Source organism: Helianthus annuus, chromosome 2 (genome assembly GCF_002127325.2).
Source record: "Helianthus annuus cultivar XRQ/B chromosome 2, HanXRQr2.0-SUNRISE, whole genome shotgun sequence".
NCBI classification, from domain to species: domain Eukaryota; kingdom Viridiplantae; phylum Streptophyta; class Magnoliopsida; order Asterales; family Asteraceae; genus Helianthus; species Helianthus annuus.
In genome coordinates this window covers 86,343,720-86,415,808 of record NC_035434.2, presented here as the reverse complement: position 1 = coordinate 86,415,808, position 72,089 = coordinate 86,343,720, and the positions used below count along the sequence as shown (strand labels likewise).

The following is a 72,089-nucleotide window of genomic DNA, read 5'->3' as shown; positions in this document are numbered from 1 at the left end:
TGTCTTCCAAAGTTGAAGGATCGTTTTCACGACCGAAACGAGTCGTTCAGAGGTGTTTTACTCAATATGAAAGGCGGACACAGACATATCGAGTTCGATTCAGCTAGATATTCACTTTAACTGTCTTTTTTTATTGATATGACAAAGTTTTACAGCACGTTGACACTTCAGCAGCACTTCGGCTCTGGAAACGAAATTACAAGACTATCAAACGAAATTACAGGACATCTATTTATAGGCAGGCTAATTTCGCACCAACAGGTTCACACGAAATACTTTCATGCGAAATTGCAATTTTGACAATTTCCTCGAATAAGTGCCCTGATCTATCTATACAAATGCAAGACTCGATACAAGACGAAGTCGACAGACGTATGCACCAACAGACTCCCCCTCGGATGTTGACGAGTCTTCAGTGTCAAGTCTTCAACGTCTTCAGTCTTTATCAGTCTGACTGCTCTTTCTGAAGTATCTGACAGTGTAAAACATCCTTTGTTTCTTCCTTCTCTTTTCATCAGCACTAACAGATAACCTCCCCTCGGATGTTGATCTTCAGTTCCAGGATTAGAAACTTGGCTCTTGTTCAAAAATCGTAACCTGGCTTTCACTCTGCAGGTATCAAAACCTTGCTAACCTGCACAATCTCTACCTCACAAAAAATTTTACAAATCTAAAATTTGACAAATTTATTTACCACTTGCAGGTATTAATCATACATGAAATGATTTTTCAATTGAGAAAAACTTCTAATCACCACTTGTAAGCCAAACACTCAAAATCTGTTCTCATTATACACAAACTCTCCCTCACGAAATGTTCATCATGTTTAGCACTTGGAATTTTGAAAATCAGCTTTTCTTCATCAGTTGTCGAAAATATTTTTGAATTTTCAAAATTTTTATGCTAAAACACACTTAAAATCTATTTGGATTTTTGATTCTAATGAAATGCAGTAAAGAAATATTTACAAACTATATTTTTGTGAGTTTGTGTAAGAGGATCATATCAGTTTATGAGACAAATCACTAACACTGTTAAGCTTTAAACATTTTAAGTTCTAAACAATTCACTTAGATTGTCAGTATACTGATCCACTTAAATTTTCACACAAAGTTCAACTGTTCCGAGATACGAGATTAGTGTTTTAAGCACTTAAACTTGTTCGCGTGTCCCACCTCAGAATATACTCCCGTATCAAGAGTTCTATATTCAGTCTTACAGGTGAATGTACACTAATGATATCTGTAAACGGGTATTGCGAGTGTCACGACCCTCGGCCCCGGTTTGACCCGGTCCAGAGCCATGAGGCAGGAAATCCCGTGGTATTAATTTAAGTGACAGCGGAAGTCTTTTTAAAACATGATCTTTTAATATTAAAACTGCCCGTTTACATAATTTAAGGATAAAATCTTGTAATTTACAATAAGGTGATTTCACTGGAAAATCTTTATTTTACAAAACATGTTTCTTTATTTATTTACATTGAGCCATTTCTCTAAGCTTGTAGTGCTTCACTACACTTTTCTTGGATCACAATAGATCACCTGAGACATGTTTGAAAAAGGTTTTGTCAGCGGGAAATACTGAGTGAATCATTCATTTTAAATAAAATGACACGTTTGTTATAATTCACAGTATTAAGAGAGATTACAATGTTTCTATGTCAACCAACTACCCACAGTATTTGTCACTCGACTCGTTTCGGTGACTGTGGTCATATCACTGTTGGGTCCGTTCACCCACAAGTGACGTATTTCCCTATTTAGGTCCGTTCACCTAAAAAGGGTATCATGATATAGGCTCGCCCACCTAATCTGATAAAACTGTAGTAATGTGCACAATACCCCACATACCGGCTGTAATTGAAGACTACATAAACTTAATCACTGTAATTATAACTTTGGAAAATAATTTGGAGTTTTGTAAAACAATTGATAAAAAAATGACTCACATTGCAGATTTAACGAGTAGAGTATAAGCCTACTGATTAGCCTTGTTTAACCTATTTTAAATAACAATGCACACAAATTGGGTTAGTAACTAATACAACAGTTACGACAATTTACGAGATTAAACCCTCACAACGATTTACAAAGTGCAATACTTAAAAATTCAGCGGATTCACAACGAATGACAGAGTATAGCCTGAATTCGGACAACACTCAAACATTCAAGTCGAAATCACGATGAATAACAAAGTATAAACCCAATTTGAGCAGCACTTCAATAATCGTTGGATAGTTTCAATCGATCGAACGTTGTATCGTAATAGCGATCGAGTTATTACCCTGTTTGTTGCAGCAGCGTTCCTGATTTGTGTGTGTTGATAGTAATTTACGTATAACTCAGTGCATGAAAAGAGTTTTAACGTCGAAACAAGCAATCTGATCAAGTCCCAAACCCCCTATATATACTGAAATTTTGAACCTCCCGCGAGTCGCGGAAGGTGCTTCCGTTTCTGTCGCGTATCGCGGGGCATACCCCCTAGCCTAGGGTAGCCTCGTGTCTTGGGTAGCCTCGTGTCTTGGGTAGCCTTGGTGAGTCAACGTACAACGAAATTTCGAATTAGACAGCGGGTTTTGATGATAATTATCAATTAGGGTTTACCCCCCTGAGTTTTAGGGGCCCTGATCCTGATTCCGATTGTTCTAAAAATTTTAGGGTTTATGCAAAATTACTTGGGTTTCTAAATTAGGGTTTTCTTATTAGATAATTAACATACTAAGTAATAATTTTAATGAGAGTTGTTACATCCTCCCCGCCTTAAGAAAAATCTTGTCCTCGAGATTACTGGAATAGATGAGGATATTTTCGCTTCATTTCCGATTCTAGCTCCCAAGTATATTCTGGTCCTCGTTTTGAATCCCACTTGACTTTGACTAGTACTAGTCGCTTGTGTTTGAGAAACTTGACTTTTCTATCTTCTATCTGTAGTGGTTTCTCTACAAATTTTAACTTTTCATTTACCTCTATATCTTAAAGAGGTACTACCAGGGATTCGTCTGATAAACATTTCTTGAGATTGGATACATGAAATACCTCATGTACTCCAGCAAGTTCTTCTGGTAGTTGTAAACGATACGCAACTGGTCCTATTCGTTGCATTACTGGAAATGGTCCTACGTATCTTGGACTCAGTTTTCCTTTCTTACCGAATCGTACTACTCCTTTCCAAGGAGAGACTTTCAAAAGTACTTTGTCTCCGACTTGAAACTCTAGTGGCTTACGGCGATTGTCTGCATAGCTTTTCTGGCGATCTCGAGCCGTCTTCAGTCTTTCCTTGATTTGAGTTATTTTGTCAGTAGTTTCTTGCACAATTTCAGGACCTGATAATTGACTTTCTCCTATTTCTACCCAACAAACTGGAGTTCGGCATTTGCGTCCATACAGTGCTTCGAATGGAGCAACTTCGATACTTGAGTGATAACTATTGTTATAGGAGAATTCAATTAAGGGTAAGTGGTTATCCCAATTACCACCGAAATCAATTACACATGCTCGGAGCATGTCTTCCAAGGTTTGTATCGTCCTTTCACTTTGTCCGTCTGTTTGGGGATGATATGCAGTACTTAGATTTAATCGGGTTCCCATTGCTTCTTGGAAACTAGTACAGAAATGGGAAGTGAAACGACTATCCCTATCTGATACAATGGAGAGTGGAACTCCATGTAAGGATACTACTTCATCTACGTATAATTTGGCTAATCTTTCCATGCTAAAGGTTTCCTTCATTGGTAGAAAATGAGCTGATTTGGTTAATCGATCCACAATTACCTAAATTGCATCATTATCTTTTCTGGTTTTAGGTAATTTAGTAACAAAATCCATTGTTATGAGTTCCCATTTCCATACAGGCATTTCTAACTGTTGTAGTAATCCTGACGGTTTCTGGTGTTCGGCCTTAACTTGTGAACAAGTAAGACACTTAGATACATAACTAGCTATATCCTTTTTCATTCCTATCTACCAGAAATTATTTCTTAAATCTTGGTACATCTTGTTGTTTCCTGGATGTATGGTATACCTAGATTTATGAGCTTCTTCTAAAATCTTATTTCTTAATTCTCCCTGCTTAGGTACCCAAATTCGTTTCTTGTGGAATCTCCAAATTCCATCATTTCCTTGCTCTAGTTCCTTTACATAACCTTTCATTCCTTCAGCATCATCCTTGATTGCTGTTTCCTGAATTTTCTTTAATTGTTCCGTTAAATCTACTTGTAGATTTAATCTAAGAGCACGGACTCGCTTTGGCTTTTCATGATATTTACGACTTAAGGCATCTGCAACTACGTTCGCCTTTCCTTCGTGATATTGGATATCACAGTCGTAATCGCTTAGGATTTCCATCCATCTTCTTTGCCTCATGTTTAATTCTTTTTGCCTAAATATGTACCTTAGACTTTTATGATCTGTATAAACAGTAAATTTACTTCCGTACAAATAATGTTTCCAAATCTTAAGGGCAAAAATTATGGCTCCTAATTCTAAGTCATGAGTTGTATAATTCTCTTCGTGTTTCTTTAATTGCCTGGAGGCATACGCAATTACCTTCTTGCGTTGCATTAGTACACCTCCATATCCTAATTTTGAAGCATCACAATATACTTCAAAATCTTCAGTTCCTTCGGGTAAAGCTAAAATTGGAGCATTTGTCAATCTATGCTTTAAAATCTTAAAAGCTTCTTCTTGTCTAGGTCCCCATTCAAACTTAACGGCCTTACATGTCAGCTCAGTCAAAGGTACAGCTATCTTAGAGAAATCCTTAATAAATCGCCTATAGTATCCAACTAAGCCTAGAAAACTTATAATTTCCATAGTTGTTTGTGGGACCTTCCATTTGGTGATTGCTTCTATTTTAGCAGGATCTACGTGAATTCCTTCGTGATTCACCATGTGACCTAAAAATTGTACTTCTTGCAGCCAGAATTCACACTTCGAGAATTTGGCGTAAAGCTTTTCTTTTCTTAACAAAGTTAAGAGTGCATGCAGATGCTCACAGTGTTCTTTCTGATTCTTTGAATAAATAAGTATATCGTCGATAAAGACAATTACAAATTTATCCAAGTATGGTTTACAGATTCTGTTCATCATGTCCATGAATGCTGCTGGATCATTTGTTAATCCGAAGGGCATGACTGTAAACTCGTAATGTCCATACCTAGTTCCGAAAGCAATTTTAGGTATGTCTTCCTCTTGTACTTTCAATTGATGATATCCGGATCTTAAGTCTATTTTAGAAAAATACCTAGCGCCTTGGAGTTGATCAAAAAGATCGTCAATCCTAGGTAATGGGTATCGATTCTTAATTGTAACCTTATTTAGTTCCCTATAATCGATACACATCCTCATCGACCCATCTTTCTTTTTCACAAACAACACTGGTGCTCCCCAAGGGGATGAACTAGGTTGTATAAATCTTTTGCTTAGTAATTCATCTAATTGCTTCTTCAGTTCTAGCATTTCGGTGGGTGCTAATCGATAAGGTGCATTGGCTATTGGTGTAGTACCAGGAATTAGATGAATTCTAAACTCTACTTCTCTATCGGGTGGTAACCCGGGTAATTCTTCTGGAAAGACATCTGGGTATTCTGAGACTACAGGGATGTCCTGAAGTTCCTTACTTTTAATGTTAATGATTACGAAAATCATATACACCATTTCTTGTTTTCTTGAATAACTAGCCAACTTCATTACTGAAATGAATTTCAATGGCTTTCGAGGTCTATCTCCTATAATTAAAATTACCTCTCCTGTGGGGGTACGAATTTCTACGGAATTCTTATCACACAGGATTCGAGCATGGTTGGCTACTAACCAATCCATTCCTAACACTACATCGAATCCGGCTAATTTCATAGGTAACAGGTTTGCAGAAAACTTATGGCCTAAAAGTTCTATTTTTCCTTCTTGCAAAACTTTATCTATGTTAATAGAATTCCCATCTGCCGTTTCGACTGTAAAAATCCGCCTAAGGGTAGTTAATGGTAAATTAAGAGTTTGGCAGAAGGAAGTATTGATAAAACTTTGGTTTGCACCAGAGTAAAATAATACTTTGGCGAATACGTGATGAACTAAGAACGTACCGGCTATCACATCTGGGATGAGTTCTGCTTCCTGGGTGGTCAGCTGGAATGCTCGTGCATTCTTCTTGGCATTTCCTTCTGCAGATTTAGCCCTGTTGTCTGCTGGTTTAACTAGTTTAGGGCATTCTGTCTTGAAATGTCCGGTTTCTCTGCAGTGGAAACAGACTATTGTCTTCTTTCTGCAATTTTCTTCGCGGTGTCCTATAGTTTTGCAAAAATTGCAGGTCACATTGCACTTTCCAAAGTGTTTCTTTTTACAATTTCTGCAAAAAGGAGGATTTGAGGATTGCCCTATTCCTCTTTTCTTTGTATTACCCATACGAAATCCTTGGGTAATCTTTTGAGCCAAATCCTTCTTTCGATCTTCCTCTCTTGTGCGCACCGGTTCATCAGCTAGGGTATTAGCTAATTCCACAACATCGTCTATAGTGCGAGGTCTCGCAGCCTTAATGATGTTATGGATTTCACTAATTAGTCCCCAAATATAGCGAGAAATGAGTACCGGTTCTGGCGAAGCCAGTGTTGGTACCACTCTAGCATATTCAAAGAATGTCGAGGTATAACCGCGACAATCTACACCCGTCATTCGATGATTTAGGAACTTATTCGCCATTTGTTCCTTTTCATATTCGGGACATAATTTTCTTTCTACAAGTCGCTTAAATTCTTCCCAGTCCATAGCATATGCCATCCTTCTTCCTTTTGCTTGTAGTATTGTGTTCCACCATTCTAACGCCCCTTCTTTGAATAAATTGGACACATACATTACCGTATCTATCTTCTTCGGCACACTTACTTATTGCAATTACTGCTTCGGTTTTCTCTAACCAACGCAGTACTGCAGTTGCTCCTTCATTGCCTGCAAATTCAGCGGGTTTGCAAGCAAGAAATTCTTTGTAAGTGCAACCAGGCGTTGCAACTTTCATTTTCTTAGGGAGTGGAGCCTGTTGTGGATTATTATTGTCATGATTGCCTCCTCCATTTTTGCTGTTACTGTCGTTATCTTCCGGAGTACGTTAACTAGGAATGATCTGTTGAGGTTCAGCAGGTTTCTGAGCAGCAGCCATAATTTCTGGAATAGCATTGGCTATCCCTTGAGCAACGATATTTTCAATATCTTGCCTAGTCATATATTGATTTTCCTGATTTTGCTCAGATTGGTTTACTTCATTAACTGGTTCATTATTAGCGTTTTCCATCTGATAATTATTATAAGTGTAAATTATTAGTATCCAATAACTGATAGTTAAATGTAACAAGAAAATTACACATAAGCACATAAAATCTTACAACACATATATATAGTCAAAATTGTCGATTTTCTCGACTTCTATTTTGATTTATAGATTATATAGGCCTCCATACGCACAGTTTATCTTACAATGTTTTATTCCCTATTTTACAGTGTTATATGTTTGTTTACCACTTGTTATTATACAACCACCGCTTCCTAACCCACTTTTTGTTGATGCATTTATTGTCTATCGCCTTCGTCAATCCGAGTCGTAGTGAGAAGCCGGAAGAAATCAAGTGCATAATGTCATATTTAGTTAGAAATGGCAAGGTGGCAAACTTGTAATTAATGAGAACTTTCATTAAGTTGCCTTGACCATATAAATAGGAGGTTATGTCATGATTTTAGTTAGACTTTTGGAAGGGATTTAGTAGAAGAAGTAGAAGACTTTCTAGAGAGAGAAAGTGTAGAGAGAGAAAGTAGTTGTAAACGTGATTTTGTACCGTACAAGTCGTATCTTTCAATAAAATCACGTTAGTAGTACGTTATTGTGTGTTCGGTCACGCACGTTCACGTAGTGAGAAGCCGGAAGAAATCAAGCGCATAATGTCATATTTAGTTAGAAATGGCAAGGTGGCAAACTTGTAATTAATGAGAACTTTCATTAAGTTGCCTTGACCATATAAATAGGAGGTTATGTCATGATTTTAGTAAGATTTGGTGGAAAAGAGTTTAGGAGAAGAAGTAGAAGACTTTCTAGAGAGAGAAAGTGTAGAGAGAGAATGTGACAACTCGGACTTTAGACCCACTTTGTGCAACGTATGTGAACATGTTATGAGTATGTGATGTGATTTAAATGAATGTTATGCTTTAATGTGTTTGTTTGTTAATAAAAATTGGATCGCACAACACACTCGGCCCAAGGGCAGCCCAAGCGGATGGGCCGGCCCACTCCCATACGCGCACAAAATTAAACACCCTAGGGACTTGATTGTTTCTCATTGTTACAAAATATCTTAACACACACTAAACCCTAGCTAATCTCTCCCTCACGCACAACCGGACGGCACAAGCAAGAATCGGATCATCTCTTGTAATCGGTTAGTGTTTAATTGTGTTTTTGATTGATTGCTTGATTGCATGAACGATTAGGGATGTTGGTTTAGTTGATCGATCGGCCGGACATGTTTGATTGAGTTTTGAAATCGGCCGAATGTGTTTGTTTGCATGATGACCTAGGATTCTGAATTAATGTGATTAATCTTGTCATCTTTAACCGATAGAATGTGTTAGAACCGGATACCATTTGCATGATAATCGGATAGTTACTAATCGGCCACCATGTCACGTAATTGGATTTATTGTTGATCGGCCGAATAGGGTTTGTAACCGGCTGAACATTGTTTGTTAATCGCTTGATCATCGTTAGATCTGTGAATAGGAATCGGATATGCTCATGTAATCGGATGGTTAACTTGGTTAATTGGTTGGTGAATGGGCTAGATTGTTGATAGCCGGTTTTGTGTTCATGACTTGTTCAATTAGGGTTCTTGATAAACATGTGAATTATGCTGGTTTGATCTTGTTGGTGTTAGCTAAATTGTTAGAATTGTGTTAATTGATAAAACGATAAGTATGGAAACCATTAGTGGTAACCGATTGCATGAATTCCGACCGCACAACTGAACTGATCGCACAAGGTATGCTATTCACACGAGTCCCGAACCGGACGGGCTGTTAAACCGTACGGATTAACAACCGCACGGATTGTCAATCCGGACGAACTGACCTATCACACGAATTCTGATCCGGACGAACTGTCAATCCGGACGGATTGCAAACCGGACGAATTGTCCATCCGCATGAACTAAACTGCTAGTCCGCACGAACTAAACTGCCATCCGGACTGACAACCGCACGAATAGACCATCCGCACGAGCTGACAGTCCGCACGGATTGTCACTCGCACGAACTGTCCACCCGGATGGACCAGAGGCCATCCGCACGAAATGCCACTCGCACGGAATGCCCATCCGGACGGATTGGATACCACTCGCACGATTTGATTAGTTTTGTTTGGGCCATGACTTATACTTGCAACTTGTTACCTCTGTGTAACCCTACGTGCTATACGTGAATCGAACCTGACTTGAATAAATGCATGATAGGACGTGATTGACCATTACTTGCTACCTGTTCACTTGTGTATCTGCCGAGCAAACCAAGGTGAGTTCACACAGCCAAGGCATGGGATTCCCGGGTTGGGAATTGGGTTGGATATGTTATTGTTAAAAGAGTTACTCGTACTTACACATTCTCTAGACTATAGACCATCGTCCTCAGGTTAGTCAGGACACGTTACGTAAAGCCTACGTAACCCAGTATATTTGCCATATGTCTCCCGGGTCGGGAGGACACGTTACGTAAAGCCTACGTAACCCAATACCATTCACTGGCTTCCAGGTCGGAAGGCCACGCTGCGTAAAGCCTACGTAGCCCCCACGCGTACCACTGTCCTCGGGGAAGGGCACGTCACGTAAAGCCTACGTGACCCTGTACGTTTTTCCTGTTCTCGGTAAAGAAGAACACATGGTCGGAAGTTAGTCTAGTAAGTACCGTTAATGAGAAGCCCTCATTAACCAGGATGAACATGGGAAGCCCCCACCTTTAGTACACACTAGTATGGGAAGTCCCCACTAGCTATACTTATGCATTACGTTAAGAACTTACTTTCTGTGAACTCGCTCAACTAGTTTGTTGATTATTTGCTGCATGCCTTGCAGGGCCTTAGGTATACTTGGAGCTTGCACCAGAGGAGAAGCGGGTCGTTGTGGACAAGGACATGTGATTGCATATTAAACACTTTTACATTCACACATTGATACTTATGATTTGGGTTTTACATTTAATGCTTCCGCTACATATATAACGTTTGGTTTTGAACATCGATTATACTTATGATTATTATTAAATGCTATGTTTGATATAACTGATGGTTTGATCCTGGTCAGTCACGTCTCCAAGCGGTGGTATTCCGCGTGTGGGATTTTGGGGGTGTGACAGATTGGTATCAGAGCCATTGGTTATAGAGAACTTGGTTTTAATATGGGAAAACGTTTTATTAAAACCAGACTATAACCAGAACAGTGCTCTCAACGATCCACAACGACGCTTCGCTCCACGTGCAAGACTCGACATCCTAGGTAATAAGGTTATGTTTATTGCCTGTTTGCTAGAATTGCTTAGAACTTTGCTCGCATTACGCTTAGATACACATGCTTTGATTACATGAGAACACCTACATGCCTATACTTTTCTGTCATCGCCCTATTCGCGAACCATTCTTACCTATGCTACTTGTTACAATGAAGAACATGTCTGGAAGAATCAACATGACACAAGCCCAGCTAGAGGCTCTCGTTCAAGCCCAAGTCACAGCGGCACTTGCGGCTGCTCAAGCAGGTAGGATAACCTGTAGTCATAACTTACGCTAGGATCTTTAGATCCTACACTCCTAAACTAGCTCTTGTATTTAAACTTTGCCCTACTCGTACACAATAGGTCAACACGCGCAGCAGCCTGTCTGCACATTTAAGAATTTCATGGACTGTCGTCCAAACACCTTCAGCGGCACGGAAGGAGCAGTGGGACTACTCCACTGGTTCGAGAAGCTAGAATCAGTCTTTGAAATGTGCGAGTGCCCTGAGGCCCGCAAGGTCAAGTTTGCCACCGGCACTTTGGAGGGGATAGCATTGACTTGGTGGAACGCCCAAGTCCAGATCTTAGGGTTGGCAGCTGCTAACGCCACCCCATGGAACGACTTTAAGGAACTCATCAAGCGTGAGTATTGCACGCGGGAAGACATACACAAGCTGGAAGACGAGCTTTATAACTTGAAAATGGTTGGATCGGAGATCGAGGCGTATACCAAACGGTCCAATGAGCTGGCCGTTCTGTGTCCTACTATGGTGGACCCTCCATACAAGCGCATTGAGTTGTATCTCAAGGGTTTGGCGCCAGAAATTCAGAGCCACGTGACGTCGGCTAACCTCGAAAACATCCAGGAAATCCAGCGCCTTGCTCATCGCATCACCGACCAGGCAGTGGATCAGAATAGACTGCCCAAGCGTGTTAATGCTACTGCTAACGTCACCACCTCAGTTACTCCTGCTACATCTGGTGACAGTAAAAGAAAATGGGATGGAGATTCTAGCAAAGGTTCAGCATCTGTTCAGCCACAAGCTCAGCAGCAGAAGATCGAACACTATCAGAGTCCCAGTCAGCAATCCTCTAGTGGTCACAGACAGAGGAGATATCAGGGTAGTCAACCCAGGTGCCACAACTGCAACAGGCATCACCACGGCCCATGTAACAAGGGTCGTTGTCAAAGGTGCCTTAAGATGGGGCACGAGGCCAAAGACTGTAGGAGTCCACGGCCTGCGAATCAGAATCAGCAGCCTCAGCAACCAGCTCCACAGAACCAGAATCAGCAGCAGCAGCCACAGCGTGGAAACCGGGGATGTTTCCAGTGTGGGGCTGAAGGTCACTTCAAACGCGATTGCCCTCAGTTGAACCAGAACCGCAACAATAACAATAACAACCAGGGCAACGGCAACAACAACGGCGGGAACAACAACAACGGCAATGAAGCTCGTGGTCGTGCTTTTGTGCTAGGACGAGGCGATGCAGTGAACGATCCCAACGTTGTTATGGGTAAGTTTCTCCTCGACAATATTTACGTTACTGTTTTATTTGATTCGGGTGCGGATACAAGCTATATGTCTGTGAAAATGTGTCAACTACTAAAACGTGCACCAACACTTTTACCCACCAAACATGTAGTCGAGTTAGCTAGCGGTAAAAGTCTAGAAGCCACGCACGTAGTTCAGGGTTGTACTCTTATCTTAGCTGGTCAAGCCTTCTCTATTGATCTCATTCCCATAGTTTTGGGTAGCTTCGACGTCGTGATTGGGATGGATTGGTTATCTCAACACCAGGCAGAAATTTTATGCAGCGAAAAGGTTATTCGCATTCCTCGTTTGGGTCAGGAACCTCTAGAAGTTCAAGGCGACAAGAGTGGTGCAGTGGTTGGCATCATCTCTTTCTTGAAGGCTCAGAAATGCTTACGTAAGGGTCACACAGCCATTTTGGCTCTTGTTTCAGATGCTTCAACAAAGGAAAAGAAATTGGAGGATATTCCAGTTGTACGTGATTACCCTCAGGTGTTTCCTGAAGACTTACCTGGCTTACCGCCTCACCGTCAGGTCGAATTTCAGATCGAGCTCGCTCCAGGAGCAGCACCCATAGCTCGCGCACCATATCGTCTAGCTCCATCGGAATTGGAGGAACTGTCAAAGCAACTGCAGGAACTCTTGGAAAAGGGTTTCATACGACCAAGCTCTTTGCCTTGGGGAGCTCCAGTACTCTTTGTGAAGAAGAAAGACGGTACGTTCAGGATGTGCATCGACTACCGTGAACTCAACAAGGTGACGGTGAAGAACCGTTATCCTCTTCCACGCATCGACGACTTATTCGACCAGTTGCAAGGGTCGTGTTACTACTCGAAGATAGACTTGAGGTCGGGGTACCATCAGTTGAGAGTCCGGGATGAGGACGTCTCCAAGACAGCCTTCAGAACTCGTTACGGTCACTACGAGTTTCTCGTCATGCCATTCGGGTTGACAAACGCGCCTGCTGTATTTATGGATCTTATGAACAGGGTCTGCAAACCCTATCTTGACAAGTTCGTCATAGTATTCATCGACGACATCCTGATTTACTCCAAGAGTCAGGAGGAACACGAGCAGCATCTTCGCCTTATTTTGGAACTCCTTCGGAAGGAACAGCTGTACGCCAAGCTTTCTAAATGCGACTTCTGGCTTCGAGAAGTCCACTTCTTAGGCCACGTGGTGAACAAGGATGGGATTCATGTCGATCCATCCAAGGTAGATTCGATCAGAAACTGGCCTGCACCGCGTACGCCGACAGAAATACGACAATTCTTGGGTCTGGCAGGTTACTACAGACGGTTTATCAAGGATTTCTCGAAGATTGCTCAGCCACTTACACTACTGACACAGAAGGGTGTCACCTACCGTTGGGGCAACACGCAGGAAACTGCTTTTCAGTATCTGAAGGATAGGCTTTGCAGCGCACCTATTCTTTCATTGCCAGATGGCACAGATGACTTCGTAGTATATTGTGACGCATCAATACAGGGTCTGGGTTGCGTATTGATGCAGAGAGATAAAGTTATTGCCTACGCCTCTCGTCAGCTAAAGGTTCATGAACGGAACTACACGACGCACGACTTAGAGCTGGGAGCTGTTGTTTTCGCGCTTAAGATATGGCGACACTACCTGTACGGTACCAGGTGCACGATTTACACCGATCACAGGAGTCTCGAGCATATTCTTAAGCAGAAGGATTTGAATATGCGTCAACGACGATGGGTCGAATTACTCAACGATTACGAATGCGCTATCAAGTACCATCCAGGCAAAGCCAATGTTGTGGCTGACGCTCTCAGTCGGAAAGACACTTTACCACGGCGCGTGCGAGCGCTACAGCTTACGATTCAGTCTAGCCTTCCAGCACAGATACGAGATGCTCAGGTAGAAGCATTGAAGCCCGAAAATGTCAAGGCTGAAGCCTTACGCGGCTCACGACAACAGATGGAACAGAAGGCAGACGGCGCTTACTATGTAACGGGCCGGATTTGGGTCCCTCTTTATGGCGGTCTACGCGAACTTGTGATGGATGAAGCTCACAAGTCTCGCTACTCGGTACATCCAGGGTCGGATAAAATGTACCACGATATTAGCACTACTTATTGGTGGCCTAGTATGAAGGCCCACATCGCTACGTACGTTGGAAAATGCTTGACCTGTGCGAGAGTCAAGGTCGAATATCAGAAACCAGCTGGTCTACTTCAGCAGCCAAAGATACCGCAATGGAAATGGGAAGAAATTTCCATGGATTTCGTTACAGGCTTACCTAGATCCCAGCGTGGGAACGATACGATATGGGTGATCGTGGATCGACTCACTAAGTCTGCACACTTCCTACCTATAAAGGAAACGGATAAGTTCTCCACACTCGCAGACGTTTACCTTAAGGAAGTTGTTTCGAGGCACGGAGTGCCCACATCCATCATTTCGGATCGCGATGCACGATTTACGTCAGAACTTTGGCAAGCGATGCACAAATCTTTCGGCTCACGGTTAGACATGAGCACAGCATATCATCCTCAGACGGATGGGCAGTCTGAGCGAACGATCCAAACTCTCGAAGACATGCTTCGGGCATGCGTTATCGACTTCGGCAACGGCTGGGAAAAGCATCTCCCTTTGGTGGAGTTCTCGTATAATAATAGCTATCACACCAGCATTCAAGCCGCTCCATTCGAGGCATTGTACGGGCGTAAATGCCGGTCACCACTCTGCTGGGCAGAGGTGGGAGATAGTCAGATCACGGGTCCAGAGATTGTTGTGGACGCCACAGAAAAGATTGCACAGATACGACAACGCATGGCGGCAGCACGCGACCGTCAGAAAGCCTACGCGGACAAGCGTAGAAAGCCATTGGAATTTGAGGTCGGGGACCGGGTTTTATTGAAAGTCTCACCCTGGAAGGGTGTGGTACGTTTTGGCAAACGGGGCAAACTAAATCCGCGGTATGTCGGACCCTTTGAAATCATAGAAAAGATTGGCAAGGTAGCCTACAAGTTGAATCTACCAGCTGAACTCGGGGCAGTTCACAATGTCTTTCACGTATCGAACTTAAAGAAGTGCCTATCAGATGAAAACCTCATCATTCCTTTTAAGGAACTCACTATCGACGAGCGGTTGCAGTTCGTCGAGGAACCAGTGGAAATCACGGACCGGGATGTGAAGGTCCTCAAACACAAGAGAATCCCTCTTGTTCGAGTTCGTTGGAACTCCAAACGTGGCCCAGAGTACACCTGGGAACGCGAAGACAGGATGACAGAAAAGTACCCCCAGTTATTCGGGAACAAGGCAACCACTACTGAGGCTGAAGCTACTACTTCGGAATTTCGGGACGAAATTCCAGATCAACGGGGGGAGGATGTGACACCCCAGGAAAATCAGTGAACAATACAGTTTATCTAGCTTCCTCAGTGAGTGCATACCAAATTTCGGGACGAAATTTCCAATTAGTTGGGGATAATGTGACAACTCGGACTTTAGACCCACTTTGTGCAACGTATGTGAACATGTTATGAGTATGTGATGTGATTTAAATGAATGTTATGCTTTAATGTGTTTGTTTGTTAATAAAAATTGGATCGCACAACACACTCGGCCCAAGGGCAGCCCAAGCGGATGGGCCGGCCCACTCCCATACGCGCACAAAATTAAACACCCTAGGGACTTGATTGTTTCTCATTGTTACAAAATATCTTAACACACACTAAACCCTAGCTAATCTCTCCCTCACGCACAACCGGACGGCACAAGCAAGAATCGGATCATCTCTTGTAATCGGTTAGTGTTTAATTGTGTTTTTGATTGATTGCTTGATTGCATGAACGATTAGGGATGTTGGTTTAGTTGATCGATCGGCCGGACATGTTTGATTGAGTTTTGAAATCGGCCGAATGTGTTTGTTTGCATGATGACCTAGGATTCTGAATTAATGTGATTAATCTTGTCATCTTTAACCGATAGAATGTGTTAGAACCGGATACCATTTGCATGATAATCGGATAGTTACTAATCGGCCACCATGTCACGTAATTGGATTTATTGTTGATCGGCCGAATAGGGTTTGTAACCGGCTGAACATTGTTTGTTAATCGCTTGATCATCGTTAGATCTGTGAATAGGAATCGGATATGCTCATGTAATCGGATGGTTAACTTGGTTAATTGGTTGGTGAATGGGCTAGATTGTTGATAGCCGGTTTTGTGTTCATGACTTGTTCAATTAGGGTTCTTGATAAACATGTGAATTATGCTGGTTTGATCTTGTTGGTGTTAGCTAAATTGTTAGAATTGTGTTAATTGATAAAACGATAAGTATGGAAACCATTAGTGGTAACCGATTGCATGAATTCCGACCGCACAACTGAACTGATCGCACAAGGTATGCTATTCACACGAGTCCCGAACCGGACGGGCTGTTAAACCGTACGGATTAACAACCGCACGGATTGTCAATCCGGACGAACTGACCTATCACACGAATTCTGATCCGGACGAACTGTCAATCCGGACGGATTGCAAACCGGACGAATTGTCCATCCGCATGAACTAAACTGCTAGTCCGCACGAACTAAACTGCCATCCGGACTGACAACCGCACGAATAGACCATCCGCACGAGCTGACAGTCCGCACGGATTGTCACTCGCACGAACTGTCCACCCGGATGGACCAGAGGCCATCCGCACGAAATGCCACTCGCACGGAATGCCCATCCGGACGGATTGGATACCACTCGCACGATTTGATTAGTTTTGTTTGGGCCATGACTTATACTTGCAACTTGTTACCTCTGTGTAACCCTACGTGCTATACGTGAATCGAACCTGACTTGAATAAATGCATGATAGGACGTGATTGACCATTACTTGCTACCTGTTCACTTGTGTATCTGCCGAGCAAACCAAGGTGAGTTCACACAGCCAAGGCATGGGATTCCCGGGTTGGGAATTGGGTTGGATATGTTATTGTTAAAAGAGTTACTCGTACTTACGCATTCTCTAGACTATAGACCATCGTCCTCAGGTTAGTCAGGACACGTTACGTAAAGCCTACGTAACCCAGTATATTTGCCATATGTCTCCCGGGTCGGGAGGACACGTTACGTAAAGCCTACGTAACCCAATACCATTCACTGGCTTCCAGGTCGGAAGGCCACGCTGCGTAAAGCCTACGTAGCCCCCACGCGTACCACTGTCCTCGGGGAAGGGCACGTCACGTAAAGCCTACGTGACCCTGTACGTTTTTCCTGTTCTCGGTAAAGAAGAACACATGGTCGGAAGTTAGTCTAGTAAGTACCGTTAATGAGAAGCCCTCATTAACCAGGATGAACATGGGAAGCCCCCACCTTTAGTACACACTAGTATGGGAAGTCCCCACTAGCTATACTTATGCATTACGTTAAGAACTTACTTTCTGTGAACTCGCTCAACTAGTTTGTTGATTATTTGCTGCATGCCTTGCAGGGCCTTAGGTATACTTGGAGCTTGCACCAGAGGAGAAGCGGGTCGTTGTGGACAAGGACATGTGATTGCATATTAAACACTTTTACATTCACACATTGATACTTATGATTTGGGTTTTACATTTAATGCTTCCGCTACATATATAACGTTTGGTTTTGAACATCGATTATACTTATGATTATTATTAAATGCTATGTTTGATATAATTGATGGTTTGATCCTGGTCAGTCACGTCTCCAAGCGGTGGTATTCCGCGTGTGGGATTTTGGGGGTGTGACAGAGAAAGTGGTGTAATCGTGATTCTTGTACCGTTCAAGTCGTATCTATCAATAAAATCACATTAGTAGTACGATAGTGTGTGTTCGGTCACGTACGTTCACGGATTCCGCACGTGAAACGTCCGATACGCAATCGAACGGCGTCAAAACCGGTCCTACAATTGGTATCAGAGCTAGGAGCTCGATTGCTTGATCAAACACATCGTTTTCGTACCAGATTTCAGCCGATTCAGATCCGATTTCCTCTATTTCTTCATCTTCTACCTACTTTTCACGTTTTTCACTGAAATTAGTCAAATTGAACAGGTTTTCAGGGTCCGTTTCGTCTGATTTTTGGATATGTTGTGCGTATAGACATGATCTACAACCCTACCAAGTTTCAGATCGAAACTCCAAGTCGTTTAGGAGTAATCGCGGTTTTTCGGTCCGAATTCGCGTCATACGATCAGATCAGACATGGTTCGCTCATTTGGTCAAACCATACAGGTCCGCTCGTGAGGTATCTAGCAGGTTCGCTCATAATTACATATGTGGTTCGCTTATTCAAACAACTTATTGGTCCGCTTTTTTGACTTTATGGTTCGCTCCATGTGACATATTGTGGTCCGCTCAAAAGGTTTGGTTTTAGCTCGCTTATATGTCATCTTCTTCACGTGATTGACAGGTTGTTAGCAGGAAAATTGCAGGCCCATGTTACACCGTCCCATGAGGCCCAATCTGTGATCATTGAAAATTGTAGACATTCTTTGCATGTGAGACACATTATACCACCCCACTAAAAAATTACGTCACCGCCCATAATAACAAGAGACTCAATCGGCCAAATCCCAGTGGATATGTTACACCGCCCACGTTTGTTGATTTAATTGCCACCGCCCCATTAAGGTTTGAGACCCAATCAACAATTACGACAATGTTGAGGCCCACTAAGATTTGATGTCACGTGGGCAGATGTTTGTAGTTGTCAGATAGATGTGAAACCAAGGTGGCCGCCCCATTAACCTACAATCGGTCCAATCTTAATTGTTGTTACTCTTTACACCGCCCACAAATTTAAGGGCCCAATCACAGCTCATTAAACTGCCCACTTTTTAGACGGCCCAATCATAGCAAACATTGGCCCGTGAAATTGCATTTGATTCGTTTAATTGTTCCATTGGCTCGTGTGACTTGATCTTTTTGAAAAGTGTGCATTCATTCATTTTTGTATTGGAACATGTTCGCGGATCTTCGACATGAGTTCTAAATCAATTCCATCGACACACACTTTGGCAGATTCAGTTCAGTTTAAACTGATTGTTTGTTTGTTTGTGTGTTTGCAGGTAATTCGAAGTGATTTGTTGTCACTGGATTTCCATCAATCGGATATTCATCAGATTTTTTGTTTGTGTGAATTTTTTTTTAATTGATAGAAAATCTGTTGCTGTGTATTTCTCATTACCAAGACATGGATTCTGAAATTTATACTGCACTGAACAAGTTCAATAATTTTTCAGGTATCAATGGAGAATCAATTGAAGAGTTGATCCAAAGGTATGTCAAGTTGTATTGGGAGATGGTGAGATTGAAGATAACCAAGACTAATGAGGAATGGGTTAACAAATTGGGAAATGCTTTACCGGGTGATATGTGGAGAACGTTTTTGTCAGATTTGAAGAAGATATACGTAAACGTGAATTTGAGCGTGTTTATTGAGAAGATTAAAGAGCGAGAACGTGAATTCCAAAAGATTAAAAATGAAGCAACTGATGAAGCAAAATTAAAATCTGAGGAAATTGTTCAAGAGGTAGAGGAGCAGGTTAAAGAAATTTCAGCTATCAAGGTGGAGAAGAAAGCTGAAACTGTAGATATGATTGAGAAGTGCTCAAACTGTGAAAATCTGAAATCCGAAAATGCCAAACTCTTGAGGGATTTAGAGAGTTTGACATTAGAAAACAAAAATCTTAAAAATTCAGAAAATGTTTTGAAAAATCAAATAAAAAATTTAGAAAATGAAAAAGTAAAAACTGACAAAGATTTTCAAAGTCAAATAAAGATTCTTGAAGATGGGAGAAATGTATTTAGTAAAAATAACATCGAAAAGCAAAAAATGATAAATTCTCATCTTCAGAAGATTATCCAACTTGAAAAAGAAGGAAAGCAAGCTCGAAAGGAAATCAACGAGCTTGAAAATAAATTGGAAGGTTTTGTGATTTCTTCAACATATGTGAATATTTCGTGTCCAAAACCGGTCAATTCAATTCCAATAAGTGACTGTGTCACAAACTTTGACAATGTCAAAGTTGAAGATTGTGATGAGAAATCTGATGATGTAAATGGAAAAATTGAAAAACAAAAATTGTTTTTAGAATTAGAAGAAAAATTCAAAAATACTGTTTTGCGATCTACTGAAATAGGCGAATGCTCAAAGCAAAAACCTGTTAAGAAGATTGTTGAACAAAAACAAATTGTTAAAACATCGAAAAATGTTCAAAAAGAAAATAAAAGCTCATCAGATCGATCATCCAATCGCAATCAAAAAGTACAAAAATTGAAAAACGAAAACTCAAAAATTGTTGGTAATAAGTGGTGCAGGTCAGACCACAGTGCTCAAAAGACAAATCCAACAATCAAGAAGAGGAAAGAGTATCACCAAGCCAAACAGTGTTATGATTTGAGTGTTTGGTATGATAGTGATGAACGGTACGATAACAGAGTGTGCTACAAATGTGGTTTTCAAGGACACATTGCTGTTAACTGCCAGAGTAAGAGTTTTGAATCGAGGAGATGCTATAACTGCAACATCATAGGTCACATTGCCAGAGATTGCCCAATGAGATCAAATGGAAGATCGAGGGTTGTATCTCAGAAAAGGGTGATGAAGTCAGTCAAAGTCAAAGAAAAGCCCAAGGAACTGAAAGTTTCAGAACAGAAAGTCAAAGAACCTAAAGTTCAAGAAAAGAAAGTGAAGCTTTCACAAGGGCAGAAAGACCGACTGAGAAAGGAAAGGAAGAAAGCACGAGAGTATCTCGAAAGGATTTTGTCCTCGGGTACAACAAATAAGAGTGCTGATGAATCGCTTAACTCGACAACAAAGTCAAGTAAACCGAATTCTTCAGATGCAAATCTGAGGACAAAAGAGGAGATAAAGAAGGTTGAAGTGGTTAGCGATGAATTTATTTCTTCGGAAACAAAGGAGCTACGTGTCGGCGATGAATCTGACAGGTCAAAGTCAGACAAGCCACCTTCAGGCGATGATTCTGATTCGTCAAAATCAGAGGAGCCACAAGTTGAGCTCAAAAGTGAAAATTCAGTTCCGCCAATGGATGACACAAACTTTCCTCCATTGCGAACTGAAAATTTTAAACAAAAAGATGGTAAAGTGAAAATTTCGAATCAATTCTACTCTGAAAAGAAAGAATTTGATGTCGAAAAGGCTTTTAATGGAAAAGTGAAAAATATTTTTGGAAAAATGGTTGAGGGAAAGGTTAAAGGGGTTAAAGAATTTTATGAAACAAAAAGGAATGTTCAAACCCCAAGTGAAAATAACTCAAATACACCCAAGGCTGGTCAGGCTTGGGTGCCTGCATTCGTTGCTTAAAATCCTGACTTGCCGGAGCTCCCAGGTTGGTAAGCGTGGAGCATGAATCGGCATCTTTCTAAAATTCTAATCGGTAACGTCAATCAAACAAACGGTAAAAAGGTTTGTTTGTGTTTTTCTTACAAGAGGTATTAGACGGGTTTATGTTTTGCAAGTGGTACAAAGGATTTTGAACTGCAAATGGTAAATCAAGGACATTAACTTGTACTTGGATTTTCCTACATATGATCGAAAAACAAGATGATGAAGTAACCCCGTACCTAAATTGTTTGGAAAACAAACTAATTTTCCGGAAAAACCATGTTGATTAAAACAAACTTAAGTGTTTTGAAATCATAATGGGAAAATAGTTTGTTGTGAGGGGGAGTTCTGATTGTTTACGCCAAGTGGATGGAGAATTGAAGTGATTCTCATCAAGTTGTCAAGTCTGTACAGTTTGTTTCAAATTTTCCCAGAAAATCAAAATTGAAACATATTTTGATTTTAGGGGGAGAAAAATTAAAAAAAAATTAGAAAATTTGAAAAAGTCAAAAACATTGAAAAATCAAAAACTGATATGATCCTCTTACACAAACTCACAAAAATACGTTTGTACATATTTCATTTCGCATTTAATTTCTGTTATTGCATTTATGTTTCTTATTTTGAAAAATCCAAAAAGATTTTCGACAACTGATGGTGAAAAGCTGACATTCAAAATCTCAAAGGCTAAACATGATGAACAGACAGGTTGGTTAATGGTTTGAAATGTTTAAGATAATTCATTAATTTGAATTAGAAATTGGAATGTTTCAAATTTTATCAGTTTTAAATGTGAAAATTCTCAAATGTTTAGCTGATTCATTAAGTTGAATCACAATATTGTTTGTTATAATTATGTGTTTGAGATGTGCAGGTTTCTTAATCTGTTGATACGGAAAGCCAGGTGTCGATCCCAAAAGCACGGAAGCTTGACGAAAGGGGGAGCCTGAAGAAAGAGAGCAACGGAAGCTGAAGACAGATCTACCAGGATTCTGTTCGAGCTAGAGTAGTTGAAGACTCTCACTAAAGATTCCGTCAACATTCAAGGGGGAGTTTGTTAGTGCAATTGTCTGTCGATTACATCTTTGTTCGAGTTTTAGAGAGAGAGAAAGTCAAGTCACTACGAGTTTCACTACGAGATTGACTACGGCAATATCCAAGGGGGAGATTGTTGATGCATTTATTGTCTATCGCCTTTGTCAATCCGAGTCGTAGTGAGAAGCCGGAAGAAATCAAGCGCATAATGTCATATTTAGTTAGAAATGGCAAGGTGGCAAACTTGTAATTAATGAGAACTTTCATTAAGTTGCCTTGACCATATAAATAGGAGGTTATGTCATGATTTTAGTAAGATTTGGTGGAAAAGAGTTTAGGAGAAGAAGTAGAAGACTTTCTAGAGAGAGAAAGTGGTGTAATCGTGATTCTTGTACCGTTCAAGTCGTATCTATCAATAAAATCACGTTAGTAGTACGATAGTGTGTGTTCGGTCACGTACGTTCACGGATTCCACACGTGAAACGTCCGATACGCAATCGAACGGCGTCAAAACCGGTCCTACACTTTTCTTGGTCAACTGGTATTTCAATAGCGACGCTCCCTTTCGTCGTATTTCCAGGAAATTTGTTCCCCCATTTCCCGGATTCTATTCCCTGTACCTATTAGTTCTTCACCAAACTGACGAAGTTCGGCTAAGTTTTCGTTGCTCATTGGCGGATTGGGGATAGGTTCTGGATCAAATTGTGGGAGAAAGGTATAAGGACTATTGATTATGTTTTGAAATTGCCAGTCATTTGTCCACCATTCTTCCATTTCGCCTAACGGTCGTGTGTGGATTAGAGGGTCCGGAATAGTTGGTTCCAGATTTACTGGAAGTTGGAGTTCGGCCGGATAAGGGAAAAGATTGTTGTTGATAGGGCTAATGACATCACAATTTGCCAGTAGACGGTCTATTTCGTCTTGAAATGTGATTTCTTCAGGTTGTTTAGAGCTCTCTCCTACTTCTATTCCCTTTTGCTTAAAATTTTCCCTGATTTCTATTTCTGCTGGCTTAGAACTTTCTCCAGTCTCGATTCCCTTTGTCACACCCCCAAAATCCACACGCGGAATATCACCGCTTGGGAGCGTGACTGACCAGGATCAAGCCACCAATCATATCGAACATGTAATTAATATCAAGTATAATAAATGTAAACCAATCATTCAATACGATAGGTGTTCAAAACAAAATCATAGTTTCGAAGTATAGCGGAAGCATAAGTAAGAAAACCCAACGTGTAATATAAGTTCAAATGTTTAAATGTTTTAACATGGCATCCACGATCCATGCTCCACAACGACCTGCTCCTCCCTGTGCAAGCTCCATGTATCTAACGACCTGCAAGGCATGTAACAGAGGATCAACAACTAGTTGAGCGAGTTCACAGTTAACAGTTCAGTAATAGTATAGTGTGAGTAGTAGTATGTTCGTTCGTTATGTCATGTATCGTATTAGTTTCCATCGCGGCCTCCCAGGCAGGTATGCGAAGATATTAGGGGGATGTTCATCCCGAGTATTCTAGACTAGGTTTACCTGTATCGCGGCCTACCAGGCAGGTGTGCGAAGATTAGTAAATAACAGTTCGCGGCCTTCCAAAGGCAGGTGTGCGAAGTCAGTCATAATATCGCGGCCAACCCTTGGCAGGTGTGCGAAGATCAGTTCAATAAGTGTTACTAGTCTAGTCGTATCCTTATCGTTAGGTTCTATCAACTGAGTACGTACAATAAAGTAATCCAATCCCATTCCCACCCTGGGAACCCCATGCCTTGGCTGTGTGAACTCACCTTGGTTTGCTCGGTATGCTAAAGAATACACACGCTCACAGTTAGTCAATCGCGACCTATCGTATGCACGTATATTCAATCAGTTCACGTTCGTAACAATCCCGCATGAAATCTAACGTCACATAGTGCTTGATAGCTAATATCATGTATCAATCATGTATCACGTAACAGTTTACCCATTCATACAATTCACGCTTCGCATCAGTATCTTTCACAGTTTGTTCTAATCATGGTTAATCAATTGCATGCTTGACAGAGTTAACGGGTTCAACAAAGTTTACAACTTAACAGAAATCAACATACATACTGGAATACATCTAATAGTGTTGATTATCTAATAAAGTTCACAAGCAATTAGGTTACTAGCTTACCAACTTAACCGGAGTTCACCTGTTTAACAGAGTTGCATACTTGAAGTTAACTACTCAATTAACAAACTAACATATGAAATTCTAATTGTGCTAATTATCTAAACTCGGACCAAGGGGCAAGAAACTCGGCCCACAAAGCTTGTTAAAGGTCGGACTTAACCCCACTTAAAGAAACTCGGACATGGAAGTCCTCTAAAAGTCGGACCGTGTGTGTGGGGGGGGGGGTTTCTTGCTTGAAACTCGGACTACATATGAGAGGGTTAGAACTCGGACCTATCTACAAGACAAAAGGTCGGACCAAGCCACCCTTAACAAACTCGGACAAAGTAAGCCCATTAAAACTCGGACTAGGGCTGCCATGATGAAACTCGGACATCTTGTAGCATGCATAAAGGTCGGACCTTGATAATTCATCACTAAACTCGGTCCTTTTACAAAGTTAAACATCGGACATAACAAGCATTTTATAAAGCTCGGACTAGGACAAGCAAGAAAAACTCGGTCCTTAACATATCATAGAACCTCGGACCATAAGAGTGGAATTAAAGCTCGGACTAACACATTCACAAAGCTCAGACTAAAATAAATCACGATTGTATCAGTTACGTTTTCATACGACTCAAAACCCTAATTCATACATTTTCACAGCGAACTGTTCAATTATCAATCGACCATTCTACGTATCTTGCATCTTAATCATCAAACAATGATTCCACATCAACCACACCCATTTCACAATAATCAAACATCAATCAATCACAGAACTATCATATGAAAACTAGGGTTTGCACATATTACAAGAATCAAGAATTTATGCAATCAAATAATCAATTAGGTTTACAAGTATTACAATAATCCATAAACAATTACCTTGAATGATTCTAGAGAAAGAGAGGAATCAAACTTGTGATGTCTTGCCAATGATTTGGTGATGATTGCCAGAGAATTGTGAACTACGTGCTTGGATTTTTGTGTGTGTGGTTTAGTGAAGGATTGGGGTTAAGTATAATTAAGTTTTCACTAATAACTCTTCACACCCTCAATTATTCTATTTTACAAAGGTACACCATCTCAATCAATTTCACAGTTTCACCACCAAGTTCACATACTTGACAAGTCTATCACAATTAATCAAACAACCATGCACAATCACACAATACGATTTATTGCATCAAAACGTATACCATTCCATAGCAATCAATTGTGCAAATAATTAACTACACGAACAATGAACGTGCAATAAATGCGAAATAGAAATCTTGGAAATTCGAGTTGTCACACCCTTTCCTTTGTCTATAGGGTTTTCTATTTTGGGGAGTTTCCTAGTGGCTGGCCTCCTTCTGCGTACTTTCCTCCATCCTACATATCTCCTTCTTTTCTTAGGCTTTGCTTTTTCTGGAGGTGGAGCTTGAAATTCCAGGGGTTCTTCCACATCAGCAAAATAACCAGTAAAATCGTGAGAGACTTCGATTGGTACTGGGTATAGATTGAGATTCTGAAATGCTCCAGATAGCTCACTCATGCTGTTTATCATATATGCAAAATGCACAAAAATGCTAAGTTAAAATCTTATAAGGAATTCTAAACAAATATTTAGTTTTATTGCATATCGAAAGACTAGTTTTTACAAAGGGTAACGGAAAATTTAGAACACACTAGGATTTATTTATTTATTGGGTAGTGATTTTCTACTGGATCAGGCTTATTGGTAGTTTAGAGGTTTGCATTTTCTGCTACGGTAGCTAGCATATAAAGGTTTGCCCATTTTTCATCTAATTTGTCTTCCCAAGGTGAACCAGTACCTATTTCCTGGATTTCTGGATTAAACCTCACTTTCTTGACTTGACTTTTTCTAATAATCGAATTTCTTTTCTCTGGGGTAAGAGGATTCTCATATTGTGCTTTACGGACAAAAATCCCTTCTTCCAGATCTGCTGGGTATTTGGAGGAAGAGGTTCCTTTTTCTTTGGGTGCAGTATCTAATTTGTGGTAGATAGCAGAAAGCTTTTGTTTACCCATACTGTAACTAACAAATAACTAATTAAAACACATAATCACAGAATGGCAATTTAAGTATTCCTCAATTAATTTAATAGACTTAATCAGTAGTAAGCTTATATCAGTGGCTCTGATACCACCTTTTTCCTGTCACAGCCCTCGGCCTCGGTTTGACCCGGTCCAGAGCCGTGAGGCAGGAAATCCCGTGGTATTAATTTAAGTGATAGCGGAAGTCTTTTTAAAACAGGATCTTTTAATATTAAAACTGCCCGTTTACATAATTTAAGGATAAAATCTTGCAATTTACAATAAGGTAATTTCACTGGGAAATCTTTATTTTACAAAACATGTTTTATTTATTTATTTACATTGAGCCACTTCTCTAAGCTTGTAGTGCTTCACGGCACTTTTCTTGGAACACAATAGATCACCTGAAACATGTTTGAAAAAGGTTTTGTCAGCGGGAAATACTGAGTGAATCATTCATTTTAAATAAAATGACACGTTTGTTATAATTCATAGTATTAAGAGAGATTACAATGTTTCTATGTCAACCAACTACCCACAGTATTTGTCACTCGACTCGTTTCGGTGACTGTGGTCATATCACTGTTGGGTCCGTTCACCCACAAGTGACGTATTTCCCTATTTAGGTCTGTTCACCTAAAAAGGGTATCATGATATAGGCTCGCCCACCTAATCTGATAAAACTGTAGTAATGTGCACAATACCCCACATACCGGCTGTAATTGAAGACTACATAAACTTAATCACTGTAATTATAACTTTGGAAAATAATTTGGAGTTTTGTAAAACAATTGATAAAAAAAATGATTCACATTGCAGATTTAACGAGCAGAGTATAAGCCTACTGATTAGCCTTGTTTAACCTATTTTAAATAACAATGCACACAAATTGGGTTAGTAACTAATACAGCAGTTACGACAATTCACGAGATTAAACCCTCACAACGATTTACAAAGTGCAATACTTAAAAATTCAGCGGATTCACAACGAATGACAGAGTATAGCCCGAATTCGGACAACACTCAAACATTCAAGTCGAAATCACGATGAATAACAAAGTATAAACCCAATTTCAGCAGCACTTCAATAATCGTTGGATAGTTTCAATCGATCGGACGTTGTATCGTAATAGCGATCGAGTTATTACCCTGTTTGTTGCAGCAGCGTTCCGTGATTTGTGTGTGTTGATAGTAATTTACGTATAACTCAGTGCATGAAACGAGTTTTAACGTCGAAACAAGCAATCTGATCAAGTCCCAAACCCCCTATATATACTGAAATTTTGAACCTCTCGCGAGTCGCGGAAGGTGCTTCCGTTTCTGTCACGTATCGCGGGGCATACCCCCAGCCTAGGGTAGCCTCGTGTCTTGGGTAGCCTTGGTGAGTCAACGTATAACGAAATTTCGAATTGGACAGCGGGTTTTGATGATAATTATCAATTAGGGTTTACCCCACTGAGTTTTAGGGGCCCTGATCCTTATTCCGATTGTTCTAAAAATTTTAGGGTTTATGCAAAATTACTTGGGTTTCTAAATTAGGGTTTTCTTATTAGATAATTAACATACTAAGTAATAATTTTAATGAGAGTTGTTACAGCGAGACCGTGAGAGCTCAGGCTAGAACTTCCGTTCGTACAGAGAGATGACGGCTCGTCTTTAGTTGTGTCCCGTTTGGGGATCTTTTCTTCAACAGCACATGATTAGCATTTTTCAATGTTTCATCATTTTTTGTACTGAGGGCTGGCTTTAAGATTAAAGCTATGCAAAGTATTATACGAGGACTAGGCTATTGCTCCCGCAAAATCAGAAGTCCTGGTATAATACCCCAGATATCACCATGCACAAAGACCTAGTATGTCAGAAATAGAAAATCTTTCAAACAAGATTTCGGGGGTTACCCATATATCCGAGAGATGTTCCCCACGATATAAGTAAGTATATGATTTTAGGTTTATATCTCGAAAACAATCTACTGAATGTATAAAAACCTACTGGTACATCCACAGTGAGATCGTTTATCACATTTTTGACTTTTCAATTCTTTAGCGTGTTGTGATCGTCTACTGATGTACTATCATTTCCTCTTTTCTCAACAAAACTCTTTTTCATTTTTTATGTTTTTGAACTTTTCAAATTTTCTAATGTTTTTGGATTTTCTGAATTTCTTACTCCCCCTAAAATTCAAAACCATTAAAAGAAAATTGAAAATAAACTGTACAATAAAGTGACAACTGTTGTGAATTGCTTCAATTTGCCATTCACTCGGCATAAACAATCAGAACTCCCCCTTACAACAAACTATTTTCCCATTATGATTTCAAAACACTTAAGTTTGTTTTAATCAAAATGGTTTTTCTGGAAAATAAGTTTTGTTGATTTTACCACTTGTAGGTTGGGGTTATGATCATCACTTTGTTCAATCAATCATACCATTTGTAAAGATAAGATATGACAATTTCAAGAAAATACCTTTTGTAGAAAATCAAGTACAACTTAATGTCCCTGATTAACCACTTGATAGTCGAAATATCACAGTTACCAACCTGTTCTCAAGAAAGATGTCGATTCCTACTCCCCAATTACCAACCTGGGAGTTCCGGCAAGTCAGAATTTTACTTATGAAAAACTTCCATCCAAGCCTGACTGAACATGGATGTGACTTCCTCATCTTCACTTGAGTTGTAAGTTGCTTTCTTTGTTTCATAAAAATCTTTTACCCATTTCACCTTTCCATTGACCATTTTTCCAAAAATCTTTTTCACATTCCCATTAAACGCTTTCACGACATTGAATTCTTTCTTCTCAGAATAGAATTGATTCGAAATTTCAACCTTTCCAATCTTTTGTTTGAAATTTTCAGTCCTCAATGGTGGAAAGTTCACATCATCCATTGGAGGAACTGAGTTTTCTTCTTTTGAAAGAAATTGTGGCTCCTCTGATTTTGTGGAATCAGATTAATCGCCAGATTTCACATCAGATTTCTTAACAACCCACTTTTGGTTGTCAAGATTAACCCGTCTCTTGTAAAACCTGTTTGAACATTCACCAACTTCATATATTGAGTTTTTGAAAACTTTTGTTGGTGCAGTTGTCTGTCGACTACATCTTCGTTCGAGTCTTAGACTAGGGATAATTGTATAGTGAGCGGAAAACGGAAAATTATGTAATTGATAGGTTTAATTATAGGCTCATTAGCATAGGTCCGCTTGAATGGACATATGGATGGTCCGCTCGAACAGCATGTCAGCTGGTCCGCTCATATGGCAACATAATGGGTCCGCTCGAGTGTCATAAGTGTGGGTTCGCTCGAGTGGCAAGTGACTGGTTCGCTTATTGGACCATGTCCTATAAGCGAACCCAAACGCCTATAAATAGGTCATTCGAGCGATACAGTCAGTGTGTGTGTTGAAATCGTACCGAAGTGCTGCCGGTGCGAGATTTGAGCTGTAAAAGATTGTCAGATCAATAAACAAGTAGTTAAAGTGATTTGCGCGCTATTTCTACCTTAGTTTCTTGTAATTCCGCACCTGAAACCAAGGAGAAAGCCTCTGAACGAATCGTTCGGGTCAGCAAACGATCCTACAATTGGTATCAGAGCTCAGGAGGAGGTTCTCTGCAGAAAATAGCCGGATTTCGTCACTTTTTCTTACTTCTACACCTTCTTTTATTGATTCGGGAAGATTTCACGGTCAAAATTGGTCCAAATTTTCACAGATTGTGCGCAATTGTATCGAGACAAACCCTGGAAAGTTTGGTGTTGAAATTCGAAGGAAAAATGGGTCAAACCAGGAGGTCCGCTTATCTGGTCGAATAGTGGTTCTCTTATTCAAACGATTAGTGGTCCGCTCGTTCGGTTCGCTCATTCGAACGGTCCGCTTATTTGGTCCGCTCCAAAGGAATTCATCCGGTCCGCTTTTCTGATCGGTCCGCTCCAAATCAGCTTGTCCGGTCCGCTTATACATCCGGTTCGCTCATTCAACCTATCCGGTCCGCTTTTGTGTCCAATTGCTGACTGGTCCGCTTTTCTGTCATCCTGGTTCGCTTATCTGTCAACAACTACATATCGGGATTTTGTGAAAAAATGGCGATGGTGTTTGATGAACAAGAGAACTATTATTTCGAAAAATTTAATGATTGGCATCACGGATTTTTCGATGAGGGTTATAGAAAAGTGAGCAAAGATGGATGGGCTAAAAGGTTTAAATATTTTGTTTGTCTGAAAGATGAAACTTTGGATGATCTTAAAGACCGATATAGTGTCTTACTGAATTATTTGAAAGATCATGAGATATATCCGTCAAATGCTGAGAAATTAGAGAAGTTTGCAGATGCATTACCGATTGAATGGGGTGAATGTTTGAAAATTTTAAGGGAAGACTCAAATTTTTCAAAATTACCACTAAATCAATTCATCAGCAAACTTAAAGCTCATGAACTTGAAACCAGAAAGAAAAAGAAAGAAATGATCAAGGTTTTGGAGAATAATGTACTAGATCTGAGTTCAGATGTGATTGAAGAGATGCACAAAAGGGTTGCTAAATGTATCAGGGCAAAATATGTGCTGAAATACGATTTCAAACGAGGTTGTTATATTGATAATAATGGAAATCCTCTTGATTTTGTTAAAATATTTTGTGCAGGTACATTCATAGCAAAGGATGAAGGAGCTCCAAAAGCTGAAGAATTGGTGAACAATGAAACAATGTGCTCAAAATGCGATAACGTCAAGACTGATAATGACAAACTCATGAAAGACATGGGAAGTTTGGCATCTGAAGTCAAAAAGTTGAAAGACGAGAAGCACACTGCTGAAAACCAGATTCTTTGGTTACATGAAAATTGTGAAAATCTAAAAGCAGAAAATGACGAACTGTTAAATGATTTTAACAGTTTAACATTGAAAAATCAAGAATTTGAAGAGCAAATGAAAATTCTTGAAGGTGGAAGAAATGTGTTCAGTAAAAACAACATTGAAAAACAGAAAATGATAAATTCCCATCTTCAGAAAAATATCGAACTTGAAAAAGAAGGTGAATGTGCTCAAATGAAAATCAAGAAGTTGGAAAGAGAGCTTGAAAGCAAACAGAAATCTTCAGAAGATTTAGATTTCTGGATTAAGCTTGAAAACAAAAATCTGAAAGCGAATGAATCAAAATTTCAGGAACAGATAAAAGTTTTGATGAATAAAAAATCTGTTCTTGAAAATTTGAAAAATGATAATGAGAAAACAATCAAGTCTCATTTTGGGAAAACATCTCAGCTTGAAAGTGAGGCTGAGAATTCGAGGAACAAAATTGATGAACTTGAGAAGAAATTGATAGGTTTTGTGACTAAATCAGGCAGTTTGAATTTTCCCTGTCCAAAACCAATCAATTCTGTTCCAATAAGTGACAATGTCACAAACTTTGACAAAGTCAAGGTTAAAGAGTGTGGTGAAAAATCTGATGATAAAAAGGAAAAGTTTCAGAAAACTGTTCTGCAATCGACTGAAAAGGGTGAATGCTCGAAGCAAAAACCTTTGAAGAAGAAAGCGGAACAGAAACAAAAAATTAAAAATGAGAAAATTGTTCAAAAAGATAATAAAAGCTCATCAGATCGATCATCCAATCAAAATGAAAAATTACAAAAAGTAAAAAATGTAAATTCAAAAAATGTTGGTAATAAGTGGTGCAGGTCAGACCACAGTGCTTCAAAGCCAAATCCAGCAAATTTGAGAAAGGAATATCACCAAGCCAAACAATGCTTTGATCTGAGCATTTGGACTCAAGATGGTGATTGGTATGATAACAGAATGTGTTACAGCTGCGGATATCACGGACACATTGATGTTAACTGCCAGTATTGGAGTTATGAGACCAGGAGGTGCTTTAATTGCAATATCAAAGGTCACATTGCCAGAGATTGCCCAAGAAGATCAAATGACAGATTGAGGGCCAATTCTCAGAGAATGGCAAAGAAGAAACCAGTCGTTGTCAAGCCTAAAGAATTGAAAGTTTCGGGTCAAAACGTCAAAGAACAGAAGGTCAAAGAACCTAAAGTTCAAGAAACAAAGATAAAGCTTTCTCAGGGGCAGAAAGACCGATTGAGGAAAAAGAGAAAGAAAGCGAGAGAGTATCTCGAAAAGATTTTGTCCTCGGATTCACGGGACAAAAAGAATAAAAGTTCTGATGAATTTACTCCCTCAGCTGTAAAGACAAGCAAAAAGAATTCATCAGATACAAATCTGGGGACAAAAGAGGAGAAGAAGAAGGAAAAGGTCGGCGATGAATCTGACAGGTCAAAGTCAGACAAGCCACCTGCAGGCAATGAGTCTGGTTCGTCAAAGCCAGAGGAGCCATTGGTTGAGGTAAAAAAGGAGAGTTCTAGTTTAACAATGGATGATGTGAATTTTCCACCATTGTTGAATAAGAATTCGAAATCACCCAAGGCTGGTCAGGCTTGGGTGAATCTTTTCAAATGAAAAACCCTGACTTGCCGGAGCTCCCAGGTTGGTAAGCGTGGAGCATGAATCGGCATCTTTCTCAAAACTTTATTCGGTAACGTCAATCATACAAACGGTAAAGAGGTTTGTTTGTGTATTTCTTACAATTGGTACAGAGGTTTCTGAATTGCAAATGGTAAATCAAGGACATTAAGTTGTACTTGGATTTTCCTACATTTGTGTAGAAAACAAGATGATGGAGTAACCCCGTACCTAAACTGTTTGGTAAACAAACTTATATTTTCCGGAAAAACCATTTTGATTAAAACAAACTTAAGTGTTTTGAAATCACAATGGGAAAATAGTTTGTTGTGAGGGGGAGTTCTGATTGTTTACGCTATGTGGATGGAGAATTGATGCGATTCTCATCATGTTGTCAATTTTGTACAGTTTGTTTCAAATTTTCCCAGAAAATCAAAATTGAAACATATTTTGATTTTAGGGGGAGAACAATTTTAAAAAAATTAGAAAATTTGAAAATGTCAAAAACATTGAAAAAATTGTAAAAATGAGTTTTGTTGCGAAATAGGAGGAAATGATAGTAAATCAGTTGGACTATCACAGCACGCTAAAGAAATGTAATGCCAAATGTGATAAATGATCTCATTGATGATGTGACGGTAGATTTTCGTACATTTAGTAGATTTATTCGGGATATAAACCTAAAATTTCAAACTTGTGAAATTCGTGGGGAACACTACTTGGATATATAGGTAACCCCTGAAATCTCGTTTGAAAGGTCTCGTATTCTGATATACTAGGTGTTTATACTCTATGATGTCTGGGGTATTATTCCGGGACTTCTGCTGAACGGTAATTCTGACCTAGTCCTTGGCTAATACTTTATCCAAAATGCTTGAAACATAGCATAAAGCCCTCAGCTGATTAGACAATAAAATTGATTATCATCTGTTGTAGCTGAAAAGATCCTCTAAAGGGGACACACTGCTAAGTCGAAACTGATATCTCTCTGCTGAACGGAAGTTCTGACCTGAGATCTCTAAGTTCTCGCATCTTTCCCCTAATTTATGTACAGATATCATTGTAGTATTCATACCTGTAAGACTGAATATCGGGATTCTGGATACGGGAGTATATTCAAGAGGTGGGACACATGAATTGAACTAAGTTCATAAAACACTTAAATAGTATCCTGAATAGATTGAAAATTGTATGAAAATTTAAGAGGACAACTATATCGTCAATCTACGTGAATCGTTTAGAACTTAAAATGATTAGAAGCTTAACGGTGCTAGTGTCTAGTCAGCAGCTGATATGATCCTCTTGCACGAACTCACAAAAATATGTTTGTATATATTTCATTTCTGCATTTTAATTGTTGTTTTTGCATTTGTGCTTCACGTTTGAAAAATCCAAAAAGATTTTCGACAACTGATGTTGGATAGCTGAAATTCAAAATCTCAAAGGCTAAACAAGATGAATAGTTGGTTTGGTTAAAGTGATTTGAAATGATTAATCAGATTTTGGAAAGTTTAATAAATTGTTAAATTTGGAAAATTCTTGAATATTCTTAAATGATTAGTTGATTTATTAAGTTGAATCATAATTTTGTTTGTTTGTGATAGATTGTTTGAGTTGTGCAGGTTTCTGATCCTGTTGCTACGGAAAGCCAGGAAAAACATCAGAACCTGAGAAGAAGTTTGAAGAGATAAAGACAGGAGATGATTTCAATGGTGGTAACAAATCCCAGACGGCGATCCTAGCATGATGATAGGGGAAGTCTGATGATAGTTATAGCCAAAGAAAGATCCAGGCAGAATTCCTGAAGAAGACCGAGCAATATCCGAGAATGTTATGTTGAAGACTCTCACTGAAGATTCCGTCAACATTCAAGGGGGAGTCTGTTGGTGCAGTTGTCTGTCGAGTACATCTTCGTTCGAGTCTTAGACTAGGGATAATTGTATAGTGAGCGGGAAACGGAAAATTATGTAATTGATAGGTTCAATTATAGGCTCATTAGCATAGGTCCGCTTGAATGGACATATGGATGGTCCGCTCAAACAGCATGTCAGCTGGTCCGCTCATATGGCAACATAATGGGTCCGCTCGAGTGTCATAAGTGTGGGTTCGCTCAAGTGGCAAGTGACTGGTTCGCTTATTGGACCATGTCCTATAAGCGAACCCAAACGCCTATAAATAGGTCATTCGAGCGATACAGTCGGTGTGTGTGTTGAAATCGTACCGAAGTGCTGCCGGTGCGAGATTTGAGCTGTAAAAGATTGTCAAATCAATAAACAAGTAGTTAAAGTGATTTGCGTGCTATTTCTACCTTAGTTTCTTGTAATTCCGCACCTGAAACCAAGGAGAAAGCCTCTGAACGAATCGTTCGGGTCAGCAAACGATCCTACAACTTTGAATTTTTCAGTTGGTGGTTCAGTTTTATCAACAACTTTTTCTTTCTGTTTAGAAACAACTTCCTATTTGATTTTGGTAGCCAATGGACAATTCCAGGCTATGTGACCAATTTCTTGACATCGAAAACCGGCTCTTGTTTCCTTCCTCTAATAAGCTCCATTCTTCATTCTTTCTTCCCTTTTTGCAAGGAATTATTTTTTGATTGCTTCCAGAATGAGCTTTTCTCTTCTTCCTCCGAACTTGTCCCTGAAACAAATTTTGTTTTTGGTTTAAAATTTTTCATATTTTTATGATTTTCTACATCAAAACCCAATCCTTTCTTTTTGAAATTACCGTTATGGTTTTGTTTCTTTTGAAAACCAGAACCAGAACTGTAACCCTTTTTCTTGTTTAACCTTTGTTGAATTCTTGAAGTGTACTTTTTAGGTTTATCATTAAGATTTACATCTTTTATTTCAGAAATATTAATTTCTGTTAATTTGAAAACCTTTTTTATCTTTTCAATTTGAACACTTCTTATTGGAAATTCCTCATCAGAATATAATTTGTCTGAATCATTCAAAGTATATGCCACTTTGATTGGTTCGTCATTCAAATTAGATTTTGAAAATAGGAATTCTTTATTATAAACCCGTTTAACCGACGACTTTGAACTGTCAACTGATGATGACTCCAAACTTTCAGACTCAGACTTTGACTCCGACTCCTCATCTTTATCCAACACCTGATCGACCACTTTCTTTATTAACTCAGACTCATGATCAGTGTCAGACGATGTGAACGTGACGTCAATGTTTTCTGGTAATCATCAGTTGTTTCGGACTTTAATTTTATATTGACTACCTTTTTGACTTGCTCCTTATTTGGCTTTCTGGGAGAATAACCTTCCCAGATCGGAGGTGGACACTTGTTATAACTAACACTTTGTTTCTTACCAGTATCCATCTTTTTCGGCTTATCATCTTGAAAGGCTTCAAGACCTGCAACAGTTGGATAAATTCGATCAATCAAATAATCAGAACTAGAATAACTTTGTAACAAACGTCTAATTCTCTCATTTTCGATCTTTTCTGTCTCCAACTCCTGCTTCCACTTTGCACTTTCTTCAATGTAAAAATTTATAGCTTTCTGCTTTGACATCATCACTGCATTCATCAATGTCAATGCATCTTCTCTTTCAGAATTTGTCTTTTGTAAACCAGTTACTGTTTTGTTCAACACATCATACGACTCTTTCACGTAATTAAGATCAAACAGTAACTTTTCTTTCATCTTTTCTTGCTCAGCTAACTTCTCATCTTTTTCTTCACACTGCTTGCAAGATTCCAAACATTTAAGACACGGTTTGATAACTTCAACAATCTTTTCAACTTCAATTATCTTCTCCACTTCAACAACCTTCTCAACTTCACCATTTTCTCAACTTCAACTAACAACCTTCTCAACTTCACCATTTTCTCAACTTCAACCACCTTCTCAGCTTTCACTACCTTCTCATCTTTAATTTCTTCACTTTGTACATGCTTCTCTTCCTGATCTACACTCTCGCATTTACTTCTTTATGAATCTTTGCTGCTCGCTTCTCCTTTAGTTTCTCAATTCTTTCTGCAAAATAAAATTGAAAACTTTCAGCAGATAAATGAGTTTTTGCAGTATTAATATGCATTTCTTCCTCATCATCACTACTGTCATCAGTTGGTGATTGATCAAAATCTATTTTCTTTTCTGAACTATCATCTGAAGAACTAGATTCTTCATCTTGATTCTTCTTGTCATCAGCGAACATTTTCATCCATTCTTTCATCAAATCTGGCTCTTTAACAATCTGTGCAATAAGAGCTACGGTTTTTGAATCAGGTGGAATGTATTTGTCCTAGCTGAAGCCTTCTGGAACTTTTTCATCATCTTGATCAATGATACCAAAATAAGCTTTCTTATTGGCTTCTTCAATCATTTTAGCATGAGCAGTTTGTGGTTCTTTTTGTTGATATGGTTGATGAGTAACTTGTTGATATATGGCTTTCTGATAATAATCATTGTTTCCAAACGGATTCTGTGCTCCACTTGCTTCTCGATTTTTGCATTCCCTCTTGAAATGACCTTTCTCCCTGCATCGAAAACAAGTAACTTTAGATTTATCAAAACCCAAAGTAGAAACTTTTGCATCCAGAAAATCATCTCTTCCTGTAATCATTTAAAATTTTTCAGCTCTTCTCAAAACACTCGCTAAACACCACTTGATATCCACGAGCTCCATCTCTTCTGCATCGATCTGATCGTAATCCTCTTTCGTCAGCATAGGATTTCCGATCCTTCCTGCAACCAATCCCTCATAGGATTCTAACACTGTAGCAAGTAATGACATGTGACTTTTGGCGATTTCTTTAGAAAAATTTTGACCATTCTGAAGATGCAACGCGATGTTGCAATGTAAAACTTGACCATTGCTGCTGTTTGCACTTTGGAACTGATGACCTGAGGTTGATCCCTATGGATTAACACTTGGATATAAGGAAAATCCACTGCTGCTGTTATGACTTTGATTGATTGATCCAGATGAGTTTTCTGCACTGAAAGCAGTTTGAATTTTCGGACTTGCTTCAACATCCTGAACACTCCCTTTGAAGTACATCTTAACATCTTGTTGTGCACTTGGATTGCTCATTCTAGCAATCTTTTGTTGTTCAAGATCTTGTCCTTCAATCTTTTTGATGAACTGAGAAATTGTCAAACCATCGTATTCTCCAGCGTTCTTTAGAATCATCAAATACGTACCCCACTCTTTCTGAGGTAAAGCATCAGCTAATTTGTCAACCCATTCCTCTCTCTCTTTATTTATACTTAACAAAGACATTGAACGAACTAAGTGACAATATCTTTCAATCAATTTCTTTGTATCTTCTCCCGGCAGGCTTGTAAATAAATCAAATTCTTTCTTTAGCAAAGATTTTTTACTCTTGATCATTTTTTCACTTCCCTCAAATTTAATTCGAAGTACTTCCCAAATTGAACGTGAAGTCTTATCATGTTGGAGCAATATGAAAATGTCTTCTTTAGTAGCTTGCTGAAGTAGACTTATCATCATCTTTTCAGCTTTGTACATATCTCGTTCTTTATCCGTATATTCAAAAATCTTTTTGTCAACTCCCAAATCTGTACGTGGTAGTACATACTTCTTCTCAACACATTCCCAAGATCTCAAATGATTAGCTTGAACCCAGTTTTCAAACCGATCTTTCCAACCATAATACTCCTCAATGCTCATTAGCTTCGGGGGGTTTTGCAAAGTTCCAGACTCATTTTCCAAGTTCATGTTTTGAGCAATGACAGCCGGAGTAGTCGGGGATGTAGCAAACGCGTTATAGAATTCTTCTTCCATGATTTGGTAACAAGTTTTTCAAAATAGACACTTTCAAACGAAATTAAGTCTTTTAAACGAAATCCCTCAAGCGAAATTACTTCCTCAAGCGAAATTACCCTGTTGAAACGAAATAACTTGCACAACAGTTTCAAACGAAATATCAGTACAAACGAAATCAGAATTTTCAAACGAAATTAGTGATTTCGTAGTGATTTCGTTTAAACCTATCGAACAAAATATAATTTCGCGCGAAATTAACTTGGTTTCAAACGAAATCAAGCCAATTTGGAATGAAATACTAATTTCGTATGAAATAACCCAAACGAAATCTAATTTCGTGCGAAATTAGCAACAATTTCAAACGAAATTAACCACACAATGTAATTTCGTGCGAAATCAAGAGGTTTCGTGCGAAATTATGCTGATGTCATCATGTCGGTCAAACTTTTGTCAAATTGACCAGGTTATAGCTCGATTTTAGGTCCAATTTTCTCAAGGCTTTGTTAAAACACTGTTTCGCATATAATGTGTGAAATTCAAACCATTTTATCCATTAAAACTTGTTCAATTTAGAAAAGAAGGTGTAGAAGTTAGAAAATTTTATGAAATCAAGCTGAATTCGGTAGAACTCCTCCTCCTGAGCTTTGATACCACTTGAAGGATTGTTTTCACGACCAAAACGAGTCATTCAGAGGTGTTTTACTCAATATGAAAGGCGAAAACAGACATATTGAGTTCGATTCAGCTAGATATTCACTTTAACTGTCTTTTTGATTGATATGACAAAGTTTTACAGCACGTTGACACTTCAGCAGCACTTCGGCTCTTGAAACGAAATTACAAGACTCTATCAAATGAAATTACAGGACATCTATTTATAGGCAGGCTAATTTCGCACCAACAGGTTCACACGAAATACTTTCATGCGAAATTGCAATTGAGAAAATTGGACCTAAAATCGACAGACGTCCTGTTGGTGCTAATTTCGCACCAACAGGTTCACACCAAACTTTGTTAAAACACTGTTTCGCATACGTATGCACCAACAAAAGTTTGGTTGGCTCATTGATTTGGCCATAGATTTGCGGATGAAATGTTGTGCTTAGATCCAAACGAGATCCAAGTGATTCTTGAAATGATTGCCAAATCCTTGACACAAAGCGACCATCCCGAGCTGAGATTATTGCAATAAGCACTCCATGACGTGCCCCAATCTTTTTAAGGTAAAGTTCAGCTACCTTCTCGGTACGGTCTTTCTCGCGAATCGGTAAAAAGTGAGCTGACTTGGTTAATCGATCAACGATGACCCCAGTCATGTCATAACCTCGAGAGGTCTGTGGGAGTCCTGTAATGAAATCCATTAATATATGTTCCCACTTCCAAACGGGAATCTCGGGTTAAGTTAGGCAATTCCCAACATAGATCACAATATCTCTCTTGAGATTAGGCCGCTAGTAATGTTCTTTAAGTCTAGATACATTTCATCCGGATCTTGGATGTATTGAATATTTTGTCTTGGGTGCTCTACCTAACACTAAGTCTCCTAGACCGCCAAGATATGGGATCCAGACCCTTCCCATGAAATATAAGGTGTTATCCTTGTTCTCTTCCATTAGTTTCTCCAATCCCCGCAAGGATTCTGCTTGAATGTTTTTCGGTTTTAGAGCTTCTTGTTGTGCATCGTGCACACGAGTAGTGAAGTTCATTTGAATTGTCCACTCTAAGGCTCGTACTCGTAATGTTTTGACTTATTCTTTCCTACTCAAAGCATCCTCCACAACGTTTGCTTTTCCCAGGTGGTACTTGATTTCGGAGTCATAGTCATTCAACAATTCTACCCATCGCCGTTGGCGCATGTTTAATTCCTTTTGATCGAATATATGTTGAAGACTTTTATGATCGGTGAATATGGTACACTTAGTACCATAAAGATAGTGACACCAAACCTTTAAAGCGAATACCACTGCGCCCAACTCTAGGTCGTGAGTGGTATAATTCTTTTCATGGACTTTTAACTGTCGCGACGCGTACGCGATGACTTCTTCACGTTGCATTAACACACAACCCAAGCATTGGTGCGATGCATCACAATACACCACAAAGTCATCAGTACCGTCTGGGAGTGATAAGATTGGCGCTTGACATAGTTTATCCTTGAGTGTTTGGAATGCCATTTCTTGTTTTTAACCCCAATCGAACTTTATCCTATTGAGTGAGTGAGGTTAGCGGTTGAGGAATTTTAGAAAGATTCTCGATGAATCCTCGATAGTATCCCGCTAAACCCAGGAATTGTCTTACTTCTGCTGGGGTCTTTGGGGCATTCCAGTTCTTTATGGCTTCTATCTTAGCTACGTCAACATGTATTCCATTCTTGTTCACCACATGACCGAGAAATTGCACGTCGCGAATCCAAAATTCGCATTTTGAGAACTTGGCATACAATTGTTCTTTCTTAAGTAGCTCCAAAATAGTTCTCAAGTGTTGTTCAGGTTCCGCCTCGGTTTGTGAGTATATTAAGATTTTATCAATGAATATGATCACGAACTTGTCGAGGTATGGTTTACAAACCCGGTTCATTAAATCCATGAACATGGCGAGAGCGTTTGTTAAACCGAAAGGCATAACAAGGAACTCGTAATGCCCATAGCGAGTCATAAACGCTGTCTTAGGAATGCTTTCCTCTTGAATCCCCAGCTGATGATACCCGGATCTTAGATCAATCTTGGAGTAAAAGCTGGAACCTTGCAACTGATCGAAAAAGTCGTCGATCCTCGGTAAAGGATACCGATTCTTGATAGTTAGTTTGTTTAATTCTCTATAGCCGATGCACATCTGATTCTCCTCGCGCACTAAGAGATGTTCTCTCGTCGGACAGGGGGATGCGAATGATCTTCTCGTGACATATGATTTCGGCTCGATTATCGGATAACTAGTCTATATCAAAAACTACGTCGTAACAACTCAATTGAATGAGTGAAAGGTCGATATTAAATTTTCGCGCTCGAAGTTCGAGTGTGCGTCCGTTAATGTCTTCTCCAGACTCCACTAATTTATCATCGGCCAATCCTATGGAATGAGGGGACGTCTAGTTTACTTGACTCTAGGCCAAGTATATTTCGAATTCTATGGGGATGCAACTAATACCGACACTGGTATCGAACAAAATGGACTCAACGGGCAGCTGGTAGGAAAGTATCGGTGACCCTTAATGACTTCACATGGCTTCGCTAATACCCCATTAGTTAACTTGATAGGGTAAGGCATGTCTAACCTACATGACTCTAATTCATGTATAGGCTTAATATCTAGAGACACTAAGTTAAGCTGACGTTGGTATCCAAAGAATTGATACATGCTGGTTGTAGAGTGGAACGTACCCATAGCAAAATTGGGATTTTGGGGAGTATTCCTAGCACTACTCATACATTCACTTATTCACTTGCTTGATTCTTCCTCAGACATCCATCCTCGTAGTGATTTCTTTGCCACAGTTAAAGCCTCCTTGTTCTTTCTTGAATATAACTAACTCATTAGTTTCCATTTTGTACCCAGTGTCACCACACTGCTACTCTTGGCACTTTTGCAAGTGCCCTCATGGTGAAAGCTTCACTTATCACATTCAAGATTTTGGCAAGTTATTAGCATATTTCTTGGTGCGAACATCGATTATGGCAGCAAATGCCTTCGTTTCTCTCGTCGCGGGCGTTTTCTCTCATTTGTTACTCATTTGTTTCAAACACTAGGTTCGCACGAAGCTGAACTGAGTTCAAACACTGGGTTAGTACGAAGCTGAACTGAGTTCAATGAACAACACAACTTTTTGGCAGGTTTTTTTTGTCAAATTGAACTAGTAATCCTTTGAATTTTGTTGTGAAACTTTGTAGGGTTATTCAAAAACGTTTTCCGCACATCATATAAAAAATTCAAACATTTTTATCCGTTAAATCTTTGTAAATCTGAGTTTTAAAGTGTAAAAAGTGAAGAGATGAGTAGAAGGTGAAAAGTGACGAATTTGGCTCTGAATCTGCTGAAGTTTCGTGAAAACTTGTATCTCTAATCTGTGCAATCGATCTCCCGCTCTGATACCCCTTGTACGTGCGTTTCCGAATCGATTTTGTACTTTCGATGATTGCGAAGAACACGTATCATGTGCGGAATCCATGTACGTGTGTGGATCGAACACAAGAACGTAATATAATGATGATTCTATTGAAGATTTGACAATTTACAAGCACCTTAAATCACCTTGTAGCACATTCTCTCTAGAACTCTAATGCTTCTCTAATGTGCAAAAGTTCTAAATGCATAACATCAACTCCCTATTTATAGGCAAATGTATAAAGGATGGACTCCTTATTTACAAGTTTGTCACCAATCTTCCAAATGGACTTTCCCCTATATTTAACAATACAAAACCATGTCTCGATTATTTTCCTGCTATGATACGTGATTGGCGGAAGTGATAGACATTATCCACTCACATCTTGGGATCCTCGTCTCAAGGAGGGAGTGATTTTCCTAACCTCATTAATTTATATAATATTATGCAGGAAACCCTCCAAGTCTCCAAAAACGCCTATAGCTTGGGTCAAAGCTCGAGCTCCCGGATTGGTAGCATGGAACGCAACATCATAACCATGCAGAACGACATCACGTACATCCGGGACCACATGGTGATGGAAGACGAGGAGGAGGAAGAGGAGGAGGGGCAAGATATGGATTTAGATTAGGCGGTGGTAGTAGCCGGCGATGTGGTTGTCGTCAGGTTAACTCTCCCGATCTTTTGAACTTGACGGTATTTCCCCGGGCTGCGTCCCGTTTAGACAATTTACTTTCCTTCAACAATTTACTTTCCGCATTTTATTTTGTTTTGATGGGATGTGGTGGTGAACAACTTAAACGATCGTAACTTAGGTTGTATTTTGATTATGTTGTATTGTGTTGTGTTGTGTTGTGTTGTGTTGTGTTGTGTTGTGTTGTGTTGTGTTGTGTTGTGTTGTGTTGTGTTGTGTTGTGGTAGTATTGTAGCTCACAGGTACCATGGGAGGCTTGGACACACTAAGCATAGTGGTCCCTAAGCCTAGAAACCAGAAGCTAAACGACAAAAACCTGCATTTTTATCTGAAACAGACAAACAACACAGGGCGTGTTCATCCAACACGCCCCCGTGCCCAGTCCATTGATGCCAAAAAAATTTCTCCAGAAAGTGACACCGGTCGTGCTTACTTCACTGTAAGTTTTTTGAAAACCCAGTTACTGGCATTTTGACCACGGGCCGTGTTCATCCGACACGCTCCCGTGACACCGGTCGTGCTTACTTCACTGTAAGTTTTTTGAAACCCAGTTACTGGCTTTTTGAAAACCCAGTAACTGTAAATTTTTGTTATTTTTATGTACTTTTTAAACATTCAACCAAAATAAACCCTATTTGGGACACATTGAGGGCAATGTGTAATTTAAGTGGAGGGGGGGGGGGAATGTTAAAACCTTGAATCGTTTGTCCTAAAAACCAAGCCTTATACAAAACTCGCCTTGGAACCGCTAAACACCCCAAACTTTTTCAAAATCTTTTACTTTTCTTTTATTTATCTTGGTTTAGTTGGGTAAAATAAGTTCTAAAAATTATGTTTTTACTAATTTACACCTGATGACGTCATGATAAAAAGAACCATTAAGAAAATTAATAAAATGGGCCTAACAAATCTTTGTAAAATTTGATTATTTATATACAATTTTTACACTACAACCCCTTTTCCACAAAAGTGAGTTTTGGGCCTTTATCGAGCATAAATACACATCTATACTAGTTGCTCAAATTTTCGTTTCTTGTGTGAATAGCCCGTTTGGTTCTTAAAAATCTAGAACTTGCCAAGGCAATACGTTCCAAGTCCTTACCGACACCAATCCAAGTAAGTAAATGACAGAGGCATTAGGAATAAACCCGTTTTTCGTTTAAAACCTTTATTTTTCTTGCTTTTCCAAAAATATTCCCCCTAGTTAATCCTGTTGAGTCTTAAACCCTTTCATTTCTTAAAACCCGCAAAAACATAATTTTTGCAAAAACAACCACCCATCACCCAGAAACCAATCCTTTTTTTATTTTTCACCCCTTATTTTCAGTAAAAGCGGCACTTTTGAAAATTATAAAAGAAGTGACTTTGTTTCATTATGTAAAAAAAATCTAGCTACTTGAAATAAATAAGCAAAAATTATTGCTTATAAATATGTAGCTTTTAACTAAGTCACAAACAAATAAATTTTTCAAAAGAAAAGCCGACATTTTACGATTTTAGCCACTTTCAATAAAACACACCTACCCAAACCATAGCCTACCCTTTTTTAAAAGTCCTCTCGATACTTACAATGATAATATGTCAAAAAGGGGGAGATTTGATTGCTTGGTAAACCTATAGTAGGAGTAATTTCCAAACCGGGTACGAGCGACTTCACTTATACATCTTCGGCCGAGTGTTGAGTGATTACTTATGAGGTGTGTAAAATGTGTATATAACTAAAAAGAATTTTATAAAGGCATGTTATGCCCAAAAACAAATATTTTTTCTTAAATTGTGTTGTAAATAAATCATGACGAATAAGACTATAAACAAAATAAAATTACAACTTGGATTCCCGACACTCTAAAGATAAGTCCAAAACCTTCTCTTCTACCCATTCCGTTTGGGTGTGTAAGCCACGATAAAGAGTTTTGCTTGAGGACAAGCAAAGATTTAAGTGTGGGGGTATTTGATGTGCTTAAAATAAAACATATAAATTATATAAAATAGAAAGTAAAATCAACCTTTTTTCGGTACTAATGTTGGAAAAAGCCTTTTTTTGTTCCTTTTTAATCAACAGAGTCAAAAGAGCTTAAATGCACAAAAGGAGCAAAATAACAGCAAAAACCAACATAAAATACAATGAAGGAGGATTGACACATCTCGCCAAGCCCCCGTCCACATCCAAACCAAGGAAATAACAAAAACAGAAGCTTTGGTACGGGGTCGTGCCTACCAGGCATGGGCCATGCCCAATGAGAATTCTCTGCAGAAGAAAAAGACAACAACAAAAGACAAATCCAAAGCTCAACACGGGGTCGTGCTAAAGCAACACGGGGCGTGGTCAACTCTAAGATTTATAGAATTTGAGGTAGTACAGCAGGTACATTGGCCACGGGCCGTGCCGTTGACACACGGGGCCATGTTAGTACAAGGTCTAACACTGCATTTAATGAAGAGGAGAGAGACTGAAGGTCACGGGGTCGTGCCAGGCGGGCATGGGTCGTGTTGGACGTTCTGTTTACAGCTATAAATAGGGGTGCTTTGTTTCATTCCAATCCATCCCTTGGCAAACCACTTCTTTCTCACTTGCCACCACTCCACTACCACTACAACACCATCATCCACCACCATCATCCATTTTCCATCATTTAGAGTGTGTAGTAGTCTTGGGATCCAAGATCGATCGTAAGAGTTTTTGTCAAACAAAGGACATGCTTGGCTAAACTCTTACATCACTTGGTGAAGACAAATCTTTTATGTATTTCTTTTTTATTTCGAATCTTTAGCTCCTTTTTAATTGGGTATGTATTAATGACTTAATAACTAGCTTTTTATATTGAAGGCAAATTTATCTAACCAATCTTCATATGTTATTGATTCACATATTCGTGTCTTTACGGTCTATATAAAGTGTGTTAATTGCCTGGAAAGGGGTTAGAAGGGTTGTTTGGTAAATCCTATGTATCGTTCAGTGTATAGATCCTGCGAGAGCCTGGTTCAAGCTTAGTAGTACTTCACGAGCGGACGGTCTTAACCCCCGCAAGAGAAGTAAGAACCGCTTGAGTCCCTTATCTATAAACTAATATTAAAACTTTAAACCAACCCTGCAAGGATTGTATCCCTGTTGACTCAGACCAAAGGGTTGAGGGTAACGCTGCCTAGAAGAGGGCCTACTACTATAACTTAAAGATAATCTCTTAAAATGCCCAAAATGCAGAAATAATTAAAAGGATACATCAAAGAGGAGTTGGAACCAAGTGATTCCTTCTTGTCTATTTGTTTTTTCCTTATATTTTATTTTTGCTTTTTAGTTTATCTTTTTATAACTTTAAAAACCTTTTCATCAAAGTTTGGTTAGATTAGATGTTAACAATAAGCCGGTATTAAAAGCTCTTGTGTCCTTGGATGACCTCGGTATCTTGCCATCACTATACTACGTCCGCGATTGGTGCACTTGCCCTAACGTGTGTAGAGTGATAGTAGAATATCGTGTTTTATAAATTTAAAACTTGAATCGGTGAGTAAAAAAAGAGCAAAATTATATCTTAAAAATATAACCACACGCACACACGTCAATTATCTTCAACCATTTCTTTTTCTTCAGCCTTTGCCAAAACTTCAGTTGCACTTAGAATCACACGCTTACAAAAACTCTATTAAAATAGTAAACATATTAATAGAACAACATAAATAACAATGTACACTTAAAATGTAATGAACATAGACGACACAAGTGCAAATGATCAAATCCATTACAAGCCTTTAAAAGGTTCATCACATTACAAACATCAAGCATATCAAACCAATAACATAAACGATAAACAACAACCAACTAACTACAAAATCAGTCTTCCAAAAGGTCACTTGCTTAGCTTGGGATTTGAGCATTTCATCTTTCTTGTCGATATTCCATTATAAAGTAGGAACTACACTTTCACATCTGTCACATATGGGATCATCAGCCCATCTTAATAAACCACATTTCTTCTGTTGTTCAACACATATAATCTCATCAATTCAAGGACTCGAAACACACACAATTCACATAATTTTTTCAAGACACAAACAACTCAATCTGATGATGCAGGCTTTTCACTTCAGTTACAAGAATAGAATTAAACTAAAACAGAATAAACACTTACACAACATAGGAACAGTCGCTCAAAGTTAGCTTCAGTACGGGACAGTTTCAGGGTTGTCACACCTCTACATATTGAGCAAACACCTTTCGACGAACTCCCTTTCGAACCCTCATGATTCAGTGTGTTATGTTTCGTGGTTGAAGACGACAACCATTTGGATATTTTTCTTGAGGATCGGTTTGGAGCTGGCTTGCGATTTGTAGACATGGAATCAAATTAGGGTTGGTAAAAAAACGATGAAGAAGAGAGGGGGATACTTAATAAAGTAGCTGAAGGTATATAAGTAAATTCAACGATTTTTAATGGTCAACTTAACTGTTGACTAATGTTTGAGGGCATTTGGCAATGAAATACCAACGTCAGGGAGTCAGACGCAATCTGGACCAAACCTCAGGGATACGAATTGCACTTTACTCGTAATTGTTTATTGGAGTTGAGCAAGTGAATTGACCAATGATGCTTGGTGGCAAAAGGGAAGAGAAGCATTTTACGGCATCCTTTGTTTGTACTCTCCTCAACCCTTTCATTTTCTTAGTCATGTAATAAGGTAATTCTTCTGGATTTATCATTCAGTTTGTTTCTTGATTTCATGGCCCAAGTTGTTTTAGGTTTTCGATTTACTAGTGTTAAATAAAATTTGTGCGCACAGTTAAATTGATACAACTAAAGCAATAAAGTGGATTTATCAGAAAAAAGAACCGCAGTTAGACCGTTGGGTGTGGGGCTTGGGTTGATATGTGACAGAGATGAGCTCCATCAGGCCACCTCAAAAAAAAGTAGGGTGTGGTAGCGGCGTGGGTTGGGGGCTTGGGTTGACATGTCACTGCTATTTTTTTAAATAAATTAAAATTTCATTTAATTAAATTAACAAACTAACTAAAAAACTACATAAAATTAAAAAAAAAACAAGTACATTAAAAAAAATAATAAAAACTTCATCATTTATCGATGTTATATTTTTGTAAGATCTCTTTTTTCATCTCCAACGTCGTTTCCAATTCTACTCAGCTAAGGTGATCGACGTTCATGGCGAGAAACTTCATATCCGCAAGTATTTCTTTGTGATATGCCTTTTTTTTCGCAAGCCGCTTGGATACTTTTCTTCACCTCGACCCTTTGTATTGGATGAAATTGAACGTGTCAATTTTTATACCAATTTCATCCAACTGGTTGGAGTACAAACCTTTACCCGAAGCCGAACCCGAGGCCGAACCCGATGCCGAGCCCGATCTACCTCTTTGAACTCGCTTTTTTGAAGTGTCTCTACTGGGTGGGCGGGAAAGAGAATCCTCAAAATAATCCAAACTTATATCAAGCTCTTGATCACGAGCATCAGATTGAGCTTGGGACGAGGGTGTTCTTGCCCTTTTGGATGAGGTTGATTCGCTACCAGTAGGGACTGTCACCCATTTAGAAGCATACCTACATATATTCCAACAATGCATGTACTTGTACTCGGCCCACTTGTTATCTCTATACGAGACCATGGCATTTTGGATAAAGTCGGCTTCGGTTTCATCGCTCCTTGGCGAGTTCTTCGCTTTATTTAAACAACCATTGAAGAAGGTGACCTGGTTATTTATTTCACTCCACTTGGACGAGAGGCTATCATTTTCACGATACACCTCCTTGCGTTGCATTTGTATGTGGAATTTTTTACGGCATCCCAAAAATCTGTGCGGTGTCGTGCATTCCCTATTCCAAAAAAAAATTTAGTCGTTATAAAAAAAAATTAATAAAACCTTGCGGTTGTGTTTCGGGTATGGAATCAAGTTGGGTATCAGGTTGGGATATGTTAATTGGAATAGACGTATCGTTGTATGGAAAGTTCGTGAAAATACGCCCCCTATATACGACGCCATTCCGGCTAGCTCGGGACAAGGTGAGTATACAAAACCTTGTGGTTGGCCGTGGGGTATTTAGGTCGGGTTTGGTGGTTGGCGGTTTTGTGGCGGGCTAGGGTTCAGGTTCTCTTGGAAAGCGAAGGGGTTGTTCGGGTCAAGGTTTCGGTGAAATGGATGCATTGTAGAGAATTATGGGTTGAATTTATAAAAAAATATAGAGATTGAAGAAGGTGAAAAGTAGAGAAGTCGTAAAAGTTTTAAAAAATAGGTGAGTATTTATAAGTTTGAAAAAGAAATATATATATTTTCTTAAAACTAGCTGTTACCCAAAGGCTACCCCAAACGGTCATATATTGCTAGCCAATCCCAGCCATCCACATCATCTAGCCAATCCGTCATATGCCAGTCTTCATAGCCACGCCAGAGGGGCAACGCCGTTGCCCAAACTGGCCCGGTATGGCTAAAGTGGCGTTGGTTTGGTTATCACCCCAAACCCAAACCCAAATCCAAACCCAACCCCGCGGTCTTACACGATACAACTAAAGTAATAAGGTGGATTTTTGACCCATAACTCCCAAGGTGACATAGAGTGCTTGGACCTGTTAACAATCCAGCTAAAAAGGCTGGAAATAATTAGGAGATGAAGTATGATTCAAAATTTTTGTGTTGTGGGTAATTATTTTGAAGAATTCTTTTAAAAAAGAATGAGAGTTGAATATTCGTTAAAGTTAATTATTAAATTATTATTATGTTTAGAGAATTCCGAGATTGACCATGTGGGGGAGATGGTTTGTTTATTAGGTAGCCGAGATGAGGTTGAACCGCTTGCTGCTTATTCACCAATAATAATAGTCATATAATAATAATAATAATAATTGCTTGTTGACAAAAGGCATCCATCCTCCGAAAACTCAGATTCCTTCTTTCTTCTTCCCTAGGCTATTTCCCCCTTTGATTTCATTTCATTCACACCTTCAATTCAATTGATGCAAATCTTCAATCAGGTAATTTCTCCTTCGATTTCATTCATTTTGCTTTTGTCGCTTTGCTTGTAGTTGACCAAGGAAGGAAGGTTACTACTACTACTACTACTTTTGTGATGATGAATTTGTGTATGTAGCAGATCTAAGAAATGGATGGTAGAAATAATAATAATAAGCCTTGGTCAAAGTCAACTTCGCAGCAAATAGATTATGATGCAATGATGAGAAAAGAAATCCCCCAAGATGATCAAAGGTTGTGGGATCCTAAAACTATGCTAAGCAATCTCTCCATCATGGAAGAAAAGATTCACCAGCTTCAGGAATTGGTGCAGTTGATTGTAGCCAAGGATCCCACAAATCAATTTCTGATTCAGCAGCAGCAGCAACTTGTTACTGCAGATCTCACTTCCATTATTATTCAGCTCATATCAACTGCAGGTAGTCTTCTTCCTTGTGTCAACGCAGCAGCAGGAGCCCATGTTTCTGATAATGAAACCAACAACACTCTAATTAGGAATATGGTAAGCAAGGTTGAAGACCATTCAACCGAAGTCGATCATATGGATACTATTCATGAAGACCACGACGACGATGTTGACGAAGGGGAGAACCTCCCCCCTGGTTCATATGAAATCTTGCAGCTCGAAAAAGAAGAGATTCTGGCCCCCCACACTCATTTTTGCGTCATATGTGGAAAGGGGTTCAAACGTGACGCCAATCTCCGAATGCATATGAGGGGTCATGGAGACGAATATAAAACGCCAGCAGCATTAGCAAAACCCCATAAGGAAACAGCAGCCTCAGAGGCCAAGCTTATTAAGAGATACTCATGCCCCTATCTTGGTTGTAAGAGGAATAAAGATCATAACAAGTTCCAGCCTCTCAAGACAATCTTGTGTGTCAAGAATCATTATAAGAGAAGTCACTGCGATAAAAGCTACACATGTAGCCGCTGCAACACAAAGAAATTCTCCGTGATTGCAGATCTTAAAACGCACGAGAAGCACTGTGGAAGAGACAGATGGCTTTGTTCTTGCGGTACCACTTTTTCAAGAAAAGATAAGCTTTTTGGACACATTTCTCTTTTTCAAGGACACACACCTGCAATTCCCTTGGATGAACCCAAACTGCATGATCAAGGGGAAGGGTCTAAAGAAGTCGTCGGCTTGTTTGATTTCAGTTTCAATTCAAATGGCTCTAGTGGTGGTGAGCCTAGTGCTTGTTTTTCGCCCTTTCAAGACTTCCCTAGAAATCTGTTTGAAGAGTCCGACAGTATGTCTTTCCTGTTATCGGGATCATCATGTAATTACATGTGGAAGAATGGAGGAGGCGAGTCGACTTCCAAGGATTTTCAATGACCTAAAATTTCTATTCTTTATGTTTCGACATTGCATTTTAGGCACAGTCAGATAGACAGTATGCAAGTCATAACTTTGTATTTGAATAAATTCATGGTTTATTTCTTTTATTTATACTAGCTACTTTGATTTTATGCTATTGGTGTATCCGTTTGGGTTTTGGAATTTTCAGTAATCCTACACTTTGTTTAGAAGCTTCATAAGTCTCTAACTTCACAATCTCAAAATGTTAAGTTTTACATCTATTATTCCTGTAAAATTTTCGCAGATTACAGCTAAAAAACATAATGGCTTTGCCAATTTTTTTCTATTATATAATTGTATTACATCTGTGTTTGTCTCTGTGACTAAGCCATTAACTTTTTCCTTCTTTGTTCATGTTTTGGTACGTCTATTAACATGATTAACATATTTTTGGGAGGTCCGACAATTTAAGTTGATTGATTAAAGAGTAAATTACATTTTTTCGTCATTTAAGTATAATTTCAGGTTTCCTCATCAAACTAAGGGTAAGCGGTATGGCTGCGGGGACTCATTCGGGGATGGGGGTCACCGATCGGTGAACCACACCGGGTCCATCGGTGAGTGGGGCGGGTTGATTTCGGTGTATAGTCACCGATGAGAGGAGAGAGGAGAGGAGAGGAGAGAGAGAGAGAGAGAGAGAGGAGAAAGGAGAGATACAACAAATCAAGTTTTTTTTTTTTAATTGAGGGGTGTTTGAACCAAATCTAGTGATTGAGTGTAAAATGTGGAGTAGAATGGGGAGTTGACATGGTATGCTATTATTTGGTAGAGAACGACTCAAACACCCTAGAGTGATTGAACCATACCCTCCACCCTAAAGTATATATACAAGAGAAATTGCCCTTTTATATATTGTAACAATTTACTTCCTTTTTCTAAAACGGGCGTTATTCTCTTCTTTCAAGTCGGAAAATGTTCAAATACATAGTCTCTTGAAAATAGGAAGTCATAGGAAGGGTATCAAATAGACTCTGATTAAGCTCATTCTAGTGGCATTGGAACCGTTTCGCCGAACTCTAGGATCTTAGATATTAGGTTTTCGCTTTTGGATTTTTAGCTTGTAGATTTCCTAATTTTTGGTTTAGATCATTGTGTCTTTTTATTTAGCAATGTGTCTTTTTTATTTGCGTCATTGTCTTTTTTTTCCTCGGTATTGTGTTATGTTTCTCGGCATCGTGTTATGTTTTGCGATCCTTTGTGTTATATTTTGCGATCCACTGTGTTTTTGTACACTTACTAGATTTAGAAGACCTTATATAATAGCTTTACCCCTTTTAAGTCTGGTCACAATTAAAAATGCAATGTTTTGCGATCCTCTGTGTTATATAATTTACGACTTTTTAAAGAACGAATTATTACAGGTACTTGTCTAACAATATTTTTCTTAGAAAATAATGTTACAATTGTTCATACATTACGGATCTGACTTTACGACCTTCTTTGAATAAAAACAACTCTTAATAGTTGTCATTGTGTCACACCTAGCTAAAGCGGAAACACAAGGATGCGATGATCGTGTATGATAACACATTAATACAAGGGAAATACTAAAGTGCATTTATTAAAATTTTGTCACGACATTTGACACGATGTCTAAATGTAAAACAAACAACTACATGTCTAATTCCAAATTGCATCACCTCACATAACACAACTCGAAAGCAAATATAATGTCTCCAATGTAGGTCAAATGTTCATGCAAGGCTGCTCTCAGCTTACGGCTATCATAGGACATTAACATGGTTGCTAAATTGGAAATAATACACCCAAGTGTTGGTTCCATGACGTTCGTTGACTTTAGCTAGCAGTCTAACGGCAAAAGTGTGGTTGTCAACCGGAATAGTACTATTCAATCCTATCTACCGGATCCCTCAAGGAGTTATATGGTTACAAGTAATTGTAGGAACTTAATGTTATGATAAAATGATGCCTCATGTATCCACACCATGATATCTTATTAAACAAAATACACATATCAAGCAATTAAAATGTTAAGTAAATTTGCATTTAGTCTCTAATATTCTCAAAATGCTACTTTAATCCAAACAGTTTTTTTTCTCCTCTGGATCCTCGACGTTTCCATTTTTTCCGTTTTAATCGTCCAACCCACTAACTCCGTCAAAAAAATATATGTTTTGTTTATTGTCATTTTCATCCAAAACCCCTTTCTAAATCATTTATGTTAAAATATTTTATATGTATAGGGTCGGAATTTAGAGAAAACGGTAGAAAGTGTGAGAACGGTGAGAACGCTTATGGATCGTCCGATTAAAACAATCTATGGACTAGATAGGCGCGGTGACGTTTTCGTAAATAACATCAATTTTATTACGTGGACGCGCCTCATTAAGGGTAAAAAGGTCTTTACACTTCTATACCAAAACGCCATACTAATGAATAAAACACCATTACAGACCAAAACACATCCCTATATAAACAAAGACATCCCAGACATAAAAACACACCCCCTAGAACCTGAAACGCCTTTTTTCTACTATATACCATTCATCTTACAAATGCCAAAATCCCCAAAACATCAAATACACCTACTCAAAAAACGCCATATTTTGTACTATATACCATTCATCTTAGAAAACGCCAAAACACTCAAACATCAAAGATTCCAAAAAATCGACGGTTCTATCAGATACACTATTTCCTCAGTAAAACGCCAAAAATGGCAAATATCGTTTCTTGTATATTCAAATATTGTTCTACGCCAAAGTTTCGGAGAATGCATTCTTCACTGAGGTGCTGTGACTCAAATAACATTTTGCTGCATGAGATGGACAAATAATAAACAAAATCATGCTGGTGTCAGACTTATGTCATTTTTTTTTGTTTTGTTATTGATGAATATTATAATGGCATGAAAAGACGAATGACACTGATGAGTTGTTTGAAGATACATATTCAAACAAAAAACTCATGTCATTTTGTCTTTCCAAACGGCCACAAAAACACAAGCATGACAAATCCAAACCGCCAGTGAACATGATTCAAAGAAGAAAGAGACTGATGACAGTGAAGATTTGGAAGATGAATTGTTTCTATTTTTATTTTTTTAATTTTCTTTTTCTGTTGTTTGTTATGTATTTTTCAACTTAGAATAAAAAAATACATTATATTAATAAAACGCCAAACAGTCATAATGCATGTGAAACGCCATAATGCAGTAAAAACGCCAAAAACTCCCAACTATAATGAAAGTAGTTTGCAGAAGTATTAATAAAAGCTAAAAATGAAAAAAAAATGCCAAAAACTACTTAAAGCCATTAAAAACGCCAAACTTGGGAGATGGAAAGTCTATGACCCTAAAAACTCATAAAAAGCTGAACAAAAACAGTAAAAAATACACAGTAACTGAAAAGACGGCTACTTTATTAATATCATTTATTATAAATAAAATCCCGCCTAAATTACGCGCTAAAAACATCCTATAAGAGAGACGTCTCTGCACAATCAACTAATCACAAACCAAAAACAACGCCATATTTCCTATAAATCATTCACCTTAAAAACGCCAAAAAATAGTTAAAAAAGCCACAGATGCGGAACCTCGTTTCTTCTATATTGAGTATTGATCTGAATGAGGTTTCACCGAATGGATTCTTCTCTGATTTGGGTATCTCTATAATCTTTTGTTGAATGATGTGACAACCCAAACTTTTATGCTTTCATGATAATTGTTACCTAATTCCATGATCTTTAGACTGGTACTGTTACGTGTGTTCATTATGTGATGCTAGTAAACATACTTGATTTCCTACTTGATTGGTTATGTGAGATTTAGTGTTATTAAGTGATTGCGGGATTGGTTAAGCTTAGCCGCATACCACCTTAGTCGCATACTAGAACCGCTGGAACCGGGCCACACCTTTGCGCTTGTTGCTTGTTCTCGGCCCAGTCTCCATAAGCCCAAACCGGAACCCAGCCCATCACCCACCATTTGTATACGTGAATGCATAACAGGAGGGCACACACCTCTAGCCCACACCTCTAAATCATCATCACTTGTCAATATCTCGGCCCATGCTTGCATATCGGGCCAAACCGCATGAGCCCAAATCCCTTTATGGGTTATGTATACATGTAAAAATTAGGTGATTAGGAGTACGTATGATCTGAGGATTTGGAAATCACATGGATAACAAACCCTAGTACACCCCACTCTCTCCTTCTAGCGATCGGCCTCTCCCCTCTCATTCGAATTGTCTGGTATGTATTATCTTAAATATTTTAATCTCTTTTGGCTATGATTGAGTGCTTGAAAGGTGTTATGTGATGTTGAATGGGTTCGAGCATTGGGTGGGTAATCGGCTGTGATGTGATTTGACTCATGGTATTAAATACTTGATTAACCTTGATCATAAATAACTCTAAATACCTACACGAATACCCAGTTAGTGGACAATATACACATGAAAGTGCACAATGATTTTAAATCCATGTGGGGGTGAGTAATGATGATGTCAGGAGTGGTAGTTTAATATTGATAATTGACTGTATGTTGGATGTGTGGACCGAGGATAATGATAATGTTACTCGCTTGATGATTAAACAATTAATTTGCTGAAACAGTTAGACGATTAGGGTCACATGTTGTTCAAGACGAAACCTTGAGTTTCGCCACACATCTTCACGACGAAACCTTAAGTTTCACCACACATATCTTCACGGCGAAACATAGTGTTTCGTGTCACACCCCAACCGATGGCGGAATCATTGGGGCATGGCACTGAGCGAAACAGATTGTCCAGAAGTTTCCATAACAATTTTCATTACCAATCAATTTAAAGTAACATGTCCCATACCATGTCTCAAAAGGTAAACAAATTATTACAGACAAAATCTAGGCAAATAGTTCTATTCCGACAACTCAGATTTACAAAATTGCCCAATTGTTTATCTGCTTCTAGAGACTCTTGATTTCAGATCTACAGACAACTATTTGTTGGACTCTAGAAGCTTATTCTAGCCTTGCTTTCATAGCAGATAAGCGTCCTAATTACCTGTCACATATGTTAAAATAAAAGTCAATACACATAGTGTAAAGGCGAGCATACAAGTTTGATAATAGCATATAAAGTTCCAAAATAGTTTAAGCATAACCATCACGTACACGGAGGAAAACGAAGCATGTTAATTATCGACATGAACCTATCGATACCAATGACTGCGGGTTGACTGCCCAAGGCAGTTCGTAATACAGGATCACCATTGTAATACATGCAAATAATATTCGTTAATAACCCCCGCATGCGCGGGTGCTGAGTCCAAACTATAGTACTATCGTCGTTAAGGCAGGTAGACAGCATTCCATGTGTAAACATAACAAACAAGCATTCATTTAGTCACGTAATACATGCGATAACGGTTAGCGTTTAAAGTATTCGCGTAGTGTGTTTGATTGTGATTTCGCATAAGTAACGTATGTAACACCCAAAAGTGCTTAAAGCAAAAAGGGATCGAGTATACTCACAGCGGTTGGATGGATTGAAGGGAGCGCTTGAGAGTAAGGTTAGCCTGAATAGTTCGATAGTATAACGATAAGTGACGCGTAAAACGAGAATAAGTGTTGGGTTGGACAACTGGTCAATCGGACGGCAGTCCGTTCGGACAGCTGATCGTGCGAGTGTCTGACCGTTCGAACGGCTGTCCGTTAGGACGGTTGTCCTATCGGATGGTCGTTCGAGTGGATTGTTTCTTCCTTTAGTAAGGATGTGTTTGTGTATGATGGTTTGACTTTTTGAAGTTTTTGTTGTAGCATTTGAAAACATTGAAGTACCTTTACCTTCCAGGTCGGTTGATCGGACGGTCGTTCGATCGGCCGGCAACCCGATCGGCTGGGCACTTTTAGTGAGAACAAGTTCACAGTAGAATGTCACTCGATCGGACAGCAGTTCGATCGGGTGGCACTCCTATTGCATTGATCATGTTGAAAAAAAATCGATTAGTGTTTAAGCCCAAGTATCTCATGATCCAAAGAGTAATCCGATCGGATGGTAGTCCGATCGAACAGCAGTTCGTTCAATACTCAAACTTCAGAGATTAGAAAAAGTGATAAAATGTGGGACCCATAGTGCAAGTCGATCGGTTGGCCGGCCGTTCGGGTGGCTATCCGTTCGGACAGCAGTCCGATCGGACGGCACCCCGTCCTGGTCGTCCTGGTCGTCTTACACTTGGTTGTTTTTTATGGTTTTTCGTTTTATCGAGGCTTTTTTATAACGAGTCAAACAATCGGAAACTTGTCAATATTTGGTTCTCCTGATTGGACAGGAATCACCCAAACCCGATTAGTGAACTGTTTAAGACGGAGTTCTTGCTTATCCCGAACCCGATGAACCTCGTGGATAGGATCGGATCTTGAGCTAACGTAACCACAGATCGGGTAGTAGTCGACATCAGTTTCGATTCTATCAGTTTTTAGTGCATTGAGTGTAAAAGAGTTGAAAGAAGGTTAGAAATCATCTTTCAATCCTTTTCACCGTGAATATGTTTAGATCTATGATAGATCTTTGTTTATTTATGTGGAAATCAGTAAGAATCAAGTTGTTCTTGAAGGATTGAAGCCAAAACATGAAATTCTTCAAGAACACATGATGACATCATCCTAGAACACCTCAAATCGGGTGATTTCACGGTTAAAAGTTAAGATTTAAAAGATAGAAAGGTGTAGGAGTGCGTGTAGATCAAGAAAGTACAAGATTTAGAGTGAGATCTTACCTGAATCGAGAGAAATATGAGAAAAGGTGAGGAGAGTGTGTTGTTCGGTCAGAGAGTTTCTAGAAATGGAAAGTGTGAAAGTGACATGGGTATTTATAGGATTCCAAAAGAGGAAATGGCTGGCCGATCGGACAGCCTGTCCGATCGGACAGCAGTCCGAACGGACGGCTGGTCGATCGGCTGGTGGCCTGATCGATCGGTCGCCTGTTTCGAGTGTTCGGTGGGACGAGTTTTGCTGTTTCGATTTTGATTACGCGCGTTGCGATGCGATAGAGTTTTCTAGTCAAATTACTTTTAATCCCAACTACTCATATCTTGCACTATCACTTCTCCACTAATTATCGTACTATATCAACACACAATCATCCTTAATTCGTATTCGTTTTGCAATTGCGATTCGATTACGACTGAGTTCGATTGCGTTTCGATTGATCACCACACATTACATAAATAAACATGCACAAGTAACACATAAGGTACACACACACGTAATATAAACACCAAAATGCGTAATTTGAATTTGCGAGCGCGACGTTGATTAGATTAGATTGTTTAGCATTTAATTGACTTTATCGCATTGTTACTTCCTATTATTCACAGTCGTAAAGCGATTCGTAGCGATAAATATTCGATTACTGCGATTTTTAATGATTACTCCACATAATACAACTAACGTAAAGCACAAAATAGACCATATACAGTCAAAGAAGTCAAAACAGGAATTGAGCAAGGAGAGATAGATTGCAATTAGCAATCTTTTCTCCCTTTGACTTCAATCTTGACTTTGACTTTGACTTTCGAAACACTTGGGTGTTACAGCCTCCCCTTATTTGGGGAATTTCGTCCCGAAATTAGGCCGAAGCCGTAACAAACAACTGCGGATACTTCGCCTTCATGTCTGTCACGGCCCCCGTACCCGGTTTGACCCGGTCCAGGAGCCGCGGGACAGAAAATCCCGTGGTATTTATTTTTACAGCGGAAGTCTTAACAGGATCGTTTTAAATTTTGAATAATGCCCGAGTATTATTTAGTTATACTTTAGGATAAACCCCGTAAATATCATAATTTCATTATTTTACAAACATGTTTATTTATTTATTTGAGCCACCACTTCAAGCTTGATAGTGCTCCGTAGCACGTATACTTAATTCAGTAGGTTACCTGAAACATGTTGTAAAAAGGTTTTGTCAGCGGGGAAATACTGAGTGAATCATTCATTTTGATAAAATGACACATAGTTATAAATTACAGCATAAGAGCGATTACTATGGCAGTATCTTAATTAATATCTGGTCTTGCCACCCGTGTGACGATGGTCATACCACTGTTGGGTCCAGTCACCCAATTAGTGACGGTTTGTCACTGTTAGGTCTTATTAGCCTAACCCATGTTAGGGCTTATTGCCTAACTGTGAGAAATTAGTAATGTGCACAATACCCCACTAACCAGCGGTCAAGATAACCACGACTTAATCCCTGTAATTATAACACTTTGAAAATAATTTGGAGTATTGTAAAACAGTTGATAAAAAGAGAATGACTCACATTGCAGATTTAACGGGCAAGGTATAAGCCTACTGATTAGCCTTGATTTAACCTAATATAGTAATAATGCACACACAATAGGTTAGTAACTAATTCAGCAGTTACGTCAATTCACGAGATCAAACCCTCACAATGATTAACAAGTGCAATACTTAATAGTTCAATCGGGTTCACAACGAATAACAGAGCATAGTCCGAATTCGAACAGCACTCAACTATTCAAGTCGAAATCACGACGAATAATCAAAGTATTAGCTCAATTTGAGCAGCACTTAGACAATCGTTGGATAGTTATAATCGATCGGACGTTGAATCGTAATAGCGATCGAGTTATTACCCTAATTGCGGCAGCACCTCGTGATTGTGTGTGTTTAATTGTAGTATTACAGCTCTAATTCGACGTACACAGAATTTTTGAGCGTCGTTTTAACTTCCCAGATCGAGTCCCAAAGTCGGCTATTTATAGCCAAAATTTGGCCTTGCTTACGGACCGTAAGCCTGATCCCTTACGGTCCGTAAGGGATACTTAAATGTCCTAGACTTGCCATGCACGGGAGTAGCTTGGATGAGTCAAGAATTTTAACCAATCAGAGGTTAACAACGTTTATAATAGATAAACATCCAATTAGGGTTTACCCCCCTTGAGTTTTAGGGGCCCTGATCCTAATTCCGATTGTCCTGAAAATTTTAGGGCTAGTGCAGAATTAATTGGGTGTCTCAATTAGGGTTTTCTTATTGACTAATTATCGTCCTAATTATTGATTTTAGTGACAATTGTTACATTCTCCCCACCTTAAGAAAAATCTCGTCCTCGAGATTTACTGAAATAGATGAGGGTACTTTCGCTTCATTTCTAATTCTAGTTTTCAGATATATTCAGGTCCTTCCTTTGAGTCTACTAATACTAGTTGTTTTATGGTTAAGAAACTTAACTCTTCTATTTTCTATCTGTAGTGGTTTCTCTACGAACTTTAATTTTTCGTTTACCTCTACCTCTTGAAGAGGTACTAGCAGGGATTTGTCTTGCTAAATATTTCTTGAGATTGGATACTTGAAACACATCATGTACTCCTGCTAACTCTTCTGGTAGTTGATAAGCTACTGGTCCTATTCGTTGAATTACTGGAATGGTCCTAGGTACCTTAGACTTAGCTTTCCTTTCTTACCAACTCTAATAACTCTTTTCCAAGGAGATACTTTCAATAGCCTTTTTGTCTCCAACTCGAACGCCAACGACTTCGTTTATTATTTGTATAACTCTTCTAACCGTCTTCAACCTTTCCTTCGTGATACTAAATATTACAGTTGTATTTACTTAGGATTTCCTTTTCCTCATGTTTAATTCTTGTTGCTCAATATGTATCTTAAATTCTTATGACCCGTATGGATAGTAAACTTACCTCCCTACAGATAATGTTTCCAAATCTTTAAGGGTAAACTTATGGCTTCTAAGTTTAGGTTTACAAATGGTGTGGCTTGCTTCGTGCTTTTGCAATTGCCTTGATGCATACACAATTACCTTTTTGTGTTGCATCCAAATTCTAGCTTTGAAGCATTACCGTATACTTTAAAATTTTCTGTTCCTTCTGGTAAGGCTAGAATTGGAACCTTTGTTAATTTATACTTTAAGATCCTAAGGGTTTCTTCTGGTTGAGGTTTCTCATTTAGACTTAACTGTTTTAGCTTAGTTAGGGATATATCTATCTGAGAAATATTCCTAATAAACTGCCTATAGCATCTGTCTCAATTTACAGAATTCCTAATTTCTCTTTAGGGATTGCGGAATCTTCTATTTAGTAATTTGCCGCTATCTTAGCAGGATCTAAGTGAATACTTTTAGGATTTACCATGTGTCCTAGAATTACATACAAGATGGAGTTAACAAGGTTAAGAGTGCATGTAGGTGCTTACGTTGTTTTTCCTGACTTTTGGAATAAATGAGTATATCGTCAATGAATACGATTACAAATTTATCCAAGTATGGTTTACAGATTCTATTCATCATGTCCAAAAATGCGGCTGGAACATTTGTTAATCCGAAGGGCATGACTGTAAACTCGTAATGTTCATACCTAGTCCTGAAAACAGTTTTAGGTATGTCTTCTTCCTGTACCTTTAATTGATGATATCTGGAGTGCAAATCTATCTTAGAAAAATACCTAGCTTCCTAAAGTTGATCAAATAGATTATCAATCCTAGGTAATAGGTATCGATTCCTAATTTGTAGCTTTCTATAACCGATATACATTCTTATTGATCCGTCCTTCTTCTTTACAAACAACACTGGAGTATCCTCATAGGGAGGAGCTTGGTCGTATGAATCCTTTACTTAGTAATTTATCTAATTGTTTCTTTAATTCTTAACATTTCAGTGAATGCTAATTGATAGGGTGCCTTTGCTATCAGTACAGTTCCTGGATTTAGATAAATTCTAAGTTCTACTCTGCTATTAGGTGGTAACCCTGGTAGGTCTTGGGGAAAATGTCAAGATATTCCGATATAATCGGAATGTTTTCTATTTTCTTATCTTTTGGTATCAACAACTATTGACACCATATATACTATTCCTGGTTTCCGTAAAGAACTGGCCAGCTTCATTACTGATGTTAATTTCAGTAACTTTTGTGGTTTATCTCCGGTTATTATGACTAATTCTCTTGCGGGTGTATGGATTTCTACGGAACTTAGATCATAGAGAACTCAAGCAGAGTTGGCTATTAACCAATCTATTCCTAATACAACATCGAATCCAGCTAAATTAATTAGTAACAAGTTTTGCAGAAAATTTATGTCCAAATTTTATCTTTGCTTTTCGCAAAAATCTTATTTAGTCTAACGAAATTCCTATCTATCGTTTCAATTGTAAAAATCTGCCTACGGTTGATTAAGGGAAATTTAAGGGCTTGGCAGAATGAAGTATTTATAAAACTTTGGTTTGCACCAGAGTCAAATAATACTTGCATAAATGTTAGTGAACTAAAACGTACCGACTGTAATGTTAGGAATTAGTTCAGCTTCCTGAGTAGTTAATTGAAAAGCTCTTGCGTTTTTCTTAGTAGTCCCTTCTGCAGGTTTCGTCTTTTCGTTTGCAGGGTTGCCTAATTTCGGGCAGTTTGTTCTGAAATGTCCAGTTTCTCTGCAATTGTAGCAGGTTATTGCCTTCTTTTTCCTGCAATCCTCTTCTCGATGTCCTGGAATTTTGCAGTAATTGCAGCATCCTCTGCATTTTCCAAAATGCTTTCCCTTGCAAGTATTGCAAAATGGGATAGTGGAAAATCGCCCGGTTTCTCTTTTTCTGAAATTGCTACTATTACCCATATGAAATTCTTGGGAAATTTTCTGGGCTAAATCCTTTCTCCTATTTTCTTCCCGAGTGCGTACCAATCCGTCAGTTAGAGTGTTACCTAACTCTACCGTATCGTCAATTGTGCGGGGTCTTGCAGTTTTGACAATGTCACGAATCTCACTAATCAAACCCCAGATATAGCGAGAGATAAGTACCGGTTCTGGCGAAGCCAAAGTAGGTACAATTCTGGCATACTCAAAGAATTTTGAAGTATACCCTCGACAATCTACATCTACCATTCGGTGACTTAAAAACTTATTCGCCATCCGCTCTTTTTCATATTCGGGACAGAATTTTCTCTCTATTAATTGCTTAAATTTTTCCCAACTTATGGCATAGGCCACGTCACTTCCTTTAGCCTGTAACACTGTGTTCCACCATTCTAACGCTTCTTCCTTGAAAAGGTGCGAAGCGTACATAACTTTATCTTCCTCAACACATTTACTTATTCTGATCACTGCCTCGGTTTTCTCTAACCAACGCAGTGCCGCAATTGCCCCTTCATTGCCTGCGAACTCTACAGGTTTACAGGCAATGAACTCCTTGTAAGTGCAACCAGGCGTTGCAGCTTTCTTTTTCTTAGAGAGCGGAGCTTGTCGTAGTTCCTCATCATGATTAACATAATCATTGCCTCCGTTTACGCTATTACTGAAGTTATCTTCAGAAATACGTTTTGCTAGGAATGATTTGCTGTGGTTCTATTGGATTTTTAACAGCAGCAACGATTGCTGGAATAGCGTTGGCTATCCCTTGAGCTATCATTGTTGGAATAGTGTTAGCTATCCCTTGTGCAACAATATTTTCTATATCCTGCCTAGTCATATATTGGTCCCCTGATTGTTGCTCGGATTGATTGACCTCGTTAACAGGTTCATTATTAGTGTTTTCCATCGGATAACTAATTTATAGATAAATAATTAGTATACCAGAAGTAATTTCAATGTCACCCTTAATTGCACATAATTACGTAAACAGCCAAAAGTTGTAAATTTTCTAAAATTTTCATGGTATTATGCTTTTATATACAACCGTCCCATTACTTATTTTACACATACTAATTTTACTATTACTATTATACAATCATTTTTTTTATAAATCTCCTATCTTTTTGTCAAATGATATTCTAGTAATGGTGTTTCCTCTGATCGTATTTCCAGGAGATCTGTTTCTCAATCTCTTGGATCCTATTCCCGATATTCATTAATTCTTTAGTCAAAGTGGCGGAGTCTAGCTATATTCTCGTTTATTTATTGGTGGATTTGGTTCTGGATCGTACTGAGGAAAAAGCTTATAAGGATAGTTTTGAATCTGTATTTCATTAGTCAACCATTCGTCTATTCCTAAAGGTGGCGAGTGGATTGAAGGTTTTGGAATAGCTGGTTCTACATCTTTTACTAGTTGTTTTGCATTAACAGACTTGATAGAATTATAATCTGTCAATGAAAAATCTAATTCTTCCTGGGAGGGTAACCCCTCAATTTGCCTAGAGCTTTCCCCGATTTCTATTTTCCTAGGGGTGGGTTTTTCGAGAGGTACAGCGTTGAATTCTATAGGTTCTTCCCTTTCTGCTATATATATCTATTGAAATCTCTGGAAACTTCTATTCTTACTGGATAGAGATTTAAGTTCTGAAGGGCGTTAGACAAGTCACTCATGCTGTTTAACATAACACAATTACTAAGTCAGAAGTTATAACAATTTTGATAGAAAACTTTGAAATATCATTTTATACTATTTAACTACCAAAACAACTAAAATTTAAAATAACCTAGGTTTTATTTATAAATTTATTTTACTGAATAAGATAAAGGTGCTAAAGCTTAGGTCAGGAATTGAATTATTTGCTACACTGGCTAGCCTATAAAGATCTGTCCATCCTATACTCAATTAATCAGATAATAAAACATATATTCATAGAATGACAGTTTAGAAAATTTAAATAAATACTTAATAGGCCTAAATCAGTGGCTTGATCAGTGGCTCTGATACCACCTTTTTCTGTCACGGCCCCCGAACCTGGTTTGACCCGGTCCAGGAGCCGCGGGACAGAAAATCCTGTGGTATTTATTTTTACAGCGGAAGTCTTAACAGGATCGTTTTAAATTTTGAATAATGCCCGAGTATTATTTAGTTATACTTTAGGATAAACCCCGTAAATATCATAATTTCATTATTTTACAAACATGTTTATTTATTTATTTGAGCCACCACTTCAAGCTTGATAGTGCTCCGTAGCACGTATACTTAATTCAGTAGGTTACCTGAAACATGTTGTAAAAAGGTTTTGTCAGCGGGGAAATACTGAGTGAATCATTCATTTTGATAAAATGACACATAGTTATAAATTACAGCATAAGAGCGATTACTATGGCAGTATCTTAATTAATATCTGGTCTTGCCACCCGTGTGACGATGGTCATACCACTATTGGGTCCAGTCACCCAATTAGTGACGGTTTGTCATTGTTAGGTCTTATTATGTCACACCCCCAAAATCCACCTGCGGAGTATCACCGCTTGGGAGCGTGACTGACCAGGATCAAGCCACCAATTATATTGAACATGCATATAGTATTAAGTAAGATAAAAGAAAACCATCCGTTCAATACAAAAGGTGTTCGAAACATGTTATTGTTTTAAAGTGTAGCGGAAGCATAGTAATAATCCAACAATAGTAAATAGTTCAAATGTTATAATGGTTCAGCATAGAAACCACGAATCCTTGTCCACAACGACCCGCTTCTCCAGTGCAAGCTCCAAGTACCTAACGATCTGCAAGGCATGTAACAGAATGGTCAACAAACTAGTTGAGCGAGTTCACATAAAGGAAATGCGTAATAGTAAGTTCATTTGTAATAGGTGGCTCTACTGGGCCGTTTGTATATTTTACTGTGGTGGTGTTCCACGTTTTCCTGTGGTGGTGTTCCACGTTTTCCTGTGGTGGTGTTCCACGTTTTCCTGTGGTGGTGTTCCACGTTTTCCTGTGGTGGTGTTCCACGGTTTCCTGTGGTGGTGTTCCACGTTTTCCTGTGGTGGTGTTCCACGTTTTCCTGTGGTGGTGTTCCACGTTTTCCTGTGGTGGTGTTCCACGTTTTCCTAACCACTAGACTACTCGTAACTATAGGTATCCTTCACAACCGAGGATAGTGATGTGGTAGTCTAGTCATAGTGTCAATAGAGTATCTAATCAACCTTCCAATCCCATTCCCAACCCCGGGGACCCCATGCCTTGGTAAGAGTGTGAACTCACCTTGGTTTGCTCGGTATGCTAAATAAGTGCTCACAGTTAATTAATCACGTCCTATGTATACACGTATAGCAAATCAGTTCATGCTCGAAATGTTACGCATGCAATTAATTGGTTCACATAGCAGTCAGTTTGCATATCAGTACAACACGTAGTATTACACGAATAAGTTCATCACCAAGCATGGCATGTAAATTAATTCAACATATGTTCCTCTGTTCAAAGCATTTTCAAAACCCTAGTATCTTTCGATTCATAATTCATCCTTCGACAGTCCATTATCCTTCGGACCGAAGGTTATGCTTCGGACCATGCCATCTTTCGGTCCAACTATCTTTCGGTCCAACTATCTGTCGGTCAAACTATGGTTCGGTCAACGAGTATCTTTCGGCCAAACAATCCTTCGGTCAACTACTATGGTTCGAGGGATCGGTATCTTTCGGTGTATTGATAAGTAACTGTTACGTTTATCCGATTAACCATTAACACAATTTTCACAAATCTGCTAACCTCAACAAGATCAACCAAGCATGATTCTCATGTTTATCAAGAACCCTAATCTGAAACAAGATCATTCAAACTATCCGATTAACACATATGCGCCGATTACATAAACGTGTCCGATTACAATATTCTAAATCACAAGTTATCATCAAATCGTACTACCAATCATCCATTTAACAAACATAAATTTCCTATCCGATCGATCACCCTGACTGGATTAACTAGCCGATTAACAAAACGATTCGTAACACCGAACATGAAATCATTTGACCATAATCACAACAGATCCAATGTGCATACAATTCCGATTAATACCCATACACAATCATCTTACAAATCAGTTAACATACAACCAACATATTTACATACGATTGATAATTCAAGAAATCATGTATTGTGGACACTAACCGGGGTAGAAAATAAGAGAATCGATCAGCAAAAATCTCCGTATGAGTTGTGGTTGCCGTCACAGATCAAAAGTGTTCTAGGGTTTTTCTCAAAAACTGCCGACTATGCATGTGTTTCGTATATAACATTTCACAGTAATGGGCCAAGCCCATTTAAAATGACTGGGCCGAAACATATCGAAGGATATGTTTCGTGATTTTTGCGGGCCGAATGATGTCGAAGGATATGTTTCGTGCTCGAAGGATATGTTTCGTGGTCCTTCGAGTCCTTCGAATCCTTCGAACTATGTTTCGATCTAGACTAAGTGTTTAATAATAATTCTAATAATAATTCCAATATTATTTTCTATTATAGCAAGTAATCACATATAGGCACAATGACGATATGTCTCATTAAAACACAACGAGTACAATTACAAATCCATAATTCAAACAGCTAGACAGTCAAAGTCAACGCGCATTAAATGCGAAAGTGAAAGTCAGAAACTCGAGTTGTCACATTATCCCCAACTTGAAAGAAATTTCGTCCCGAAATTTGGTACGCACTCACTGAGGAAGCTAGGTAAACTGTATTATTCACTGGTTTTCCCTGGGGTGTCACATCATCCCCCCGTTGATTTGGAATTTCGTCCCGAAATTCAGTAGTCGTAGCTTCAGCCTCAGTAGTGGTTGCATGGTTTTCGAATAACTGGGGATACTTTTCTGTCATTTGATCTTCGCGTTCCCAGGTGTACTCTGGGCCACGTCGGGAGTTCCAACGAACTCGAACAAGAGGGATTCTCTCGTGTTTGAGGACCTTAGCATCCCGGTCCGTGATTTCAACTGGTTCCTCGACGAACTGCAACCGCTCGTCGATAGTCAGTTCCTTAAAGGAACTATGAGGGTCTTATCTGACAGACACTTCTTCAGATTCGACACGTGAAATACATAGTGAACTGCACCGAGTTCAGTTGGTAGGTTCAGTCTGTAGGCTACTGGGCCTATTCCTTCAGTGATTTCAAATGGTCCAACATACCGTGGATTGAGTTTGCCTCGTTTACTAAATCGAACCACACCCTTCCAGGGTGAGACTTTCAATAAAACCCGGTCCCCGACCTGAAATTCCAAGGCTTGCTATGCTTGCCCGCGTAGGCTTTCTGACGGTCGCGCGCTGCCGTCATGCGTTGTCGTATCTGTGCAATCTTTTCTATAGCGTCCACTACAATCTCTGGACCCGTAATTCGACTATCCCCCACCTCTGCCCAACAGAGAGGTGACCGGCATTTACGTCTGTAGAATGCCTCGAATGGAGCGGCTTGAATGCTGGTGTGATAACTGTTATTGTACGAAAACTCCACTAAAGGGAGGTGCTTTTCCCAGCCGTTGCCGAAATCAATAACACACGCTCGAAGCATGTCTTGAATAGTTCGCTCAGACTGCCCATCCGTCTGAGGGTGATATGCTGTGCTCATGTCTAAACGTGAGCCAAACGCTTTGTGCATCGCATGCCGTAGTTCTGACGTGAATCGTGCATCCCGATCCGAAATAATAGAAATGGGCACCCCGTGCCTCGAAACAACTTCCTTGAGGTAGATATCTGCGAGAGTGGAGAACTTATCCGTTTCCTTAATAGCCAGGAAGTGTGCAGACTTGGTGAGTCGATCCACGATCACCCATATTGTGTCGTTCCCACGCTGAGATCTCAGTAGGCCTGTAACAAAGTCCATGGAAATTTCTTCCCATTTCCACTGTGGTATCGTAGGCTATTGAAGTAGGCCAGCTGGTTTCTGATATTCGACCTTGACTCTCGCACAGGTCAAGCATTTTCCAACGTACGTAGCAATGTGGGCCTTCATACTAGGCCACCAATATGTAGTGCTGATGTCGTGGTACATTTTATCCGACCCTGGATGTACCGAGTAGCGAGACTTGTGTGCTTCGTCCATTACGAGTTCGCGTAAACCGCCATAGAGAGGGACCCAAATCCGGCCCGTGACATAGTAGGCGCCGTCCGCCTTTTGTTCCATTTGTTGTCGTGAGCCGCATAAGGCTTCAGCCTTGACGTTTTCGGGCTTCAGGGCTTCTGTCTGAGCAGCTCGTATCTGAGCAGGAAGGCTAGACTGAATCGTAAGCTGTAGCGCTCGCACACGCCGTGGTAAAGTGTCCTTTCGACTAAGGGCATCCGCCACAACATTGGCTTTGCCTGGATGATACTTGATAGCGCATTCGTAATCGTTAAGTAACTCGACCCATCGTCGTTGACGCATATTCAAATCCTTCTGCTTAAGGATATGCTCGAGACTCCTGTGATCGGTGTAAATCGTGCACCTGGTACCGTACAGGTAGTGTCGCCATATCTTAAGCGCGAAAACAACAGCTCCCAGCTCTAAATCGTGCGTCGTGTAGTTGCGCTCGTGAACCTTGAGTTGACGAGGGGCGTAAGCGATAACCTTGTCGCGCTGCATTAACACACATCCCAGTCCCCGAATGGATGCATCACAATAAACCACGAAGTCGTCTGTGCCCTCTGGCAATGAGAGGATAGGTGCACTGCAAAGTCTATCCTTTAGGTGCTGAAAAGCAGTCTCCTGGGGCTCTCCCCAGCGATAGGTAACACCCTTCTGTGTCAGTAGCGTAAGTGGTTGCGTGATCTTTGAAAAGTCTCTAATAAACCGTCTATAGTAACCTGCCAGACCCAAGAATTGACGTATTTCTGTCGGTGTACGCGGTGCAGGCCAGTTTCTGATCGAATCTACCTTGGATGGATCGTCATGTATCCCATCCTTGTTCACTACGTGGCCTAAGAAGTGGACTTCACGAAGCCAGAAGTCGCATTTAGAAAGCTTGGCGTACAACTGTTCCTTCCGAAGGAGTTCCAAAATAAGACGAAGATGCTGCTCGTGCTCCTCCTGACTCTTGGAGTAGATCAGAATGTCGTTGATGGAGTCAAGAACATTTTGTCTAGGTAGGGTTTGCACACTCTGTTCGTAATGTCCATAAATACGGCGGGTGTGTTCAATAATATCAAACCATTTATCACATCAATCATAAAATATAGTAGTTGAAATAATTCATAAAACCCAAAACATTTGATGTTCAAACCAAACTTTGTTCGAATAGCGGAAACATAATAATGAAAAACCCCAAAAAGAAGTCATAAGTTCAATTAGCGTTCATTGCGTCTCCTCCTCCTAACATGAAAACTCGACCTCTTGCCTCGTTGCCATTGTTATTGTTGTTTCCCCCGTTGTTGTCGTTGTTCCCGTTGCCCTGGTTATGGTTGTGGTTCTGATTCTGGTTCAACTGAGGACAATCGCGTTTGTAGTGTCCTTCTGCCCCACACTGGAAACATCCCCGGTTTCCACGCTGTGGTTGCTGCTGCTGGTTCTGTGGAGCTGGCGGTGGGAGTTGCTGGTTCTGATTTGCAGGCCGTGGACTCCTACAGTCTTTGGCCTCATGACCCATCTTGAGGCATCTTTGACAACGAACCTTATTACACTGGCCACTGTGATGTTTGTTGCAGGTGTTACACTTTGGGAGATTTCCTCGATACCCTCCCTGTTTATGGCTGCTAGAGGAGTGCTGACTTGGACTCTGGTAGCTGTCTGTCTTTCGCTGCTGAGACTGCGACTGCACTGAAGCTGACCCCTTGCTAGAATCCCCCTCCCATTTTCTTTTACTTTCACTGGGAGTAGCAAGCGTAGTAGAAGCAGTAGCGGTAGTGGTAGCACTGATACGCTTTGGCAGTTTGCCCTGGTCTACTGCCTGATCTGTGATGCGGTGTGCAAGGCGCTGAATTTCCTGGATGTTGTTGAGGTTAGCCGACGTCACGTGGCTCTGGATTTCTGGCGCCAAACCCTTGAGATACAACTCAATGCGCTTGTATGGTGGGTCTACCATGGTTGGACACAGCACAGCCAACTCATTCGACCTCTTGGTGTAAGCTTCGATTTCTGAACCCACCATCTTCAAATTGTACAATTCATCCTCCAACTTGTGGATGTCTTCTCTTGTGCAATATTCCCTCTTAATCAGTTCTTTGAATTCATTCCAGGGTGTGGCGTTAGCAGCTGCCAACCCTAAGATCTGTACTTGCGCATTCCACCAGGTGAGCGCAATCCCTTCAAGAGTGCCAGTGGCGAACTTCACCCTGCGAGCCTCAGGGCATTCACACATTTCAAAAATCGACTCGAGCTTTTCAAACCAGTGGAGGAGTCCAACTGCCCCCTCCGTGCCGCTGAACGAGCTAGGACGACAGTCCATGAAATTCTTGAATGTGCACCCAGGTTGTTGCTGAGCGGGTTGACCTGCTTGGGCGGCTGCAACTGCCGCAGCAACGAGAGCCTCTAGCTGGGCTTGAGTCATGGTAATTCGGGCGGCCATTGATC

At 39.4% G+C, this 72,089-nt stretch overlaps 2 protein-coding genes across 2 annotated transcripts; one reads left to right on the top strand and one right to left on the bottom strand.

Annotated features, from left to right (window-relative positions):
• Nucleotides 1-48,843: 48,843 nt before the first annotated feature.
• On the bottom strand, nucleotides 48,844-49,380 carry LOC110893521 (glutathione S-transferase T2-like). The gene has a single exon (XM_022140630.1). It carries the CDS (start codon nucleotides 49,378-49,380, stop codon nucleotides 48,844-48,846), a length of 537 nt encoding a protein of 178 aa, XP_021996322.1.
• A 982-nt stretch (nucleotides 49,381-50,362) lies between these two features.
• On the top strand, nucleotides 50,363-52,122 carry LOC110918810 (protein SENSITIVE TO PROTON RHIZOTOXICITY 1). Its single transcript, XM_022163096.2, has 2 exons — nucleotides 50,363-50,588; nucleotides 50,708-52,122. The coding sequence occupies exon 2, from the start codon at nucleotides 50,717-50,719 to the stop codon at nucleotides 51,923-51,925; it is 1,209 nt and encodes a 402-aa protein (XP_022018788.1). The 5' UTR covers nucleotides 50,363-50,588; nucleotides 50,708-50,716; the 3' UTR covers nucleotides 51,926-52,122.
• Nucleotides 52,123-72,089: the final 19,967 nt, after the last annotated feature.

Excerpts from the sequence above, each read along its gene's own strand:
- LOC110893521 (XM_022140630.1), bottom strand. The coding sequence starts at position 49,380 with ATGCAACGCAAGGAGGTGTATCGTGAAAATGATAGCCTCTCGTCCAAG.
- LOC110918810 (XM_022163096.2), top strand. The coding sequence starts at position 50,717 with ATGGATGGTAGAAATAATAATAATAAGCCTTGGTCAAAGTCAACTTCG.